Source organism: Arachis stenosperma, chromosome 1, assembly GCF_014773155.1.
Source record: "Arachis stenosperma cultivar V10309 chromosome 1, arast.V10309.gnm1.PFL2, whole genome shotgun sequence".
In the NCBI taxonomy this organism is placed as follows: Eukaryota; Viridiplantae; Streptophyta; class Magnoliopsida; order Fabales; family Fabaceae; genus Arachis; species Arachis stenosperma.
Window position 1 is genome coordinate 867,598 of NC_080377.1, and position 72,089 is coordinate 939,686.

Here is a 72,089-nt window from a genome sequence, read left to right on the forward strand (position 1 = left end):
CTGATTTCAGGGCCAAGATTGCCAACTTTGGCCTCGCCCGGTCGATACAAGGCGAGGAAGACGAATTTTCGATGACAAGGCACATAGTGGGGACAAGAAATTACATGGCTCCTGAGTATTTGCAGAATGGTATAGTGTCTACAAAGCTTGATGTCTACGCATTTGGGGTTATGGTGGTGGAAATACTCTCTGGAAGAGAGGTTGCTGCTATCTACGAGGAATATGACAAGAAGAATTTAGAAGAAATTTTAAGCAGCATAGTTAAAGAGGAAGGAGATCATGAAAAACTAAAGGAATTTATGGATCCGTCATTGAAAGGAAATTATGCAACGGAGCATGCTGTGTTTATTATTGGAATGATTGAAAAATGTATAAAGAAAGATCTAGCTAGTCGACCTTCAATGCAAGACATTGTGTCATCTTTGTCCAAAGCATTGGACTCATTGAACTGGGAATCCTCGGTTAATATCTCAGGATAGCAGAGCTTTAGCTAAAAGGAATTGATGTTGTGACTTTTGACAAATCTGTAGCTTCTTTATTTCTTTCTCTTTCTCTTTCTTTCTTTATTCCTTTCTAAAATACTAAAAACATCATCTCCTACTTTATTTATAATCTTCCATGTTCTTCACGTAAAAATGAAAAAAAAATTAGGAAACGTTCCTTTGATTTTAAATGGCAATATCAAATCACTATTAAGAGTTTGACCAATACTCGCACATATCAGCATATAAACACTGAACAAGAAAGGCTCAAAATTGTAAGAAATTTGACAATAGTTTAGTCAACAACTCAAAAGATAACTCGCTTATTGAACGAGCATGATCATTTAACCCACAAATTAAACCGACAAATTTTAAAGGTAACTACTTTAATGAAAATGTCAAAAACATCTTTTCATGATCATCTTAGTTTAAAAAGTGTAATTTATTTATTTTGCCACACTTTAAACAAAGATAATATTTTTATAGCATATAAAAATTAAACCCTAAAATCTAATGATTAAAATGAAATATCTTTATACGATGATAATTATAAAATCTTCACTGAAATACCCACCAATTTTTAATGGGTTAACATTTTACAATCTGAATCACTTATTTTAACGGATAAATCAGTTAACCTCACAAATTTGGCTCATTTTGATATTTCTACTTAAGCAAAATTGCAGGAACTTCATATACAAACCAAGGTGAGAAAAAGATGTGCTCATTTAAATCAAATAGGTTGGTTTTCCTAAAAAATTACATATCCATATTATTAACTCCTAGTTTTAGATACTCAACATACCTACACGCACAACCTTGAGTATTTAGTTACAAAACTTGATTTATTATTCAAATAGCAGAATATCAAGGAAACTTATTTCTCACATCAAATTTCTTGCACTGCTTGAAATCGAAATCTTAATGGCCATAGACAATAAATTACTCACTAAAACAAACAATGATCCTGTGCACAAGACAGCCGATCCCAACTTGTGACAACTTCTAAGAGGATGGAATGTGCCATATATACTAGGCCACCATGGATAAGCAACAGAAGCACAGAACTAGGCTTGCAAAAAGCTTGCATACTTTGCCCCTAAGAAAAGCCGTTGGATGCAGAGCAGTGCATTTTTAGTAACCTCGGTATTCTCATGATTCATTAGTTTCATTACTCGTTCCTTGGCTTTAAGGTCCGCCACAATGATCCGGCCAGAAGGATGGTGCTGGATGAACTGTGAAATGTCAAAGCAAGCAACAGCCATAGTTCTTGGATCACTGGACGTATCAAGAATTGTAACTAGGACCCTTAGAATCTGAAACGAATGAAAACTGTTAGTGAAATCATATAGAAGGCACTTTATATGGCGAAATTAATGTAGCGAAATCATCTGACCTTGCTTTACATTTCTTTCTCTCCACACAAATTGAGCGGAAAGAAACATTCAAGATTTTACGAACGAACCTAATCATGGAATCCATGGTGCAATACATACAACCTACTTCAACAACTAAGTGGGTTTTCTACCTTCAAAGGAACAGATCTTTTGAAACCTTTGATCATAATTAGTACCCTCTTCAAATGAATAACCAGAGTCGACAGTTTCTTATTCCTGGCCACAAATGCTCTTCAAAAGGCATTTTTCAATAGATTTGGCCAACATCGCCCTCTTATTACTCACCACAAAAAACAGATTGTAAAGAAAGCTACAAAATTTATTTTATCTTTCAACAGTGGGGTGAAGACAGAGACCAGAGATCCTGTAAAAAATCACTAATGATTCCATAATATATTGCATCCTAAATTCCTAATTATGTACTATAGGTTGAACAATCAGATTTTCCTAATGAAATTACATTATCTCTTATGCATAAGAAAATACATCTTAGCATGATTATTAAGACACCCTGCCACCTCCTGGAGTGGCCAGGCCAAATCAACCAATGTAATGATCACAAATGGAAGGAAACCGTCACAAAACTAAACGCATTCAATGGAATACTTCAACTAGTTCCCCATCATCTAGCCTAAGACACACAAAATCAGAAACACAAAATTGCTATCTGGCCAGTAAGTATCTTCAACCAGCACTAACTTTAAATATTAAAGGAGGACAAAAATTTTGTAGCAAACAATGCAAACCATTTATGTTTCTGTTAGGGACTTGGTTAATATGGGGTGCCAAAGGTCCCATGTCAAGTGGAATGAGATACTTGAGTTGTATTTAGGGAGAGTGGCTTTTCCCCTCTTAACACCTTGCTTTAAAGGTGTGGTTTCACTCTTTCATTAGGCACTTAACAGTTTCTCAGTCAACAATTTCGGGCATGCTCAAAATAATAAAATTTGAGGCACACAAAACAGAGAGATAATGCGCATATATATATATATACCTGGAAGTCATTTTCTTCAAAGTGATTAATATTTTCTCGCCAAAACAATGGATCTTTGTGCATCGGGGACCAATCCAGATGACCAAGCAGGACTTCTTGCTTGTACTTATCAAAAGAACTAAGTTTCTTAATGTTATCTTTTAGCCCTTCTTCAAGAGAATTCAATGCCTCCAGCAGGTCCTGTGGCAATCAACATAAGTGTTGGGTAGGCACCATGAGTTAGATCAAAAACAGGTAAGTGGTGAAAAAGGTTGCCATTTGAAAACCACCCGCAATGTTTAGTTTTAATATAATATAAACTTCAAGAATGTGGAATGTCAATATTGGGACAGCAACAAAGTACAGAGATATATAATATTCAACCATTAATAAAGTCAATTCACACAAAAATAAGCTAACTGTAGTTTGCAAATAAACTAAATGAACTTTGGTGAGCCTCCCCCAGTATGTAGTTGAGTTAGTAACATAATGCAAGGATGTTCAACCATTAATAAAGTCAATTCACACAAAAATAAGCTAACTGTAGTTTGCAAATAAACTAAATGAACTTTGGTGAGCCTCCCCCAGTATGTAGTTGAGTTAGTAACATAATGCAAGGATGTTCATGAATGGTAGTGAAAGAAAATGATGTGAAGGAAAACAAGGTAGTCATGAGCCAGCCTTCAAGACAATGATCCTAACTGCATCATAATTAAGCGATCCTCAACGATTTCCAAAATAATGGTTCCTCAGAATTTCATTTTTTTCAATTGAAATGAATAGCACAAAGTTGTATGCTGTTCTGTAACCTGAGAAGGATTGGAGCAAAGAAGGTTCAATTGAGGTAGGTTCTAGGGGCAAGAGAATTCCACCTTGACCCTTTATTTATAGTAGAAAGAATAGGAGAGGGAAAGGGGAAAATGGGGGGAATCACCTGCTGTATAATTAATGAGGCCATGTGGCGGAGTTATTGGGGAGGTGTGATCTTAGACTGATTCTGTTAGGAGAAAGGAAAGAGTCTATTATATAGAGAACGAAAGGAGAGAAAGTGGACTTTTTTTTGGTGGGGGGGGGGGTGTCTACGCAAGAATTGGAGATAGAATTTGAGGTTCTGCATTTTTTAGTAATTCCATAACTGGGAAGGGGGTGATATCACACTGATATACTCCTATCCCTGAACTTCCAATACTTTGTTGCTCCTTTTTACCATTTTAATTGGTACCACTTGTTACATATGCCTTCCAAAATGTTGATACATAATGGAGAAAGAGTGCATGTAATGTAAGGTACCACTTAATCTGTAAAATGCTAAATATGAGCTGAATGGAAACATATCCAACTAAGGGCAAGATTTATTGTCTCTGTGGTTGTTGATAAGTAGATAAGCTTACAATGATGACAAGTACAAATAGATAGGAGGACTACATGTTCTCTTTACAAGATCATGAAAGTAAGGTAACCTGTATACTTACTGTGATTGACCACGTGGAACCACTTAAAATTTTTATTGCACAAATAGAATTCATCAGCAAAAGCAATTTTAGGTCCTTCTAATTCTCTCACCTCATCACTCCAAGCTTGAGCTTTTAAACTCTGAACAACTTGTGGCAGCTGAAAGTCAACCATCTGAGCACCCAAACTCCCTTTTGACAGCAAGTTTCTAAGAGTCAAGACCACTACTCTAACAACCTAAAAAATTGGCAAGATAAGTGTGCTAAGATTAGACCTTTATGCCACATAAAGTTATAATACCAATACTTGTTATCATAGCATGGATGAAAATATGTATGATGGAAAGATAACACAAATTCAGTGAATGAAAAAAGACTGAACTACATTATTTGAAGTGAAAAAATTCAAACAGTTAAACTCAACAACTCAATACCTTCTCTTTTGTAGAAGTCTTAACAACATCAATAAGTCGTGGAAGGGCCCTCGAAGTAGCCAAATATTCAATTGCCGGATCATAATAGGATAGCAGCCATATGCAGAGACATGCTTCATACAGAATCTGTTACAGAAGAATTTCTCAATTAACTCCTTTGATTCCTGAATATTAGGCAAGTACTCTCACAATTTTAATCAATAATATTTCTATTTATAACCTAATCCGGATGTCAAGAAATCAGGAAAATCCAGATATACCACCATACCATTGTCATTGAAAGAAAATAATTTTATCAGTATTTGCCTATTAGGGTACATACACCTAAGCAAGCATGTTTAATATAGCCAACCATCCATAACCAGATGCAACATATAGATAATTTATTTTTGCGCAAGCATAAAGGGACTATAACTACACTAGTGGATAATCCACCCTTCTTTTTATTAAATGTGTGTCAAATAACAAATATAATATTAGTCAAAATGGTAAGTACCATATACTCTAATGTCTTGGGCTCAAGTCTTAGAAATAGCAAAACATATTTTTTATGAATTATGTATGATGAAAGGTACTTTAGGAATAAAAATTTGTTCACCAAACTTCCACATTCCCATTATATATAAAGATATAGGATGATGGGTACTTTAGGAATAAAAAAGTTGTGTACCAAACCTCTCCCAAATTCCCATTATATATAGGAACAGATATCCCACGCTTACAAAAGCAATCAAGTTATTCAGGTTCTCAGAGACAACTCCACAAACTTACCTGAATAGATTGTTGGGTGGATGCTGGTGAAATCAATGGCACAAGCAACTTCACTCCATCTGCTTGAACAAAGGAAGACCTAACCAGATGTTCCTTAAGCAGAGTTGCTAAGCAATTGACAGCAGTTGGGACTCCACGATTGGGATGAGATGGCTTCTTGAGCTACAGAGATAATAATTATAATCAGATATATGCTAGAATCCATATAAAGATCCTAGTCACTTCACCATCTTTGCAATTTCAGTAGGAATCCACCTACACAGAACCTGGTCTCTTTACCATCCTAGCATCGAACTTGGTCTCTTTACCATCCTAGCATCACAATTTGGCATTTTATTCTGAAGTTCCTTTTCAGAATCTATAATTTTTAGAACATGTTTATCTCTAGACTTTATTCTCTCAAATTGATTATTAATGCCAACATTCATTTAACAAAGATTATCCATTAATGAAGTGCTCTGAGGCAAGAGTATGCAACTTTTGGAAAAGTACTGGTAACAGTAATGTATTGGGCACGCCGCATGCATGAGTACTTACTTGACAAACAAATATTTTCAATAAAAAGATAAAAAATAAAAAATTGGGTATGACATAAGCGCCACTGGGTACAGCAGGGTGCACTCACTTAACTAAAACTATGTCACTTGGTTTTGTCTTTCTCTCCCTCGTGCTGCAAGTTTCTAATGAAACCCCGACCCATCTCTTTCATTTTCATTATGTTTCCCTCACAATTCACAAATCATTCTTCCTCTTCTCATCTCTATCGCAACAAGCCACTGCCACCACATCAGTCATTGGCCAGCACTCCACTGCTGGCAAGCAATACCAGCAGCAGCAACTGAAACCCAACTAGCTAAGAACATGACAAGATTGTGGAACCACACCAGTCGCAAGGTGGCAATCAAGAGTACAATGGCAACAGCCATACCTCTACCTCCAACCCTGCTTTTGCCTTCTTCGTTCTGCCTTAGTGCCCACAAAGTTACAATTGTCTAAGAACTGATACAATAAGACTGATTTTGTTTTCCTGCATTGTTTTCACAATGTAGTTGCTATATTGCTATGTAATTTTTTAGCAGAAATTTTGCTGAGAAGTATTTTCATATGACTCAGACAATGCTGAATGGAAGTGTTGAGAAATATTGCTATGCATAATGCATACTTGTTTAGAACAAAATTTTATTCAGATGTAATGCTGATAATAGACTTGTTTAATGATGAAATTCAATATCTTTTCTATTTATTATGTGAAGTACCAGTATCTATCTATACTGGATATGGGTATAGTACCAGTATCCATGCAATATAGAAATTTATTCCAGGGACAAGAAAAAGAAAGGAGAACATTTCAGTATTATATACCTGTTCACAAAGCCATTTTACCAATGCTCTCAAAACATCATCAATAGTGGTGAAGGGTTTCTTTGATGTATCTCCATTTGAAACAACACCATTCTGATTTTTAGGCCTGGCACTGCAGGCAGAAAAAGATGAATAGTTGAAAATATAAATATTACTTGTAAAAACAACCAACTGTTAGAATTAAGTCTAATAATTAAATGTGGGCATGCCTCAAGGTAGTATTACCTAACTATCAAAGCAAGGATCTTACAACTTTTCTCTTGTATGAACCAGTTTCCTTTCCAAAGCAACCTGAAAGATGAACAACGTTTGTTATTTATTTTTGTTTGCAACCATATTTACGAAATACTGAGAAAATAATTAAAATACTTAAAAATTATATAACATCATATTCACAAGTGGTATATAAACTTTTCCTCTACAAGTTGTAGAAATCGGTTGAAAAGATACATGCACTTGTTAAGAACTCAGATATGTTACATGTTAAGGGTTTGTTTTCATGAACCTTTACTAAAAACAATAATCTTCCCAGAAAGCATGTATACCACATAAGCATAAATGTGATAATGAATTAATGGATCAACGTGCAAACTGACTGTAGTAGAAAATTCTGAAGCAAGTTTGCTAATATTTGGAAGGGAAGCCTTGGAGAAATGGTTGAGTTGTCTCCTAGTGACTTCAAGGTCACGGGTTCAAACTGTGGAAACAGCCACCGATGAAATTATCAGGTTAGGCTACGTACATTAAACCTTTTGAATGCGACCCTTCCCCAGACTCTGCGTTAATGCGGGATGCTTGTGCACCGGGATGCCTTTTTTTATTTAAGTTTGCTAATATTTGCCGTCATTTTCAAAGCAGACTAAGTTAACATTTAAAATGCAGAACAAAAAACACATGATTTGACTAAATACTTAACTTAAGAAAGGCTCATAGGTATCTTCATCTGAAAGGGAGCTATCATGAAACAATCTTGCTCTTTTCGGGTTCGCTGGAAAGGACAACAATTTGAAGTTTACCTCATTATTAATGCACAGGAATATAACGAATAAATAATGTATGAATAATTTTTTATGAATCAACAAAAGGGCCAATGTCGACAAATTACCAGCCAGCATCTCATCAATTAGAGCCAAAACATATTCTACAGTATCTTCTTTGAAAATATCACGCAAGACATGAACAAACACGCGAACATAAGCCGGACCATCCTGCCACCAAATTCAGTATTCAATATCATCCAGAACTTAATAGTTCTTCAAAAACCAATCTCAACTTCAAAAGACACAAAACTAATAATAAAAAGATTACATCATCGAGCAACTGTGCTCTGTGACTCTCTGATCGGTGATCATAACGCCTTAAGAGCTGAAGGCTTGTGCCAGAGATGAGCTTGGTAGACATGTACGTCTCCCATGGAATGTCCCTCCTCAGAACCTTCCAGAAAACATTACAACAGAAAATAAATGTCACTTGAAACGTTACTACAAGACTACAGTTACAATCTACGAGAACTGACAAACTAAAAACCAACAGAGACTCGAGGACAATAGGGATTGTGCAATCAGATCGAAGAACAGGAACATAGAGAGATAATGGATCGGGGTAAAACCTGATCGGTGGTTAATTCGGCATGGTCCATTGCAGTTTGAAAACCTAGAAAACACAAGGTTTGGTTCACTGCAGCAGAATTCGGTACTATAAAAATGAATGAAAGTGGGGTGAAGAAGTGAAATTGAACTTGATGAATGAACAGCGAAAAAGAGAGAAAGAGAGGAATGAGCAACCGCCTTAATTTCTTACACGCACTCGGTGGAATCTGATGGATTCAGGAATTCAGGCAGAGATAAGAAGAGACAATGAAGTCGGGACTTGGGAGAGACAGGAAATAGATCAGTTTCGGAAGAAAATAAAATGAGATTGATCATGGATCGGGGATCCTTCCCTCCACGTCCATTTCTACACCCTACTGTACAGATTCAATCATTTTTTTTTTCTGCCTCGTGCCACGTGGCCTCTCACATCTTAAGTGGATACCCATTTCTGATGAGATATAATTTTTTAAAGACGATTGTATTTAATATAGTTTGAAAAAGTGTTATCATATACGTATATAGAGGTTTAAATCCTTGACACAACACACAATTAATAATCAATATTAATATTCTTTTTCTTATACTTTTTTCTCTATTTTACATATGATTTTACTTAGTATATATATATATAAATTATTTCTATTATATCAAAATAATTATATTGATGAACATTAATACTAAGAGTTTTATATTTATATTCCTCTATCTTATATTTATATTTTCTTTATTTATTTATTTCATAACACGTTATTAGCACGAGACTCTGATCAAATTCTAAGAAGACTCGGGTAACAAGTTTTCATTATGTCAAAACTCTTTCATCTTGAATTTAATGCTCTTGAATTTAATGCTCTTAATATATCTGGAAACAACTATTTATCATGGATATTGGATACTGAAATCCATCTTGATTCAATGGATCTTGGAGATACCATTAAGGCTGAAAATAATGTATATTAGAAGGATAAAGCCAAGGCATTGAAAAATGAATATCTCACATTAAAAAATTCTGTAGATCTGTGGAAAGACCTTGAAGAAAGGTATAATCATCAAAAGGTGGTGATACTTCCTCAAGTTCGATATGAATGGACGCACTTGCGTTTACAGGATTTTAAATCCATAAATGAATATAATTCTGCAATGTTTCGAATCACCTCACGAATGAAATTATATGGAGAAAAGATATCTGATAATGATATGTTAGAGAAAACTTTCTCGACCTTCTATGTCTCGAATGTGCTCCTGCAGCAGTAGTATCGAGAAAAAGGATTTATAAAATATTTTGAGTTAATTGCTTGCCTTCTTGTTGCTGAACTTAACAATGAGTTGCTCTTAAAGAATCACGAAGCGCGCCCAGCTGGCGCCGCCCCATTTTCTGAAGTAAATGCGGCAAATCATTATCGCAGAAGAGGTAAATAGCAAGGTTTTGGTAATAAGAAAAATTATAGAAGGAAATGGAATTATGTTCAAAAGAGAGGATCTCACCAGAAGTGGGATAAAGAAAGAAATATTTGACAAAATAAATCAACAGAGGATAAGTGTTCTTGTTGTGGTGAAAATGGCCATTGGTCGCGTACCTGTCGTACACCAAGGCACCTAATTGATCTTTATCAAGCATCCTTGAAAAAGGATGACAAAGAAAAAGAAACAAATTTTGTTTCAAATGATGCTGAAAATTCCGCCACTCATTATGATGTATCTGATTTCTTTAAGGATCCTGAAGGAAATATTGGTCATTTGATCAATGATGGAATAGTTTAATACGTGAGATTGTTAAGTATTCATGTAAATAAATAATGTAAGAAACTTTTTGTTAAATTTTATTTTCTATGCATCTGAATTTCAAGTATGATGTATGTAAATAATGTTTAATAAAATATTTATAAATTTCAAAATTTCTGAATATGCCAAGATAATAATAATAAAATTTTTAGTATATACTATACTTTTTAAAAAAATATTTTCAATCAAGAAAATAATTTAATGTGCATATACTTCTCTCATTTTATTATTATTATTTGTCTTTAAAGAAAATGACAAGGATATATAATGAAGATGTATGTCTTGCGGATAGTGCAAGTTCGCACATCATTCTTAAAAGTAATATATATATTTTACCTATCTTGTGCCAAAAGAAGAATATGTTAATACTATTTTTGGCTCAAGGAATGTGATAGAAGGCTCCGGAAGAGCTATAATTTTGTTTCCTGGAGGAACAAAATTTATAATAAATAATGTACTATTATTTACCAAGTCTCTGGGAAATTTGTTGAGTTTCAAAGATATTCGCCGAAATAGATATCATATTGAAACAATGAATGAGGGAAATTATGAGTATTTATGTATCACAACTCATAATTTAAATAAAAAGGTTATATTAGAAAAGTTACCCTCACTTTCATCTGGTTATATTATACCAAAATTAGTGCAATTGAAACACATGCCATTGCAAACCAGAAGTTTACTAACCCAACTAAATTCATAACTTGGCATGATCGATTGGATCATCCGGGAACAACCATGATGCGAAGAATTATTGAAAACTCCCATGGACATTTACTAAAGAACCAGAAGATTCTTAAATCTAGTAAATTTTATTGTGCTGCATATACTTAGGGAAAGTTAATTTTAAGGCCATCACCAGTAAAGATTGGATTTGAGTCCCCTGAATTCCTAGAAAGGATTCAAGGCGATATATGTGGACCTATTCTTCCACCATCTGGATCTTTTAGATATTTTATGGTCCTAATAGATGCATCTTCGAGATGGTTACATGTGTGCTTATTATCTTCTCGCAACCTAGCATTTGCGAGATTACTTGCTCAAATTATTCTATTAAAAGCACAATTTCCAGAAAATCCAATCAAAGCAATTTGTCTTGATAATGATGGTGAATTTACTTCCCAAGCATTTGATATTTATTGTAATGGAATAAGTGTTGAACATCCAATAACTTATGTTCACACACAAAATGGGTTAGCAGAATCACTTATTAAACGCCTCTAATTAATTGCTAGACCATTACTTATGAGAACAAATCTCCCAACCTCGGTTTGGGGGCATGCTATTTTACATGTCGCAGCACTTATTCGTTTGAGGCCAACGAGTTACCATCAGTTCTCTCCTATGCAATTAGCTTTTGACCAGCAGCCAAATGTTTCCTATTTAAGAATATTCGGATGTGCGATATATGTTCTCATTGCACCACCTAATCACACCAAAATGGGACCCCAAAGAAAATTGGGGATATATGTTGGATATGATTCTCCCTCTATAGTGAGGTATCTTGAGATACAAACTGGAGATGTATTTAAAGCGCAGTTTACGGATTGTCATTTTGATTAATCAAAATTTCCAACATTAGGGGGGAGAGAATAAGCTTCCTGAAAAGGAACTTAATTGGAATGCATCATCCTTGATGCATCTAGATCCTCGATCATGGCAATGTGAACTAGAAGTTCAAAAGATTATATATTTGAAAAGAATAGCAAATGAATTACCTGATACATTTTTTGATACAAAGAGGATAACCAAATTTTATATACTAGCGAAAAATGCTCCAATTCGAATTGAGGTCCCAGTCGGACAAATAGCCACTGAAATAAATTCACGCCAGAAAGCGTGGCAAGCCTGTCGGTTCCAAAGACAAAAATTATCGAAAAAGAAAAGAGGTAAATACTATTCTTGTTGAAAAAGATATAGTAAAGACACCAGCAATTGTCCAAAATTCTGATATTGTTTTAACGCCAAAAGACGTTCAGTTACCGAGAATTGTAAAAATGACAAGATCTCGATAAATTATGTCTTTATAGGAGAGAAATGTGACCGAAATAAGACAATTGTCAATGAAATATTTGCATATAATGCGGCATTAAATATCATGCATGAAAGTAAAGATCTTGAGGCAAGATCAGTCAAAGAATGTCGATAAAGAAATGATTGGCCAAAATGGGAAGAAGGCATGAAAGCTGAGTTAGACTCACTTACAAAATGTGAAGTCTTTGAACTTGTAGTCCGTACACCAGAAGATGTAAAACCAGTTGGATACCGATGGGTATTTGTGAGAAAACGAAATGAGAAAAATAAAGTTGTGCGTTACAAAGCCCGGCTTGTGGCACAAGATTTTTCATAAGGGCCCGGTATAGATTATGAAGAAACGTATTCCCCTATAGTGAATGCGATAACATTGCGTTATTTGGTCAGTTTATCCGCATATCATAAATTACATATACATTTAATGGATGTGGTAACAACCTACTTATACGGCTTATTAGATCGTGATATCTATATGAAAGTCCCTGAAAGATTAAAGATATCTAAACCATCAAATGTATATTCACAGGGATTATACTCACTTAAATTGCAAAGATCTTTATATGGTCTGAAGCAATCTGGACGAATGTGGTATAATCGTCTTATTGAGTATCTAACCAAAGACGGATTCAAGAATGATGATATCTGCCCATGTGTTTTTATAAAGAAATCTGCATCTGAATTCATTATAATTGCTATGTACGTTGATTATTTAAATATCATTGGAACTCCTGAAGAGATTCCAACAACTATAAAAGCTCTAAAAGAAGAGTTTGAGATGAAAGATCTTAGAAAGACTAAATTTTGTCTCGACCTGCAGATCGAGCATACAAAAAAGGGATCTTTATCCATCAAACAACATACACAGAAAAGATCTTGAAGAGATTTTATATGGATAAGTCACATCCCTTGAGCACCTCAATGATCGTAAGATCTTTGGATGTAGAAAATGATCAATACCATCCTAAGGAAGAGAATGAAAATATCATTGGTCTTGAAGTACCATATCTTAGTGCTATTGTAGAGTTAATGTATCTTGCTAATAATACACGACATGACATATATGATTTGCTGTGAATTTACTAGCAAGATATAATCTCTCTCCAACCAGAAGACATTGGAGTGGAATCAAATAAATCTTTCGATATTTTCATAGAATGGTTGATATGGGATTGTTTTATCCCTATGGATCCAAGTCACAACTAGTTGGCTATGCAGATGCAGGATACTTGTCTGATCCACACAAAGGGAGATCTCAAACATGATACCTGTCATATATGGTGGTACAGCTATATCATGGAGGTCCACGAAATAGACGATTGCAGCAACATCCTCTAGCATGCTGAAATACTAGCGATACATGAGGCAAGTCGCGAGTGTTTTTGGCTCAAGAGTTTGATCCAATATATTCTGTCATTATGTGGACTGATTGATCATAAGATAACTCCAACTGTCTTATTTGAAGATAATATAGCATGCATTGCTCAACCTAAGGGTGGATATATCAAAGGCGATAGAACAAAGCATATTTCTCCCGAATTCTTCTTCACTCATGATCTTCAAAATCAAGGGACAATTAATGTCCAACAGACCCGTTCAAGTGATAATCTGGCAGATTTATTCACAAAGTCACTCCCGAAATCCTCTTTTGAAAGATTGGTACATGAGATTGGGATGCGCCGATTTTGAGACATTAAATGATGTCGACAAGAGGGGGAGATTGTACTATTTTTTCCTTGGTAAAGTTTTTTTCCCATTGGGTTTTTCTTGACAAGGTTTTTAATGAGGCAATTCCCATCACAAAGGATTTTGTACTCTTTTTCCTTCACTAAAGTCTTTCCCATTGAGTTTTTCTTTAGTAAAGTTTTAATGAGGCATAATCCTAAACGGTTATCCAAGGGGGAGTGTTGTGATAAGGATACTTTATCACATAGTTATCAAAATCGAACCGGCAATCGACCCGGTAAAGTTACTAGGTCACTGGATTAGTGATTCAACCGATTGGTCAGTGGTCGAACCGTTTAACCCGATAATAATTAAATAAAGAATAAACTACCATTTGTACCCACGAAAATTGAAAACGCTGACACATCTACCCATAAAAAAGGAAATTTCCATATAACAAAATTATCCAATCACTAAAAAATCACATAAAAACTCCAAATTACCCTTATCATCATCTGCATCATCTTTTACCCTCCACCACCACCACTAACCCCATCCTCTCTCTCTCCTTCCATTTTATGAGCTCGTCGCTGCCGTTAGAGTCCATCAACTCTGTCAACTCCTTCCTCTCTCTCTTTCCTTATGTGATTTGCTTCTCTCTCTCTCTCTCTCTCTCTTCTACTTTTTTGAATGGTTGCGTGATGTAGGTTCAGTGGTCTCTAGTTTGCAGATTGGAAAAGAGCGGGTGAAACCGCAGACTGGACATGGGCTGGATCGGAGCTCTGTGTCAGCGAGAGATGGAGGGCTAGTTGGAACGGGTTGGGACAGCGATAGCGATCAAGCATCGGTGGCGGCTCTAGGGTTGTGAAAAGCGGCGAAAACAGAAGGCGACGGTGGTCTTAGGCTCGCAGAGGTGAGACGAGGGAAAGAAGAAGAAAGAGAGAGGGAAAGTGTGGAGGAGGAAAGAAAGGGGGAAATGACGCGGTGGCAGCGAGTGGAGGTTGGGTGGGACTTGACGGTGCCAGCGACTATTGAGTGCCGCGGTGGTGGTTACGCAGAGGAGCAGAGAAGGGAACAAGAGTGAGAAAGGGCGAGAGAGAGGAAGAAGAGAGGAAATTGGGTCAGGGAGCGACAACTTGGTGGTTGCCGGTGGTCTGAGACAATTTGCTTTTTCTATTATTGTTGTTGTTGCTTTATGTGAAGAAGATGATAATGGAGGTATAATGGTGGTGGTGGTGATGGTAGTGATGAAGGAAATGAGGTGGTGGCGCCTTTAAACTCAAAGTTTGGCTCTGGCGAGGAAGAGACGGGGAAGGAGAGAAGGAGGGGTGGATGATGCGGATGATGATAAGGGTAATTTGGGGTTTTGTGTAATTTTTTAGTATTTGGATAATTTTGTTATATGGAATTTATGTTTTATGGGTACAAATGGTAATTTTTTTTTTATGGGTAGATGTGTCAACGTTTTCAACTTTCGTTGATAGAAATGGTAGTTTACTCTTAAATAAATATATAAAATTATAATACAATATTTATTGAAAAATAAAAATTAATGTTTAATATTTCATATTATTTAAATTTAAATAAATTATATATAAATTTCATTAACTTATTATTTTAATATGATATATATATAATTTATATAAATTATTAGCCTTTAATTTAACGGGTCTAATCTAAAAAAAAATTACATATAAATAAAATTAATTTTACACATATGAACTAGTGTATGGTTGTAGACTTAACATTCTCATGTGAATTTTATTATTATATATTTTATTATTAGCTTATAATTTTCAAAAAAGATGTCTGGCTGAGTGGCAATAATGTTGAAGCGCAATAGTGTTGAAGCTTTTGCAGAAGGTTCTTGTCCTGCGTTTTTGTGAATTAATTCACAAAAATAAAGACTTAAGCCCTGACACAACACACAATTAATAATCAATATTAATATTCTTTCTCTTGTACTCTTGTTTCTCTTTTACATTTGATCCTACTTAGTAATATATATATAAACTACTTCTATTATATCAAAATAATTATATTAGTGAACATTAATACTAAGAGATTTATATTTATATTCCTCTATCGTATATTTATATCTTCTTTATTTATTTATTTCACAACACATTTCAATCTTTTTATATAATTATTTAATTATAATCTAGTTATTCATTCAACTAGTAATTTAATGGTTGAATAAATAATTTAATAAGATAAATACTTAAAAATTATGAGAATGAATTATTTTTTGTCATCACTTTTAGTCATCAATCTAATTTTTTTAATTTAATAATCTAATAATATATTTTAACTCATATTCTTAAACATTTATGACTAATTAACTAAAAACAATAAATTCTAATAACACTCTAACATTTTTTATTTAATAATTCAATACTTGGACTAAGTCACTTAATTATGATAATTATGTGATTAAAATTTAGACACAGTTAACTTCATACAAAATTGATAATTAAAAATAGTTAAATAATTTGATAAATTTAACTAAATTGTCATAATAACTCTCAATTATTAATTTTGCATAAAATTAACTGCATTTAAATTTTAACCTAATTATGTCTTCAAAGTTCAATCTTCAAACACACTCTGACCACTGATTCGCTCGATCCAGCTTTTACGGGTTAAACCGGACAACCGGCGGTCCGGTTGGGATTGATAACATGGCCTTTTCAGTTTTCTACGAAGAAACCTGATAATATTTTATGGTGTGGTTGACATTTGGTAGAATGAATGTGCCAGGAAAATAAATTGTGGGACCCACAATGCCGAAGGAAAATACAGCGCAGTGGTGGTGGCATTGAATTGAATACAATACAAAGTTACAAGCTCAACTGCTGCTTCTCATTCTCATTTCTCTTCTGTTCCTTCTTTCTTCACCATCCGTCTTTTTTGGGTCTTTGCAAATAAAGAAGCGGAAGAAAAAAAAAAAAGCTTATCACTCCACTACTTGCAAATTTTATCCCTTTTGGGCCTCTTTGCTTAGAACACAAGTTTTTATTTATTTATTTTTCTTCAGCTTTCCTTTTACTCTTTGCAGTTTGCACTCAAATAAAGCTACTTTGGGATCACAGAATCACACCCACAGCTACAGTGCCACATATATATTACTGTTTTGGGAACAAGAAATTGTACTTGAACTGTGATTCTTCTGATTCTCTGTCTCTCTGATTCCCAATAACACTTTTTCTGGTGAGTTTTTCTCTTATTCTTTGTCTGCTCTATATTATAATTAAGCAATAGTTTCAGCTGTTCCAAAATACTGGTATTCCATTACTTTTAGTCGATGGTCTCGATTATATATATAAATTTCATGATTGAGATTAACTACTAAAATTAATGGAACGTCGAATATTTTGAAAATACTTAAATGTCTCGTTAGTAATGTTTTTGTATTTTCAATTAGTGAAAAAACTATGTATTTTCGAATTAAAATTTTAGGAACTTATTTATGTTTTTCTCTACAAATTTTCTCATAATTTACACATCCACATACTCAGAAGATACAAAGTTTCTCTCCTTTATTTTATTCTTATTTATGCTTGCGGTATTTCTAATCAATTATGATCAGTATGTATGGGGTCAGGTTGATGATTGCTTTTCTTTCTAAATGCATGTGCTATCTGAATTCTGAATTTCGTTTGAAGCAAATTCAATTTGAGTCCTTTATCTATGCTTTAAGATTTGGTTGATGCTGGTAAGTGAACAACAACCGTTGATTTAAGTATGCGATGGGTTACTTAGGAACCTTCTTGTATCTTTCTTGTTTCAAAATATCAAAGTTGTGGCATTGAGAATGGTTTTCTTTTATTTGATATTCCATGTAAAATCATCCTACCCCCTACTTCTTGTTGTTGTCCTTCTTTTGCTTCATTTTCTGTTTTATTTTTTGTCCAACTGTTGATGATTAGAGGAACTGGAAAAGTTGTAGTTCCCACATGAAAACTTGAGCATCAAAGATAGAGGCATGGTATTTATGTTCCGCGCCCTGTAGCTTTAGGTGTTGCTTATTTCAGGCCAGTTCTAAGTTCAGGGAATTAAATTGCAGTTGCTAACCAACTTGGGTTTCGGTGGGTCGAGTGATCATCCACTTAAGTAAGTGTTGGGGGTTTCGAATCTCGCCTTGTGTATGCATTTTACTCGTCCGCGACAGATTAGACTTTAGTCTGCCAGCTGAGGAACACTCTGGGAAATTAAAAAAAATTACCATCGCCTGAGCAATTATGGCTACAACTGCAGTGTGATGCCAATTCATTAATTTGACCACAACATAACTGTATCCAAGCTGCAATAGAGTCAAATTCAAGTTCAATACAAATTTTCATATTGCAACAGCCGCAATTTGCATTGCTAAAGCCATAATCCTTGCAATTGAAAGCCCTAGTTTTAACAATACCACTGAATTTTAACACTGGAGTTAGAGCTTTGTTGTCCGGTAACATTTATGGTGATGTGATATATCTATGAACTTTTAGACTGATGGGCATGCTTTGTGGTGAATATTGAACAACAGGCCTTGATTGTAGTTTATTGGCATTCTTAATTGAAATTTGCAATTTCCCTTTCTGTAAGTGCTGCATATGTTTTCTTACTAAACTTGTCTTTCCAGAAACTGTATGGGTTGGTTTACCAAGTTGCTTAAGGGATCCAACCATAAATCTTCGAGAGGAAAATATCATGGGAAACATGATAATTCCATGGTAATAACAGTTTCCACTAAGACCATTTTTGTTGAAATCTATTGTCATTATTGTAGTTATTTATCTGCTTTTAGCAAGAGAGTAGCATGAACATAACATGTTATGGGGATTAGTTCTTTTGAGACTTATTATAAGCAGATCTTCTGAAGTTATAGTAGTGCCGAATTGAGTGCAGGATGATTTGACAGATGTTGAGAGAGAAGAAATTGATCGTGCAATTGCGCTCTCTCTTTCGGAGGAAGATCCGAAAGGGAAAAAAGTTATTGGTAAGATTTATGCTTTTGCAAATAGTGGTTAAATTTCTTAGCATGTTTGTGAAACTTGTATCCAGTACTGAGTGATTCAGTTAATGAGATACCTAAAATGTACATTGTAATGGTACAAGTCTAGGTTGTCTTGTTTAATGATTTGATAATTTTCAGTAGAATAATAAGATGTAGTGGTACAAGTTTTTAGTTAAATTATAATTTAACCTCAACACTAGAATTATGGAGTGCGAGAAACAAGAGTGTTTGACATAACTGCTCCCTTAGCTCGGGAGAAATCATGGAAGGCGCAAGAAACCTCTTTGAAGAATTCAGAGCTGGGGAAGCTCCTCCTTTAAGATTTTCCTCTTAGTTTATTTTCGGTTGTGTTTGCTTGTCCTACTTAGACAATGCTTTTGGGGTTCTTCCCACTTTCTTTTCTGCTAGATCTCCTCTGGACCATGGTATGATTTAATTATCATCAATAATATGAATTACCTTTCCTTTCTTTTCTTTTCTCTATTTTTTTTAAAACAAATATGGAGATTTGTTGATTTTAATGCTTTCACTTTAGTTGAAACTCAAAGTTTTAAGCATATTTTTCATATAGTTGATCTCCCTTGACATTGCATTTGGTATACGACTTTGGAAAAGGGTTATTTGTTTTTATTCTATTCCCTGCCAAAATATCAAAAGGATCTCATATTTATTGACCTGATAATACCCCAGAGGACGACCCTCAATCTTCTGATGATGAACAACTGTGTGAACTTACTGATGAAGATGAATATCATGGTGAAGTTGAACAACATGAAGAATTAAGCAATCATCACAAAGAGGAAGATGAATCTGTTGGTGAAGTTGAGGAAGAGGAAGATGACCATCTTAATAACATTCAACAGGATAATGACAAGCATCTTGCAGAAGCGCAGCTTGAGGAAGATGAACAACTTGCCAGAGCACTTCAAGAAAGTTTGAACATTGATTCAGACAGAGCTGAAAGAGATTCTTTATTTCAACCATTTCCACACCTCCTTCGACCTGTATACAGGTAACTAGGTGTGATTTGTCTTTGTGTGAGTCGGAATACCAAATACAATAGATAGAAGCTGCTAAAGTTAGTTAATTTAATAAATGAAGGGACATTGATGCATTTCTTTTCCGAATCTTGAAATAGTGATTTAATGCAATATCTTTGCTTTTTATATTTTTAAAAAAAATAAAGCAACGACAACAACTTCCATAACTCAGTACGAAGAATTTCAGTTACCTTGGTGTGAAGATTGAACTGTTATAGATAACACAACAGGATATTTTGGATCATACCTTGGCGTATGTTACCTTTCATTTTCCTTTTCTTCTCAAAGTACCTTTCGGTTAGATGATAATGATACAAGAACTATCCTTAGCATTCAATAGTGGTTAATATAAAATTGTTGTATTGATGATAACATGTGAGCACTTGTGATCATTTTTGGGTTCTTTTTATTGCCACTGTATGAAAAATGAAATGTTGACTTTATTAATGACTGCAAGGATGCATATTGGAAGGATATATGAAGTTTCATTTTTGATAACTATTGGAGTCTTATTATTAGCACAACTTAAATGATTTGAAAATGGTTTGCAGAACCTGTGCTGGCTGCAATTCAGAGATTGGCCATGGCAGATTTTTGAGTTGCATGGGAGGTGTCTGGCATCCAGAATGTTTCTGTTGCCATGCTTGTAATTTGCCAATCACTGATTATGAGGTTAGCTTCTCATTTTTTGTTCCTGCATGCTTCCCTAAACTGAATATAACTACGTTTATTTTCTCCTCCAGTTCACAAATTGATGCTTTGACTTATTTCCCTTCGTTTTTGGGGTCAAATTTGATTTCTAATAATCATTCAATTATTATGCATTTACAGTTTTCCATGTCTGGAAATCGTCGTTACCATAAATCTTGCTACAAGGAGCTGCATCACCCAAGATGTGATGTTTGCAAGAACTTCGTAAGTGTATCAGCATTGGTTCTTGGTTTCCAGTTATTTTGTTAGTCATTACTCCAGTGCTTGATGTCATAAAAAGAATGCATTAAATGTTGGTGTGCAAAGAACATCACTGATAATAGTTTAGGGTAATTAAGAATTCACAAATCAGTCCAATATACTGTGTCATACTTTTACACCACGAGACTGACACTACGCACCATTTTCAGTTGTCCAACATAATTAGAGATACTTTAAAATTGGATACTCAGATTTCAGGAAAATGGCAGACGAAATCTGTTTCTATCTAGGTCGAAGTTCATTTTCCATTTCAGGGTATAATTGATTTAGAAATGTTATAGATGTTGACTGAACAAGTTTTAATTAAAAACAAAAAGTGTGTGCATATAAATGAAACATATATATAATTGAACGATTGATTCTTCTGTTTCAGATCCCACCAAATTCAGCTGGACTCATTGAGTATAGAGCACATCCTTTCTGGATGCAGAAATACTGTCCTTCGCATGAGCGTGATGGAACTCCTCGTTGTTGTAGCTGCGAAAGAATGGAGGTCAGTTATATTAGCTACAGAAGTATTTCATTGTTTGTTACAATTTCTCTGTTTTTGTCTTCATTTTCAATTTCCTTATCTAACATTAAACTTTCCAATCAGTGCAGTCAAGGGATACAAAGTATCTCTTGCTCGATGACGGTCGAAAGTTGTGCCTAGAGTGTCTAGACTCAGCTATTATGGATACACATGAATGCCAGCCTCTCTATCTTGAAATACAAGAATTCTATGAAGGTTTAAATATGAAAATAGAACAGCAAGTTCCAATGCTTTTAGTTGAGAGACAAGCACTCAACGAGGCCATGGAGGGAGAAAAGAATGTAAATATTTACTATGTTGAACTAAACTCTCTTTTCATGGGATATGCTGCTTATTTTAATTGTCCTTCAAAATTTATCCTGACTTTTGGTTGTTCCTTTACCTTTGGTAGGGTCATCACCACTTACCGGAAACAAGAGGACTTTGCTTGTCAGAAGAGCAAACTGTCGCCACTGTAAGGATGCTATAGTTGTGATGGGTTTTACTAACCAATTTTCTAATTAGGATAAATTGCAATTACCCCCTTGAAGTTTGGGTCATGTGCAGTTTATTGCATACACATTCAAAATGCGCAATCTGACTTTCTGAAGTTATCAGACGGTGAAAAAAATAATCATAAAAAAAATTTCTACTAATTTTGGATGAAAATGTAGCCAATCTTTCCTGCAATATTTTTTAACTTGAGGGAGTCAAATTGAACATTTTAGAAGTTTAGGGGGGTAAATTGCAAAGAGCCAACTTTCGGAATCAAGCTCCTCTTAAATGAAGGAGTTAATAAAGTAAAAAAGTGAGAGCCTAATCACCCTTGAATTAAGGTAATGAGACTAACACATGATAAAAACTACAAATTCAATGGTGATTAACTCTTTACTTTGTTACTTTACAATTTCCCTCACTTTAGAGGATCTTCTTTCCAAATGTAGTGTGGTAAATTGTATTTTTACTTTTTAATTATGATAAATTTGTTTTGATGCATCAGATGGTGGTTTTAATATATTCGTGTAATGCCAGATTTTAAGGAGACCAAGGATAGGGGCAGGATACCGAGTCATAGATATGATAACTGAGCCTTACAGGCTAATCCGCCATTGCGAAGTGACAGCGATACTTGTTTTGTATGGCCTTCCTAGGTCTTCTTCCAATCCCATCCATTTTCACAGTCTATAATTCTTCCTACATTTTTGCTTTCATGTGACTAATTCAAAACTGTCATGTTTATAGGTTATTGACGGGTTCAATCCTGGCCCATGAGATGATGCATGCTTGGCTTAGGCTTAAAGGTACTCTCCCCTTCCTTGTGATCAACACTATGTATAGAAGAATTTGCATTTTCTATTTCATGTAGATGAGTTGGCTTGGGGTAGAGGTAAATCCTAGAAAACTATATCAATAGGCCTAGTTCATGCATGATTCATAACAGGGGATATAATAGGTACCTTTGATCCATTTAGCTGTGGGAGACATGGCTTTGTTGTTGTTCTTTTTGTCTTTGTTCATGTAGTTGAGTAGGGAAAATATTTGGATTTTTTGGTAGGCTATGGCAATTTAAGGCCAGAAGTTGAAGAAGGAATTTGCCAAGTGCTAGCTCACATGTGGCTAGATTCAGAGATCTACGCTGGTTCAGGAAGTGATAGTGCATCATCGTCCTCGTCCTCATCCTCATCCTCATCCTCATCCTCGCCTTCCTCTTCTACATCATCAAAGAAGGGTAAACGGTCTGACTTCGAGAAGAAACTTGGCGAGTTTTTCAAACACCAGATTGAGTCCGATCGTTCATCGGCTTATGGAGATGGATTCAGAGAGGGGAACCAAGCTGTGCTCAAGTATGGTTTAAGAAGTACCCTTGATCATATTCGACTAACCGGAAGTTTTCCATACTGAAGTATGATACATAACTTCCTTTCTCTTTCTTTTCCTTTACACAAATGAATATTTTCTCAGCTGTCATATAAATTATATAGGGTATCCAAAGATTACAAAGTTACATAATTTCACAATTCACAATATACACGAAATCTGTATAAAGAAAAAATGAAAATGCTCCTCTTGTGTCACTATAAACACTTAAGTAGCTGGTAAAATTAAACAGCTGAAGCAGTTAATAATAATAATGAGTATTTGTTTTATATACATTGATGATGTTTCATATGCTAGTATTTATATTATAATGTATTTAAGTTATATTGTTGCTTTTCATTTTGCCATATAAGCTATTTTGGATAAGTGACAATTATTAAAAAGAAAAATTAATCATTAGGCCATGTCATCCATTTTAAATTGGGCACAATAATTATAAAATAATCTTTCTTGTATTATGCATTGTCTTTTTTTTTTTTTTTATGGTATTTCCCACACAAGTCAAGATTAATCTACTGTAAATTTTAGTTTCACTTAATAATTTGTTACTAACTAAAGGGTTGTTAGATATATAAGACGAAATTTAAATTTTCAGTATTTACTTTTAAACAGATTAATGAGCTAACCATTATATTAACCTAAGTTGGTTGCGTTTCTTTCTTTATGATAATAAAAAATGCAATACTAAAAAAAGGTTAAAAAACATCACACGACAAATTTTGTTTATTTATTTTTAACTTTGATTTTGAAACTATGCAGGAAAACATATGATTTACAAATTGAAACATTTGCTTAAACAAATACTTCAATATATATAAAATATAATACCACAAAATTTTATATTATTATCATAAAATTTATTATGAATTTTATATTATTATCATAGAATTTATTATTATACAATTCTTTACTTTAAGAGTTATATATATATATATATATATAATTTTATAAACTAACTATAAAACCAAAAATTTTTTCTATTTTTTTAATTATCTAAAAAATTATATACAAAAAAATTTATAATATCAAATTTTTTCCGTACACAGGTCTAAATCTAGTTCATATAAATTCGATGAGGGTTAACAACAAAAAAAATACAAAGGAAAGTTTTAGGGTGTTTTTAAATGTCATTAAGTGATAAGAAAATGTCTATGTCTAATACTTAAATAGACAGAAAAATTTTACTATCTACTTAATATACTAAAACTGAGTTTTCCCCCAGCTAATAAGGGTGACGTGTCGCTCTCTCGTGAGTTCGTTTTCCCTCCAAAACGAATGAAATTTTTCATCTATTCTAAATTATTTATTATAATTATATTATTATTATTATATTATATTTAATATTTAATGAATAATATATAATTATATTAATTTAAGAATGTATCTTCATTATAATTATATCAAATCAATATTTAATGCACTATTAAACTACTTATCAATTATAATGCGTAATTGCTGTACATAATAAAAAATTGCCTTAATAGTAATTAATTTACATATTTATATTTGTTTTACTAAGGTCTATAAATAGTATTTTCCTGTCGTACATGAATCTAAATTTGAGAGTCAGTTCATAATTTTATATTTAGTATTTTTTTTTACTACTTCATAGAATAAGAATGTATTCTTCGTTTTTTATTGAAGTTGATTCTTTTAAGGTACAATTTATAATTTTTTATAATATTTTTCATATACTCATTCTATTATATTATTCTTTTGATAATTTATTTATTGTTGTTACTCTAAGTTATTGTTATCGTCTAATGTTCCAGTTCAATTGTCTTTTGCTATAATCGTTTACAATACATCACATCCATGAAATACCTCATCGAATTGTCTTCACTGATTCGGGTTCCAACTACATGAATGTAAGCGTTTAAAGAAGGGGCAATAATCTCTACTTTACCGAATGATGGTTAGATCTACTCACCTATTATGACCAATCTAATGGAATGTGGTTAAAGTTAGCTTTCTTGGGAGGAGCTCGATTTTTTATTGAGGAATTGTTTCCACGAATTTCAACGATTCGTAATATATTTAAATTTTCTTATTTTAAGTTTTTCGTTATTAGAATAATTTTATAACATATTGTGATTTTTTTGAGAAATTACCGGCTTTCTTTTGCATGCATGTAATGCCATTGAGGGGTTTAAGTAATTACCTTGCCGCATTGCATGGATAGCGGATGATAAACCTTATTTAACGCGAGGATGGTCTGAATTTGCACTAAGGACTAGAATAGATTCAACATTGTTTAAGTAATTTTGTTTTAATATTAGTATTTGATTAAATTATTATTATAGAATTTTAAATTATTGCCTCAATTTATATATTATGAGTATTTTTCATGGATGTGCTATTTTTAAATATTTTAATAAAATGAAGTGGTGTCAGATATATTTAAGTTTATTTTTATCCTTTATTTTTTTAATTGTAGTTTTATTATATTCGTAAAAAAATCTCTACCTAAACATATATTAAATCATTGACCTAAACACAATTTCTTTACCGATAAGAAAGATTTTATTTAGAAAAAATAATGAAACATACATTTTTTGATGATATATATAAAGTGTAATAGAAATATAATAAGTAAATATTATGTTCTAATAATATCTTTAATTGCATAATAAATAGCTCATGAATAATGTATGATTATATTATTTTGAGAAAATATTTTCATTATAATTATATCAAATTAATATTTAATATATTATTAAACTAATTATTAATTAATGATATTTTTATTTTAATAATAATAATAGTCTATCCTTTTATTAAAACACTCATCTAACTGAATTAATCTAAATATTTAATGAAAATAAAAGATGAATTTGTGTTTTGAATGATAATACAATTGTATATTTTTAAAGACTTTAAAACTGTGAGTAAATAAGTGATATAATAAAAAAATGCTTTTGAATATATATTCTTTCTGTATTAATATATGTATGCATGTCACCTCTATATTTATTTTTTAGATCACTCAATTTTCACTAAGCGTAATAGAAACCATAAAAACTAATAAATAATTACTTGAGTTTTTCGTTATTCCTATATATAGGCTTTATTTTTTTAATACAGTTTATATCCATTTATATTTATTTTTTATATAACAATAATATTATATATATATATATATATATATATATATATATATATATATTTATATATCACTTTTTTTTAACTCATTCTTATAAATATTGGCATATAATTAATATAGATAACATATATACTGAATAAATATCTTTATTGAATTAATTATAACAATTAATACAAGATAATAATATAGCAATAACCTAATTATAACAAGAATTTTTATTAAAATAATTGACTAATAATTTGAATATAATTGATATAGTTAAATTGATATAATCGATATGATTGAGAATATATGACAATTATAGCAATTATATCAATTTCAAGCATAATTAATGACTTCATAATAATAATTCACGTGACTAATAACCTATTATGCAACAACAACAACAACAACAACAACAATAATAATAATAATAATAATATATTATTATTATTATTATTATATGGACATAAGAATAATTAGTTAACAAATTAAATTTAAATTATGGAGTTTTATTTCTCAATCAAATTTTTAATCATTAGTGATTTTTTTTTACATTTACAGTCAATTTTGACTATAAAAAGAAAAAAAATTGTTTTGATTATTTTCTATTTTATTTATTTACATTCATAATTAAAATTGATATAATTATAGTAAATCTCTATAATTATAGCAATATAAACCTGCTTCATATATAGCAATAATATTATACATATTTATCTATACTAAAATTGGATTTTTTTCCAATTAATAAAAATGAGGTGTGATTCCTCATGAATCCATTTTTTTGCTAAAATGAATGCACTATTTTCTCTTCTAAGTTTATTTTATAAAAATATCTTTATTATAGTTATATAAAATTAATATTTAATTCATTATTAAACTACTTATCAATTATCAATCAAAAATATTTTTAATTATTTTGATTATAATAATAATAATAATAATAATAATAATAATAATAATAATAATAATAATAATAATATGATAATTATATAATAACGGTACCGGTTATTAATAACTAATTTATATTTCTCTAAATAAATTTATTTTAGAAAAATATCTTTATTATAATTATATTACAATATTGTAATTAATATTTAATGAATAATGCACAATTATACTAATTTAAGAAAATATCTTTATTATCTATTTATTCTATTATATAAAAATCGAATTTTTTCACTTAATGATAAAATTGATGTGGCATGCTCTTGGTGTGTTTTCTTATTTATTTCATTTAATTCGTTAAATCAAATCAATTATAATTAATTAATTATATCAATTGATTAATTTGATTAGAGATTCAAATCTCACCATTTATTATAATTTATATGAATTGATTAATTATAGTTAATTATATCAATGAATTAATTTGGTTAATTATATTAATTATTTGATTTGATCGGAGTAAATATCAAATTTTTTAATAAATAATAAATGTGATAACGAAATATATGAATTAATTTAATTAGTTTATTTTTTTTCAATATCATCTATTTATACAAGATCAAATAATTTTTATCCATTCACTCTCTTTTCTCTCTCTTTCACTCCCTCCCTCTCTTCATCTCTTTCTCTTTCTTTCGTGTTTAAGGTACAATTTTTATAATTTATTTAATTTTTATTTTTTATCTTAATTTATACATTTTATTTTTTTATTTTTTAAAAATTTTTATTTATTTAATTGCTTCTTATTAGGCGCATACTTTTTTTTCTTTTAGCTTCTGATTAACAAAAAAGATGTGTCATCTTTACATTATTTTTAAATAATCTTACTATAATTTTATTTGTAATATTATATTTTGTCATGTATACTTCAATTCATATATATATATTTGTGATCCACAATTAATATATACATTGTTCGTGTATGTGATTTATTTGTTAATGCCTTTATTGATTCTCTTTATTTTTTTTGTGTGTCTCTTCGTTACTCTTTATTTTAGTTATATTCATTGATTTCTTTGTATTTATATTCTTTTTATTTGAAATATTGTAACCATTTAGAGTGTATATTGTGATCCATGTGATATTTGTTAATTTGGTATATCTTTTTAGATAGTTTATGTTATAATGTGTTTAAGAAGTTGACTTCAAATTATAATATGATAAAATTATACTTTTTTTAATTGCTATTTTTACTTTATTTTTAATTATTTATTTTACTTTTACTTCTCATATATAGATTTATTATAATTCATCACAGGTTCTTTTTTAATTTAAGTGATTTTTTGGGTTATATTTTACCATTGATACTTTTATTTTGTTTAGTGTATTTTTTTTAGTTTGTGTTTAATATAATGATCTGTAAATATCTATTTTATCTATTTTATTATATAAAAAATTAAATTTCTGCACTTAATGATAAAACTGTCGTGGCGTGTTTCTGATGGTGTTTTTGATTTATTTCTTTTAACTCATTAAATTTAATTTATTATAATAAATTAATTATATCAACTAATTAATTTGGTTAATTATTTAAATATCATACAATTTATTATAATTTCTATCAATCAATTAATTATAATTCAAATAAGGTAAGTTGATTGTTTTCCATGATTCTTTCAAGTAATGCTAGGTCCATTTTATAAATATTTTTTGTTCATATTTTAAGTTTATTTGATATGTAAACCCTTGCACGAATAAAAAACAGTGCAATTTTATAGATTTATAAGTGCTAATAGCCTTTATATTTAATTTGTTTTATATTGTGATAATAGCCAATATATTTGTTGGTGGATTTGACTATTACTATATTATATTTATGATCACATTCAGTATATATGTCTGATTTATTGAAAAAAGTAGATTATTAAAATCGATTAATAACTATTTTAGAGTTAATCTAATTAACACTAGATTAAAAAAAATCAAACAATACATAACATATTATTTTTTTATTAATCAAATTATTATAATTCAAATTAATTTTAAAAATAATTTAAAATTATAATTTCAATCTTATCACGTGCATGGCACGGGTAATTAAACTTGTTAGAATAAGTATACTAAAGATATTTTTTTTAAACTTTCTCAAATTAACCTTTGACTCATACTGGACCATAATTCGATCTAAGAATTTCAGATATTATTTTTTTAAGTCTTCTCAAATTTATAAAGTAATTTAGATTGGTTCTTCATGAGTTAAATTGAATCGGATACCTAACAATTTAAGAAATTAAGATATTCTTTTTTTTTTTATTTTCAGTCTTCTTAGGACTAAAAATCACTATGAGATCTTATATATAGATAAAGAGTATTAAAGATCATTTAAAATTCCTTTTTTGTGTCAGCTTTTTATTCTTTAAAATATGCATAAAAAGGACAAGTTTTTTTCTTGTGTATATTTACATCATTACTTTTTTTTTTTTGTACTATACTTTAAAATGTTGGTCAAAATGTACATATTACTTGACAGAATTTTGAGGTGAACATTCTCGCACTTTTAAGATTTTTTCAGTTAAGGAACATGGATATTGCTTTTGAGGTGGTCTGTTTATCATATTCAATTTCGAGGTTATTTAACACTTCCTCAAATTCATATTTCTCCTAATTTACTTATATTACTTAAGAAAAAATTTCTTAAAACATTATACATTTGAACAAATGTTAGTTAACAATCAATGAAATCATTAAATTATATTTGGTTGTTAATCATCAAAACTCAACTTAAGATACTGTGGAGCTGACATTAATAAGTGTTTAAAAAAATATTCTGTTTTTAAGTCTTTTTAAGATACAATAACTTATATCACAATTAATCTAAGAACTATTAGATATGATTGCATCATGCCTTGAGGAGCAACTTAAATTATTACCAATTTAAGAACTTCAACTATTCTTAAATAAGTCTTCTTAGATACCATTATAACTCATATTAACAAAATTTACATATTCTAATACTAAAATTAATCATTAATGGATTTAATTACTATAAATTAAATTTGTATATGAAATACACTTTTCTAGATCTGAAATTTTTGTTCCAAGATTTATAAAACTGTAGGAACTACTCAAATTATGTTTGTTAATCTAATACATACAAGATAAAACAAATAAAGATTCAACTTAATTACAAGCAACTTGTGGCTACTCTTTTGATGTATGAAGAATTTACAGAAAATGAAGAAAGACTAAAAGCTCAAGAAGAATACCTGAAAACAAATGAGTAGCAATTCAATTATATTCAAAACTTCTAATTCTTCATAAGGCCAGTTGATTTGTATTTATAGTGTGAGTTTATAAAAGTGACGTTGGTAATCCTTTCTTCCTTCATATTCAACTTGATTCCTAATGTGCAAGATGTACAAGTTTCTTTTGCTTGATAAACTGATTTTAATTAACAAATTTAGTAAACTTTATTGTACTTAAATGTTTTTTATTTTAACCATTTTAGTTTGTTGAACAAGTTTATATTTTTTTTAGCAAAATATACATGAATTGGATTGGATGCTTTTCTGAAGTAGTCCAGTAATCATATTTTCGTAACTTTTGATATGAGTTATGAACTTAAGTTCATGTCTTGAGGTGTTTACGCATTGAATCCACCATTCTTAGGCCTAATTCATTTTTAGGTCGCAATAAATTACTTAAAAGAAATATTTCAGTACTTCAGAAATCGAGAAAACCGTAAAAAATTACATTAATAAAATTTATAGTTTTATATTTTATTTATTAATTGTCAAAACTTAATTTGAAGTATGAAACATAAGTCCACCCAAAAAATCTTCATGGACCTCTACGTCCTTTTTACTCGTAAAAAGATAAAAACTCAGGTGCAGTTAATTTCAACTTTACATGAAATTAATTGTTGAGAGTCGTTAAATAATTTGACTGATTTAACTAAATTTTCATTGCCAGTTTTCAACTATCAATTTCGCATAAAATTAATTACACCTGAGTTTAGAATCTCTTATTCTTCAACATAATAACACTTTGACTCTTGCTTATGGGCTCAAGTAGTGCTACTATTCGTATAACAAAAATGTTATGAGGAAGTATATGGAGCTAATAGAGTATCTGTACAATGTATACAATGGGATTTAGGAATATTCGAATCAGTAGGATATCAGATGTTTATTATTCCTGGTACCCGGATGGTTATTCTAGATAGTATGGGTGTATTGTGTTTGAGAAATTAATAGTATTTTATCCTGAATGTTTATTTTTTAACTCATATTGAATCAAATAAATAGCTCATTGTACATATTGTACAAATACTCCATTAACTCCCTAACGAAATTCAAATGTTATATACACACTAAAAATTAGTTACTAAATCAATTATAGACAAAGATATATATTATTTAATTAATTTTTCGTGTATATTTTATATTTTAGCATATATTCGATGCTGGTTCCTGATTTTTTATATATAATCGTTTTTATAATTAGATAGTATTGTATTCTATACAGTGATCACTTGAATTTTTAACAAGAATTTTGATCATCTGGGGACCAAAATGTGTACAGGGTGTCTGATCTGAGCCTCTGATGGGGGCACCCTCTCTTCTTCTCTTCATATGGCAAATGAAGGGGGGGGGTCCAACCCAATTTGCTGTCACATATATGTATCGTCGTCTTTCCATCTTTAAAACATTTTCATTGGGGTTCAGAAAAGTGGGGTCCGTACTTGGGTCCAGAAATCAAATTTTCGTCCTCTTATCCTAATTGAATGTGCCAAGTTTTTAGAACAGCGAGACAAGACAAACATACCATTCTGGATTGGCCTGTTACATTGATTAAGGCGTGGAGTGGAGTCATGTGTGTTTATGTGTGCAGTGTTTCTCCATCTCGCAATGTTAAAATAATGTTCAATGGATCAACATACCATCTCTATTTTTCAGAGGACCCTACCCTTCTCTATCTTGGTGTTAAATATTAATGCTATAAATGTCCTACCATCTTTTCCCTCTTGTGCTCTCAACATGTTAATAACGTTGTTCATGCATGAAAGAAAAGAAAATTGTTCATGTCCAGTTTAACAGTGATCTGTCATAATCGTAATTTGTATAGAGGAGTCGTCACGTGAAGTTGATAATTGAGAGTCGTTAAATGATTTGATTGATATAACTAAATTTTCATCTAACGACTCTCAGTTATCAACTTCACGCGAAGTCCACTGCACTTGAGTTTTCACCTTGTATAAAAATAATGGATCGAAAAACAAGGATAAAAGGAAAAAATGTGATTGGTTAAGATTTCTGATAGGATTAGTAAGTTGGTTCTTATCAAATTTGTTTTAATATTTTGTTAATTTATTAGTTGAGTCGGTACAAAATAATAAAGATAATTGCGTAAAAGTTGATTATTTTATAGTAAAAATTTATTTGAGACAAAGAAAATGAAAAATCTAAAATTACTCATATAAAATGGGATATTATTTTTATTGATATAAGATCGATAATATATATTTTAGACTTTTATGACATTCTAATAACAGTTCATAAAATTTAAAGCATTAAATATGTATATATAAAAAAAATATTTACACATACACCATATCTAGCCTTTTTTGTTCACTGGCACTCCATCAAGTTAGGAATCTTGTTTAATGTTAAATATGAGTGTCCAATTTAAATGTTTATTTTACAATATTCATATGAAAAGGAAATGAAAAGCACTGTATAATTACACAATTACCCCAAAGGTATACGTTACTAAATCTGCATGATGATCACATAATAATAAGGCTATATTTTGATAATAATTAAGTAGTATAGCTAAAACTAGGGTTATATTTTTTTCTTTATTTGATCACACTTTTTAATTTGATCTTTTTTTAATTTTAAATTAAAAAAATTGTTAAATAATAAAAAAATATGTCCTTAATTCTAATTAGACTTATTAAATATTGCAAAGTTTTATTAAAAAAAAAAAACACATTACACTGACAGTCATTCTAGAATCTCATATTAATGTGTTTTCAATATTAATTGTATAATTGTACACCGCTTCAATATGCACATACTGCAAACTATGGAATAGGAAAAATATCATTTCATACAGAATTTAAAATGAGTGGGAAAAATGATTTTTAGTTTTCTTTTCACAATATCATATAATATATAACAAAGTCTCATATCCTATGTGTACTATCATCAACTAATCATCATTGAAGTATAATTTTAATAATATAGGGCGAGTTTTTAGTTTCCTTTGTTTTTTCTTAAATGCCTCCAAAATTTCTAAGGTGAAACTCAGGTACAGTCGACTTCATGTGAAGTTAATAGTTGAAAACTGTTAGATAATTTAGCTGATTTGACTAAACTTTCATCTAACGACTCTCAGCTATCAACTTCATGTGAAGTCGACTGTACCTGAGTTTTCACCAATTCCTAGTGGAGAAAGGAGTTGTTCCCGGTGTGTCGTAGCCCTAGCGTGAGTGACACATCGCCGGGTGCAGCTGTAGTCCCAAACCTGATGAGAGTACTTGAAGAAGACCCTATTTCAGCCATTGCAGCAACACCAGAAGGGGTTCCATATTCTGCACTCACTATGCTTCCGTGGCCACACGTATCCTCATTTAGTAGGTGCTCTGAGTCGAAACACTGTGACACTACAGGTGGGGTGACGGTGGTGATGGCGGTGGAACTTGTAGCAGGCTGTTTTGCTTGAATTTCTAAGCCTTGTCTATTAATTGCTGCTAATGAAGGGTCACTATCTTGGGCATTGATGATAATATCTGATCTTTTATTAACGTTGTTGTTATTATTACTTGTTGGTGTTGACGATGATAATTGAAGTGGTGGTGGTGTTGTAGTTGTTGATGATGGTAGTAGTGGCGTTTGTACATGATTGCCACTATTGTTGTTGCTTTCTCCTTCATCGTCGTCTTCTTCTTCTGCTGTTGCACCCTCTGTATCTTTGAGTTCTTGTTGGTACATGTCTTCAACCATGGGTTTCCACAAACGAACCCTGGCATTAATAAACCAGTTTGACACCTAAAATATGAAACATAAATTCAATTAAAAAATTCATTAATCAAGATTATAGTTGTTCTTGGATTCTATAGCTTATGCAAATGCTGGATCTATATCTTTTGTACTCAGTGTATAAAAAAGGTAAAAATTCAGACACAGTCGACTTCACGTGAAGTTAATATCATCTAATGACTCTTAGTTATCAACTTCACGTGAAGTGACTATACCTGAGTTTTTACCCAAATTTTTATATCTATTTATATTTTTTAAGAAAAAAACGCAAAACCTAGATGATGCTAATTATAATTGGCAATGTGACATATTACAATACAATATCAATTATATGAATTTTAGGTTCCATTACAACTACGGTACAATAAAAAAATACAGATACATAAGTATAGACATAAAAATATAAGTAAATAAATTTTTAAAAATAATAAAAATATATTTTATATCAAATTTAATATTAAAATGATATAAATAATGAATTTTAAATTAAAAAAATATTTAAAATAATAGTTTAAATTGGTCAACATAATATTTTAAACTGTACATGTAAATAATTTTAGAATAAAAATATTAAGAGAAAATAAAACTTAATCAAAATAACATCATTTTAAACTAATTTAAACAAAATGTACTTAATTGTATCCATATTTTTTCCGGAATCTATTTAGGTATATTTCATATCGAACACGTTCCTAATTACATGCACACCAGGTATTGATCAATTTGAATTATATATATATATATATATATATATATATATAGATGTAGTATGATAAGAAATTACATTTAATTGTTATTCCATAATATATTATGATCTAATGTTAGGAGTATCCAAAACATAATAGTCATAAGCTATAGGAACTCATCAAAACGATATATTCAGTAGTTTCGTATGCAGACTAATAAATATCAAAGACTTTGAAATTTGCTTTAAATTGTAATTTTTATAAGTTTGACTCTATTTATAGAGTTAGTAGTATTAATTTAATTTTAAAAAATTCATAGAGTTTTTATAGTGATTTTGTTTGATGACAAATATTACTCTTTACTTCTATCTTATCAAGTCAAACTTTCTCCCATTATCCAAAAGAAAATAAGGTAACCAGATATTATTGTTTTATGGGCTCTATAAACCTATCAGCAATATATTGTTTCCTAGACAAAGACAATATGCTTTAAATAATATTTAATGTTTTCAAATTTTAAAAGGATTGTATAGTCCTTCCTCTTACAGGTGACTATAAGTGTATGTATATAATACAATAGCTAGCTAGAAAGTTTATAGGTCTTTTTTTAATATATAATTTTTTCTATTAATTTAAGTTTTAAAATAAACAATTTTATAATATTAAATTTTTATAATTAAAAGATTTAGAATAAGATATTACTGACTCTAAAAAAGAATTTCAACATAAAATAATAAAAAAAATAATTTATACAAATTTAAGTCTCATACAAAAAAAGAAATTTTATGTCAAAAACTTGTATATAATTTTTCTTATCAACTTAACTCTTAGAATAAATGATAGTATTGTCAATGTTTTATATAAATAATTAAATTGTCAAAATGTTTTTGTTTATAAAAGATAGAGAAATTCGAACTCACAACTGTGAGTATGAAAAGACCATGTCATTTGATATAGAGTTTGTTGGCAAATTAGCAAAATATTATGTATACATAAAAGATAATTATAATATATTTTACTATATATTTTATATTTTAATATATATTTTATATAAATAATTAATTTTTTAACTGATATTTAGTGACATGATTGTTATTTTGTGTAGGTATAAATTAACTAAGAGAATTTTAAACCAGTCCCATTGCTTTATATATTTATGTGAAGTAGATAGATATACATTTAATTTGGTGCGGTGGTGGCAATACATATTGTGTATACAAGGTGAAAATTCATATTCAATTGTTTTTAGGTAAAATTAATAGTTTTAATAATTTAGTTAAATTTATTAAATTATTTAATTATTCTTAACTATTAAATTTATACAAGACACATATAAAATTCTATCATATACAAATAGGTCACTCAAATTACTTTTGGTTAAATGCAGCACAAGCTCTTTTAGGTCTTGGTTTTAAGTAAAGCTATTTTAAATCCAAAATTAATCAATTGAGACTAAACATTGATACAAAGTGTTAGCATTACCATCACTATATTTTTAATCTTTTGTAATATTCAGTCAGAATAGTATTGAGAGCAATTTTTATATGGTAGATATTATTATGAAGATTTTATAATTGTTTTATATATAAAAATATTTTTTATTTTACTTTTAAATAATAAATTATATGATTAAATTTTTATATATTATAAAAATATTATTTTTGTTTAAAGTGTGATTAAATAAATAAATTATATTTTTTAATAAAATATTTTAATAAAAAAATATTTTTATCATCTTTATTTAAGTAGTTATTTTTTTATATTTTCTTGATTCCGTGAGAGGGAAAGGAGAAAAAAAAAAGAACGACTCCGCGTATCACAGGATCTGCAGATGTTCAGAAAACCATCAAGATGATATGCTACAGAAATTAATGTGTCTTATTGAAATTAACCGAAAATATTTTGTGAAGTAAAAATATTTGTTATTGTGACTTTGTGAGGGTGCAAAGTTTTGTGTCGTCTGTGTCCCTGACAGTTTGTGTAAAATAAAACATTAATGGTTCAAATAAAACGTGTAAAAATCAAGAATGAATTTAGTTAAAATAATACTTGTAAATTTTATTTTGTTTTAATTTTATTTTAAAAGTTTTTAATTAGTATTAAATATATTCTTGATAACCAAATTTTAAAAAAATTAGAATAAAATAAAACTTAAAAATATTTTAAAATTTTTTAACAAACTTCAAGTATAAAAAATATACTTTACCCTCTTAGTGATGATATCTTAAACTAAACAAGAGAATTTTGTAGAAAATATGTGTACAAGTTTTGATTTAAATATGATTATATGATTGATTAGAGATATAATGGTTTGTATCTCATTTAAATTTTTAGAAAAAATAATTTTATAACATAATATTAAAATTTTTATGACACAAATTAAAGACTCAGATTTCAATTATTGTTAACCAAAAGAAAGAATTTCACTAAAAGGCCAATTAAAAGAGATAGCAAATCTATATAAAAATATTCACATAAATTTAAAAAAAAAAAACTCTTGAGTGAAAAAATATATTAAAAATTAACTATATATATTTTTTGTTAATTTAAATTTTTGTGAAAATTGATTTTTATGATATAATTTGAACTATGTCCAAAGATTTTCATAGTTTTCTTTTTTTATATATCTTTATATTTAGATTAGTTTTTGCTGGGTGAAAAGGATACCTTAGTTTTGAGTAGTTAATTGTGAGTTTATGATTTAATTTTAATTTTATTGGTTATATCTTCAGATTGGATTTAGTTCTAAATTTTTTAAGATTGGAAAATAATATTATACGTACAGTTTTCTTCTCTACTTTTTTATAGTAAATGATTTATCAATTATATTGAGAAAAATTGTAGAAGTTGCATGAATACCTAATATGGCATTAATTATCATAGTATGAAAGGGCATAAATAAACTAGTTAAAGAATTACTCCTATAAATGAGTGATCATAATATCCCCAATAGAAGGATCATTTATTTCCCCTATTAATTGATCCACTGAGTAGTTGGGTGAAGCCAATTGATATGAGAGAGAAAAGTGATAAGGAGTGAATGAATGAGCCAGATCAGATTCCAAATAATACATCTAACTCCAAGGTCTCATTGCTTTCTGTACTTAACCATGCTCTTTTTATTTCAACAAGGGAACATCTTAATTTCAGACATTATTATGTCTTGAAAGAACATCTCAATTATTTCAACATTCATACTATGAAATTAAACTTTATGAGTAATGTTAGAGAAAAAAAAATCAACTCAAATAGTTTAAATTTATTTATTTAATATTTATTTATTATAATGTACACTAAATAATAAAGATAAAAGTAATAAATTTTGACTAAAAATCTTTTAAAATAAGTTGGGTTTTGCTAATTATTATTAATAGAAAATTTTAAATATATATTTTTTAATAAATGTAAAACAAATATTTTAAAATTTAAATTTGTTATATTTTTAGTAATTTTTTTTAAGAGAAATACTATTTGTACACTAAAATCAGCTACCAATATATTTGTATATAAATACATGTGTGATTTAATTTATTTTCAATATGTATTTATATTTCAGCATATATTTTATACTAGTAACTGACTTTGGTGGTGTACGTAACATAACTTTTTTTTTTTTAATTTGTAATCTTGATATGTGTTATTGAAACATAAGTTAGATAAACCCAAAGAAGTTAAAGCCTTAAAGGATATAATTTATCTAATTTGTATCCTAATATTTATATATATATTTTATTTTGATGTAACTAAAGGAAAATGTATTGAGAGTGAAAGAAACAATAAAACCCACGTTGTTGTTTGTCTCTCTCTAAAGGGAGAAGAGAGAGGGACAGGAGAAACCAGAGAAACAATAAGCCCAAAACCATGTAAGTTACATCTGAACTTACTGCTGGTCCCTCTTTCCCTTCAAGGCCATGGATTTCTTTTCAATTTTATTTTTCTTTCTTTCTTTAATTTCTTCTTTTCCCATGTGGTCCGTAGGTGTAATAATTAATTAATTTACAGGGAGAGAGTAGACAAAATTGTCTCTTTCTCATTTCTCTCTCCCTCTCTCTCTCTCTAGTAGTGCAAACATGGGCAATGATTGGTCTATTCGTTATCATTGGTACGTCAAGTTAATGTACATGTATATTTACATTACTGTCTATGTGGTACCTCTATATATATTAAGAATTTAAGATTAAGGAAATGAGTCAGTGTTTTAGATTAAGGAAGACTAAACTGAATTTGGAATGGCAAACTAACTGCAAAAGGAGCTTCTCAAAATTTAAATCCTTAATCTTCTAAGTAAATGTTTTTTAAAATATTTAATCTATGATAATTCTAACATAAAAAAATATAACCTAATTTTATATTTATTAAATATATTTAAGTTATTTTAATAAAATTATTTAAAATATTCGATAATATTATCTAATGAATTATTTATTTTATATAAGTTTGTACGATTAATTTAATTTTTTATAACTAACTAATTAATTTGTATATTTTATAATTAACATAACCAATGTTTAAGTTTTATAATTAAAAAATATAGTTATTATTTTTTTGTAAAATTAATAATTATAAACTGTTAAATAATATTTTAATAAAATTTATTAAATTATCTAATAATTCGAATCAGACTATGATGCATGCAAGGCATTAAAAATAGTCCAACAATAAAAAAGTTGATAATTATGCATGAGATCCTAAAGGTAAATGGAAACTAGTAAATATAATAACCTGAAAACTCAGGTGCAGTTAACTTCACGTGAAGTTGATAGTTGAGAGTCGTGAGATAATTTGATTGATTCGACTAAATTTTTATCTAAGAACTCTCGACTATCAACTTCACGTGAAGTCGACTACACCTGAGTTTTCACCGTATAATAAACACAAAATAGCATCATGTATGAAGGGGGAGAGAAGCAACCTGATTTCTTGATAACCCAGTCTGTCTTGCTAAGAGATGCTTATCTGCATCGCTTGGGTACCTGAGAAAGAGACCAGAAAATGACATCAGAGTATAAAGAGACATACACCACCCCAGGCCTCAGCTTTCTGAGTATGAAACCTTTCTTTCTGTCCCTTCATGGGGCGTGAGAATCTAAGAGAAACAAAGAAAGATCTACGTCCTATTGCTGCTACACATACACCATCAGCAGCAGTTAAATTAAAGTGGATTGTTTGTTTAGTCAGGGTGAGAGAGAAAAGATACCATTCTCTATTATTATTGCAGTTAAAATTAAAGCTATGCAATGCAAGCAAAAAATGTTACTACTCTACACATCCATGTGAGTTTCACTCAAATGTTAATTCCTTCTTTTAACTTTAACATGTTTTGGTGATAAAATTTTAATGCTACATAAAGTTTTAACTTTTAACTGCAACCAAAATATTCCTACTGCCATTTGTTTGCAAAGAAAAGTAATATCTATACACCTAAGTTAATAAACTCTGCACATACTAATAAAAATCACTCACTAAATCAATTATCATATATTTATACATATATATTATTTAATTTATTTTTAATATATATTTTATATTAATAACTATTTTAATAACTAATTTTTTATATTCACTTAATATAGTCAAATTAAATGATAGCTTTCACTAATATAATTAAATAATTAATGTCTCTAATAAATATTATTCTTCCCTTCCAACATATATAATATTGAAAAAAAGAGTATTAGAAAGTCAGTAAATTTTATAATTTATAACTATTAATTAGCTATCATTAATATTTTTAATAATGTAAGATTACATCTTATAATATGAGATTTTTCATTTTTTTGTTGGTTAAATACGAACCAAATTTTAATAAAAATATTGACACTCAAGATATTTTCTAATGAAAAATGTCACTACTTAATAATTATATTTTACTATAGTGCAATATCAATTATAATTTAAAAAATTGGCTAGCCTAAACTATATATATATATATAAAATAGATGATAATATCTTCACATAAAAAGAACATTATGGACCATTAAATAATTTAATATATTTAATCGGATATATTTGATTAATTATCTAAAAATTTATAATATCATATTTCTCATATATAATTATTGGGTAATGCTAGGTAATTAATGATTTTTTTGAACAACATGAACAACCACCAATCAAATAAAAACATACTACACTTCCAAATTATTCACCTAAATCTTAATATTAAAAGCACACCTAGTAAAATGAATATCCGATACATTCATTATTCACATTGTATAATATTTTCATTATCTATCTATACTTTTCTATAATTATTAATTGGCATGAAAATGTGAAATGATCGGAGTCGTGAATGTACTACATATCTGTTTAACAGCTTTTGGGTGACGAGCTAGCTAACATCCCAAGAGGACTCTGCAGCATGTTAATGACTGTCCCTCTAAACGATAGTGTACATACGACACATGAATTATGGCTTTTAGATTCCCTCTTTCGGTTTTTCCTTCTGCAACTCCTTTTCTCTCTTTGTTACTTAACGGTAGCCGTGCTGTGCCCTTTAATTTCTTTTTTATTAAAAATTAAATGCATGCAATTATCAACTAATAACTCTTCTCTCAAATGTATAGTATACTAATCATCTGCCTTTTTATTGCGTACTTTCTACAAATTTTAACTGCAGCTTATGTAGCCGTACCTACAACCTACGGGTGGGAATCTTCTTATGTTCTCTGGAATTTTTAAATTACAACTTTTTACCTCATGTTTTTACACCGACTATATATATTTATATAATTATACGTTCTATGGTACTTACAAAATACACATATTTCAATTTAATTAAAAGGTAAATTCTATTTTTCAACACTCACATTTAAACAATTTAAATAAAAAAATTTGTAAACACCCTAAAATCATTCTTCTATAATATGCACCAACAATAACAGTCGGGCACTGTAATTAAATTAGTGGTTAAGAAGAAGAATATCAATCCAAGTCAATTTCAAGCATGAGTTTATTTATTAGTATTAAAAAAATTTAGTAAAAGAATAGAAAATTAATTGATATTAATTTAAATTTAAAGAAAAAAAATTAGTGAGACGATTTTTTATCTAACATTTTTCTTTTAGGATTTTGAGACTCGCTATGATAGTAAATTAATTCTTGAATAATGAGTCATGCAACTAGGTTTTCCTCACGAAAATGATTTAAATAAACGAAAATTGATGTGCAATTATTTTTTTAATAATTGATATATAGTTAAAAATTATTAAATATTAATTTTTTTATTTATCAATTAGTCATCAATATTTAAAAATATATAAAAAATATATTATTAGATTATAAAATTAAAAAATTTTAACTAAAAAAATTAAGTTAATGATTAAGTAATGACTATTTTATTTAGGTAGGGTAAAAATTCATATGCGTGTCTTTATATAAAGTTAATAACGAAAAACGATTAAAATATTTAATAAATTCGACTCATTTATTATTTAATAATTTTTAATAGTCAACTTCACATAAAAAAAATTAGAGAAATGATAGGGACTAATAATTTTTGTAATTTATAACCATTAAATAACCATTAACAATGATTTTAATGGTATGAGATTGGTGTGAAATTTTATCTAATAATTCACTTTTCTTTGTTGATTACATACTTGCCAGTAATTTTAATAAAATTATGGCCCTGTAGACTTTTCTAAAAAGTTATATGTGAGTTTTTACTTTTATCAAAAAATTTTAATAATGTTTAACCGTTAATTTCATATAATTTAATCAAATATATCAAATTATTTAAAAATTTTTAACTATCAAATTTAAAAAAAGAAAAAGAAGTAGAGAACGTACGGGTGAAGAAAATGCTCGAAGAGCCAGGCTCTCAAAATGTTGACAGATCGTTCAGGCAAGCCTCTTTGGGGTCTCCAAGCCTCCTGCTCCATCATCCCCATTTGGTGGAACGCCCTCTGCTGCCTCAAGCTCTGCTCCAGCATCTTCAGCCGCGGCGTCTCCCCCTTCGTCAGCCCCGTCGTCCCCACCCCTTCCTTCTCTCCAAGTACCTCGCAGCTGTGTTTCAACTGCGTCGTTATTGCATCCTTCAGGCACCGGAAATGCCTCGACATCGCCTTCTGCGCCAGCGCCGTGTACGGTACCGCCGCCCCGTACCCCATCACCAGGTCGAACGAGTTCACCACCATGTGCATTTGCTCGCAGTAGTGACTGTACCTACGGTCCACCTGTTTAGTAATAAATTGAATATTAATTGAACCACCTCTTTTAATGTGTACCATCTTTTAATTAATTACAGTGCTTGAATGATAGATATTAGTACGTACTACATGCATGTTCTTATTTATGCATCAATCTTAGGATGTACCAAATAGATAAGAATATCATATATGAGAATTAATTAATTAACACATGCAAAATAGTGAAACAAAAACACACGTGTGCTCCCACTTTCTGAATTTAGTGAGCCTAGCTTTCTTCTTTCTAAATTAAATTAAATCTTGTGAACCAATACAAAGAACTTTGTTGGGGATATGTGGAGTAAAATTCAAACTGTTTGGTACTGTAAATAAATTCATCTATCTCTCCCACCAGACCCGATTGATTAATTAAGAAAATTGGTTATGGAAAAAGGATTCCATAAAAAGAAAAAGTAAGAAGAAAGAAAAGAGCGCTCTGTTGTTGGCGGTCAACTAAGATATGATAACAATGGCAAATATATATATTTCTGTGATATGGATCTGAGGGAGCAGTGGCACACTCCTAACAACTTGTTACGTAATTTTAATTTATATATATATGATTGGGTGAGTGGCTTCCTTCAGTTGGAGTCTGTCTTAATAATTAGAAGAAACGTCGCGTCTTGATTGACGTATTCTCCTATAATGCCCATTAGTGTGTTCTTTCTTTCTTTCTGGTTTCACACTTTCACCAAACTATGGCTGAAAATAAATTAAATATAAATGAAAAATGAAAATACAAATAAGATATTTGAAATTGTTGAAATTCAGGTGTAGAGTCGAGAGAAGTTAGATGAAAATTTAGTCAAATCAATCAAACTATCCTCAACTATCAACTTTAAGTCGACTGGACCTGAGTTTCTACCATTTGAAATACTAAAAAATGTTCCCTCCCACCAATCGGATCGGAGGATTAAAAAATGAGTTTGGATTAAATTAATAAAAACAGATCCCTCACCAACTGATGATGATCCTAGCTATGGAGTGGCAACCCTACTGTACCTGCCGTCTTTTATTTTTATTTTATTTTATTTTATATATCTCAGTTCACAAAGAAAATTTCATGAGAGAGAGAGAGATTACATGCCTCATCAAGCATGGTGAGAAGCTTGACCTTCCGCCTTTGATGCTCGATCCTATCAGAAGCTGACAAAGGAGGAAGTTCCTTTGAAGAAGATGAAGAAACGCCGGCGGCGGCGCCACCTTGATTGGAGCTAGGGTTTGAGAGCTGCCTAGTGAACTTGTTTTTCTTGAACTGACCCCTTCCAACGCTGCAGAACTCTTCAAGCAACTCCTGAGCGGCCTTGACATACTTGGAATTCCTGAGGACGTTGACTAGACCCAAAGACGAAGATGATGATCCAAACCCAATGGGTCCTTGAATATGCAATGCTTGGTGTTGTTGGTGATGATGGCCAGGGAGATTCTTGTAAGGATACTGAGCAGAAGAAGAGGAAGATGAAGGACCACCACCAACTCCTTGGTTGTAAAAGAGGAAACCACTTTCTCCCATCCTCAATTCCTCGGCTTTCGCGGCTTCCAGTTGCTGTAATGAAGAGGATAAGGATAAAGAGAGGCCTTGAGCTTCTTGAGCACTGTCAGGGGCCCATGTGATTTGGTTGAAAGTACCACCACCACCACCATGGAAGCCTTGTAGGGAAGTATTGGGATTAGGATTAGGAAGAAGCATGTGAAGCGTCGAAGAAGACGAAGGAGGAGTGGGTGTGGTGTGATGGGACGGAGGGGAAGGTGATCTGGTGGTGCTTTGTGGGTTCATGAGGAAAAGTTGCATGGCTGCAGCTGAATCGGCATTAATGCTAGGAATCTGATTATCATGTTGATGATGAACTATGACACCACCGTTATTCAAATTACTTTGATCATGTTGATTATGATTATTCTTTGAATTATCTCCCAACGCTCCCAACCCGGTTATCATCCCTTGTCTGTTTCCACCATACCAATCGCTACCCAATGACCTCGTCGTCGTTGGGGAACGAAACGTCGCTATCATTGGCTGCTCCAATAATTCTCCGGCCGCAGCATCTGCAACCGGCGGGAAATTGAACATCTCCGATAGCATCCCGGCAGTTTCGTACCCCGGGATGCCTCCGGATTCTTCTATTCCAATTATGGCTGTTGGTGGCTGTGCCGGAGGCGGTTGCTGTGGATCGAAGCCTTGCACCCTCACTTTGTCCCTCCGAATTTGCTGAGCCAAGTGGTGTTGATGTTGGTGATGGTGTTCTTGGTTTGTTACCTGTGTGGATCTCTCGAACCCATTATTGGAGAAGGTGAAGATTCCTTGATTGTGGTGGTGGTAATCTTGGGACATAGAATTAGAAGCGTTTAATCCTTCTTCTTCTTCTTCTTCAGGCTTCTCGATTATGGTGAAAGAATGGTGCTGCTGGTAGTTATTAGTCTTTGAGTGAGAGAGAATGGAAGGAAATGGTGGCGGTGTTGCTATTCCCATGATGAAATATTATTATTATTCCTCATCATCTTCGTTTTTTTCTTTGGTCTGCAACCCACTTTAATTTAATTTCATCCTCTCTTGTAAATTACCACTCTCCAATAATTGAGTTGATGAGTGATGAGCGGTTGAGTATCAGCGCCGGAACCATAAGCGAATCTGACAACCCACATCATGAAATTAAACTCAATAAGTCGTCAATTATAGCAAAACTATATAGAAACAAATTAAATGAAAAGAGAAATTTTGAGAGTGGGTACCTGAGTATTAATTGTGAGAGTGAGAGGAAGTGATTAATGAAGAAACAAATTACTAATAAAAGTTTTTTTTGTAGCTATGCTCTGATCTCTAAGCTTTTCTTGGATCTCCTTTCATCTAAATTAAAAATGTTTATTCTTTTGTCTTTCCTTTTATCATTTTCAGTTTCAGCTATGCTCATCAATTCATGTGCATATATATATAACACACAAACATATGTACCTCTTATTAGAGTTGCAGAGTATGAAAGGATGTAAAGCTCTCAGACATCGTTTTCCCTTCTGCGGTATTGAAAGCTTCTTCTTCAATTCTCTCTCTCTCTCTGTATATATATGTGTGTTGTCACTCTGTCTCCTGTCGTCTCTCTTTCTTTCTCTTTCTCTCCTTTTCTTTTCTTCTCTCTTTGTTGCTCTTTGCAGTAAGTGTTTTTGCAAATCACCGTATGGAAAAAGAAAGAAAGATGCAATTGAAGTTGCACACACACACAATAATAATATTAAAAATGGAGGCTTTTGGGGAGACTCATATATATCTGTCTGAAAACAAACAAACGCAGTGTGCGAAGGAAGAGAGAGGGAAGAGAAGAAGTCGCTGTTTCTTCTCCTCCTTTAGTCTATATACTCTATACTATCTTCACCTCTTCCTTTAGTTTTTTTTTTTTTTTTTTATATATTTTCATTTCATCATATTCCTAAGAATCATCATATTACATATTTATATTTGTAATAAAAAATATATTATATGGTAACAAATTGCAAGCGAATAAAATATATTTGTGGTGTGGAATGACGATAATAACCTTATCTACGCACTTTAGAGAACAACTATCATTCGAATTTTAATAAGAGACAGGAAAGGAAAATCAACTGGGTAGGAGAGAATATATGTAAAGATGTAATTTGTTTAGGCTCATCTAGTGGTTAATTCATTAGTTTATTTAAATGAACGTTGAGAGTTTGAATTTTATTTTATGTATATAATAATTTATTGGTCAGTAACAAATTTTTAAATAAAATTTAACATTATAATAGATTAATTTTTAATTTATCAAATTAAAAAATACTATAAAAAATTAAAAAAAAAATTAACAGCATTTTATCAAAGTGGCATGGTGAAAATATAGAGAATGCATGATAGCTAAAAAGAATGAAAACTCATTTGTAAATATTTTTATGTGAAATTAATATTTAAAAACTGTTATTAAATAATTTAATAAATTTAATTAAATTATTATTTAACGATTTTTAATTATTAAATTCATATAAATATAATTGGATGTGTATTTTTATCGTCAAAAAATTATAATTCTTTATTCTGGTGAATTAATATAAAAAAAATTCTTTTAGAATTTAATTTTTTTATTAAACATTCACATGTAACTGTTTTTATGTAAATGTTAAAATTAAAACCTATTAAATAATAATTTAATTAAATATATTAAATTATTTTTCGATTTTTAACTAACAAAATTTTACATAAAAACAATTACATACGAGGTTTTAATTTTTTTTTTGGTCATTGACTATAATACCCATCACCAGCTATGGATTTTATTGTCATTTGCATACGTCGTTTGGAAACCAACGCAAACTACGGAATAAAATAAAGATAAGGTCAGTACAAGGTCATCTCAATGATCCAAACTACCACCATCTTTATTGATACGTCGAAATGGCCATATTGCCCTTAGATAATGCTTGGTAAGGCATCAGAGCCCCTGCCTGTAACAACTGAGGTCAAAGGAGTCATTTCGCTAGAAAAAAATCCATAATAAAAAGTATAATACTAAAATTACTAAGAAAATTGTATTTCCGATAAGAAAAAATTCATAAAAAAAATTTTAAGTATTCAAAAAAAATATTTTATTTTGACAATTTGCCATTTTTTAAAGTAAATTTGTCGAAGAACTAAGTTTTTTAGGAATCTTGGGAAAAACATATAATCAAATCTTTTTTAAGCATATTAAAGATTTTGTTCATTCATCTATACTTTTGTTAGCAAAAGTACAACCTTTCTAAATTTTTAAATTTAATTCCTAACCTTTTCTTTTAAAAAAATGAAACAAAAATGAAAATAAATTAAAAAAATAAGTGTTTTAATTGCTGTTAATATACAAATAGATTTTCTTTTTCTAAAGAGTTGAAGTAATTCACTCAAGAATCAATAATAATTAATAGAATTTAATTTTAATACATTAATATCATAAAATAATTTATATATTTATTTAATTATATTTTTTTATTAACTATTCACGTAATTAATATTAAAAATAATTATTTTTATTAATATAATATTGTATAATTAAATATGCATATAAAATTATTTTATATTACGAAGATGTTAAAACTAAATTTTAATCAATAACCCCACGGAAGTAAGATAGAAGAGAAGGAGGCGACAGAGAAGTTTGATAAATGGTAGAAATTCAGGTGCAGTCGACTTCATGTGAAGTTAATAATTGATAGTCGTTAAATGATTTGACTGATTTGGCTAAATTTTCATCTAACGACTCTCAACTATCAACTTCACATGAAATCGACTGCATCTGAGTTTTCACCTTGATAAATATGGAATGGTATAAGAGGTGGATGGACGGCACGTGGCATTGGATGAGCAAAAGAAACAAGTTAGGTTTAATTTTGTGGGAGACATAGGGCTGTGAAAAGCACCCTTAACCGCTTTAAGGTTTGGCGCTGTTAATGGGATGATGGCCATGTTCATTTTCCCTTTTGGTGTAGCCTTTGATTTTTACAGGTGTTCTTCATGTTTCGCCTTCTTTTACCTGCATTTAATTATCAATCTTGCAATGGCGTTAAGTGTTAACTTTAACTTCTAATCTTTCAATTTATCACCAAATGGATAATGACAGAGTAGAAACGAAGGTAGCAACGGTTTCTCTAATTTCGCATCTTATTATAAGGTTGCCCTATTCTACGAGGTGAAAACTCAAGTGAAATCGACTTCACGTAAAATTGATACCTAAGAGTTGTTAAATAAAAAATTAGTCAAATCATCTGACGACTCTCAGTATCAATTTTACGTGAAGTCGACTTCACCTAAGTTTTCACCATTTTAAAAACACCGGCTGGTTCATGAATTCTCATCACATGTCTTCCTTATTTTAATTCTCAAGTAAAAATATGTGTATTGATGTTTGTGTATTATGGGTATTTATTAAAGATTCTCATGTAATATTTCATTTTTTTAATCTTTTGTAGGTGTTCTTAATATATTTAGTGGCTAAACTCAAAATTTAGTAACTAAACTCAAATGCACTTTATGTTTACGTAAAATTTAAAATAAAAAATTGTTAAAAGATAATAATTTAATTAAACATATTATTTAATAATTTTTAAATATCAACTTTACAAAATAACAACTATATATGAGCTTTGAAGTATCTAACATTCGTAGCAATGGTTTAAATAATTTCTATAAAATCATACATTGAAAAAAATTGTACCAATTAACAAATAAATTATACACAATATATGTACATACTAAAAATTAACTATTAAATCAGCTAATGTATTTATTTCTGTATTTTGTATAACTTATTTATGGCTGAATTTTGACGTACAACTAGTGTTGTTATAAAAATTATAAGGGCTATATATTTTGCACTTGTAGCTACATTGATTACACACACATGGTTTCTTCTTTCCAAATTATTGCAGCTTATAGCCATACTAGCTACTAGTCTCCTTACTTTGTATGCGGATACGTAAAAGTTTGAGTTCTGACTTTTGGTCTTTTGCAAACACTAGTTCACATCTTTTATTAATCGGTTTTGTGAGCTAGACAATGACTTTTGTAAATAATATGAATAATAGATTCTAAAAAATTGATCCAATAAAATTAAAAAATATTCTGTCCTCAAATTATTTTCTAAATTTTAACACTAAAAGAATTATTTGCACATCTAGTAAATTGAATATTCAGTCATTATTAACTGTGTATGAGTAAATCGAATAAAAAGAAATAACCATCCAATTAAAAATAATCAACATAATCATCTGCATACCTATTGAATTAAACACCTAATATATCCATTGTTCACATTATTTATTATTCTCATTGTCTACCTATACTTTTCCTTCTCTTAATTCCCAACTTTAAGGTAGTGTTTGTTTGCAGAAACTAGAACTGATACTGGGGGACAGGGACTCAGTATTGTGTTTGTTGAGGTAGAGACTAGCACTGAAAATTGTGTCTCTGTCTCAATAATTTGAGTATTTCAGTGCTTCAAAAATTTGGGGACACTAGAGACTGGGACAAAGACAGAACTTCAACCAATTCTTTTATCACTAAAATACCCCTAATGTAATTATGTAATGCCAACATTACCCTTTGCAAATCTCAAATTAGGGCTCGAGTATATTGCCAGCCACTCGAGGACATCTTCTCTTTCTTGCTTGAAGGAGGTGCTGATCGGCGTCCAGAGTGAAAGGAGAAGCCACCACGCCGGACGAAGAACTTGAAGGTAAGTCGTTGGCACTTCCCACGTCCTCTTCCAAGCCTTCCATTTTGGTGATGTGTTGTTGCTTCCTCACAGATTTAGTGGTCCGACGAAGCTACTGGAGGGAAGCTTCGGTGTCGGTGTGGAGGCCATCTGGGAGTTGTTGCGAGCACAGCTTCGTGTATCCAGGTTAGTTAAGCTCGTTTTCTTTGATCTGGGTTGTGGTGTCTTCAATTGGTGTGCTATCCAGTTCGTATGAAGGGGTTCGGTTGTGAATCATTTTGTGGCTTATGCTCTGTTTTTGGTTTACTGGGTTTGGGAAGTGGGAGAAGAAGGTTGAAGTGGATTGAATGATTTATTTACTGTTTAGGGGTCCTGAAAAAGGCATAGTAAGAATTGAACATAGAGGATTATTCATTGAAACAAGCTGTGTAGAAGGTTAACCACCACAAATTGCATGGTCAATTCGAATTTATGCATGTGTTCAGTTTTTATCTAATTCATGAATGCAATTGAAAGACAGTGCACGTTGTATATGACAAATAGAATCCATTTTTTATGTTGTAATTAGGTTTTCATAGTTCGTGACAACTGACAATGTATGAAGTTGTGTCCATGGTTGTGATGTGTTTATTTTTTGTGAATCTGATGCTATGTTTGTAGTTAGGGAAGAAATGAAATGAATGACGGAATTCTAATTGAGAAGTTGTCATTGCTTTGTTGTCAACCGTGCTTTTCGTAAAAATCCCAATGCCCAAACTGCATACTCCCTGTAAAGTTTTGTCTTTCATATTCTTGAAGTTAATAAAAATGTATGGTAACCATTTGTTAGGAAGAAAGCACGTGATTAATAAATAAATGGTAAGGAAAATTCTGAAGTTGTGTAATTAGTTATGTATAGAGGAACACTACTTTATTCTTGCAATTGATAATTTTGTATATCCTCTTGTACTTTTCCCTCTCTATTTCGTTGTTTTAAGCTGATTGACTGGTTTAAAAGACTATCTACCCTAGGTCAGGTTCTGCATCACGAGTTTAGTTTTGTTTCTATTTTTAAATGATAGTAAATAATCGAAATGTATGCCAATTTCTCTAATATTTTGACCTGAAAGGATTTTTAGTAAGTAGGTTAGCTACCGTTCATGTGTAATAGATAATTTTGAGCATGATTGTATGGTAATATTACTCACAGTTGAATGTGCATGCAAATTACGTGATTAATTGTATTGTTGGTAGTTTATAGTTAGTTTAAGAGTGTAAACAATGTTTTACTTTCTATTTTATTTTCCCTGAGACCTTAAAATTTGCGCATAGAAATATTTTATTATTGAGCAGCCATTCCCTGTTTGGGATTTATTAAGAGTTGCTTGGAAAGTTTATGCCTTTTTTTTATGAAACTATTTTGCTAGGAAGAAATGGATCGGTCAGAAATTATTAAGCGATGCGTGTCTTTTTATGAAGAGACGAGATCCAACCATGAAGAAAGAATGTTGTTCTTTGTGCTTACGCTGTTTGTTTACTTTAGGGGTAGAACTAGTGGCCAACTATCGTTAGGGGGAAGAATGAATAGTAGAATTAGACGTGAGGCCTTAGAGCGTATTGTTGGTGAGGGTGATAGGAATTGTATCTGGGAGTTGAGAATGAACACAAATGCCTTTGCTAACTTGTGTGAGTTGCTGCAAGTTCAGGGAGGACTTACAGAGGATAGTCATGTAAGCCTGCCGGAGCAGGTTGCGACCTTTTTAATTATCTTAGCGCATCACAAGAAAAATCGTAGTCTACAGGTTAGATTTTGTAGGTCCGGCGAGACAGTTAGCAAGTATTTTAATAAAGTTTTGAAGGCTGTAATACAGATTCAATGGATGTTGTTCGCGAAGGCTACACCAGTTGCCGAGGACTGTGTTGACCCGACATGGCGAAGGTTTAAGGTAGACCTTATTCGATGTTCTGTGTGATTGATGTTTATCTGTTGGATTCTCTATCTGAATATGATAGCTTTCTATGGATGGTAGGGTTGCTTGGGAGCATTAGATGGCACTTACATAGAGGTGACAGTCCCGGAGTCTGAGAAGGCAAGGTACCGCACAAGAAAGGGTAAAATATGCACCAACATGTTAGGAGTGTGTAACCGGGAGGAGGAAGGTAGCATTTTGGATGAATTTACGCCCGATGGAGACGAGGAATAGCATGGGATGATCGATGTGGTCAAAAACACGAACGAGTGGAGTCACTGGCGTGACAACATAGCACATGAGATGTATGAAGAGTGGCGTGCAAGTCGTACGGAGTAGCGTTGTGTGTTTTAGGGATGTTGTAAGGACGGCAAGTGAATTTGTATGAATAGTAGAGTGTTGAGACATTGTAAAAGCACATTCTTTAATTTTCGGCTACTGTGTGTTTGTGCTGTTGTTTACTGTTTTATTTCTGTTTGTCGTGACAACGACCAGTGTTGTAATAATTGAACTACTTGTGTATTTTTTCCTGATTTCATTTCTTATGGCATAGACCAGTTTTACTAATTTTTGGATATGTCTAAGTCTTTGGTAATCCGTTTGTGTGGTTTGATGGCATATTTTATTACCTTTGCAAAATACATGTTATTCTAACTTAACTTATTAATGTAGGGTTTTAATTAGCTTAATCTTGGAAGCAAGAAATGGAGAACAAGCGAATGTGGAGTGATGAAGAGACACTGGCCTTTGTTGGCTTCATGGAGGAGTTTGTCGTTGACGGTCAGAGGGCTGACTGTGGGCAGTTTAAACCGGGAACATTCGAGAAGCTGGCTTTGAAGATGTTGGAGGCTTTCCCTGGTTGTACACTGACCGCGAAGCATTGCAAGAATAAGCACAAGCGGCTCAAGGAGAAGTACCAGTACGCCGCTGATATGCTTGCTTGTTGCGGATTCGGATGGAACAACGAGAAAGAATGTGTAGAGGTTGACAACAAAGACGTCCTTGATGCCTGGTTGAAGGTTCGTGTGTTTTAGGAATTCCGTTGGGTGGTTGCCATTTTTGTGTTAATTTAGTATAACTGTTTGACCAGGGGGTTATAATTTAATCATTCATGCTTGGTTATAATTTAATCAAAAAAATGCTAATATCCGTTTTAAGATTTTCATTTCGTACTTCTTCCATCAAAATATAATCCATTCAATTCAAACCCAATCACCTTCTGCCAAATAGTAATGAATATTACACATATATGACACTTTATAAAAGTATATTATGTTGTTGGTTCACCCTAATTAGTTTGTTTTCTTTGATCCCGAGATATGGCAATGAAATTAACGAACCAAGCTAATAGGATTAACTATTCAGGTATTGTTGCACTGTGACATATCAGCCACTTGTAACAGAAAAATGTTTGAGTTTTAGTTCTTAAAAAGGTTATCAAAAGACTTGTTGCATGGTGAGTAATTAGCCACTTGTAAAAGAAAAATGTTTCAGTTTTACTTGTTAACAAGGTTTTCAAAAGACTTGCTGAATAGTGAGTAATTAGCCACTTGTAGAAGAAAAATGTTTGACTTTTGCCTCTTAATAAGGTTATGAAAAGACTTGTTGCATAGTGACTAATGAGCCACTTGTAAAAGAAAAATGTTTACCGGTTTTTCTTCTTAATAAGGTTATGATTATTTGTAATTGTGTTATTTCCTAAACATTACTAATTCCGGTGTACATGTTTCGCAGGCACATCCTACCAAGTTCTACACTCCTGGCAAGCCATTTCCTTTGTTTCACCGGCTGGAAGGTATCTTTGGCAGGGATAGAGCCACGGGAGCCGGGGCCGTAAGTGGCTTCGATGCGGAGGAGCAGGTTAACGAGGAGACCGACGACACCGCTGCTGGCTTTGATCAGTCTGAGATGTCTCCACCTCCAGACCAAGAGGGATTTGCAGCAACGCAAGGACAAGCATCACATTCTGAGGCTGGGGCGACCGCTGGAAGCACAAGGCTATGCGGGAGGAAGAGAAAACAAGTTGATGTACTGGAGAGGATGGCCGACCAGATTCAGCAATCATCGGCTGACCAGCGCAAGAATGCCCAGCTGATAGCTGATGCCATTGTTGGTGTGAACGAGAAGTGGAAGGTTGGCGAGAAGCTCACACAGCTTGGATTCGGTGATGACGAGGTCGTCAGGGCGATTCTGAAGTTTGCCGAGAGTCCTAATGTGTATGCACATTTCTGGGGCTTGTCAGATTCACAAATGATTGCGTTTGTGCGTTCCATTATATGAAGTACAAGACTAGTTAAGTTTATTAACAGTGTATTCTGGTATTAACCATGGTTAAGGGTGTTAACTTTTTGAGTCTTAGGTCTTAGGATTTAAGAACATTGTCATGTGTAACACGGTCACAGTTTGGTACCCTTTTGTGTGTTGCTATGTTATCGTTCCTTAACTATGTAATTTCCTTTGTTTTGCTCTTTTTTGGATGAATACCATGGTGGGTGATTATCAAGCTTAACAAGTTCCTCCATTTTCCATGCACATTAATTTGTACTACGATTTAACTTACAACGATTACATCCTAGTGAGTCTAGGAAATCTGTTTTATTTCTTTTCAATAGAAATAGTGTTATCCATCTCACGCATAAGCAAAATGTTTATACATTTGGCAGCCAAATGCCTTCCTCAGAACTACATTATGATTGTCAAAATACATATCCACTTATACAAAGAGAGGTGAAATTTCTCTTACAGGCAAAAATGGGCTTGACACAATGTTGGTTCAAAATATGAATTCCTTCCATCTTTTATACCAAGTATGTGCTATATTTATTACAATTTCTGAATTCCCTATTTGACTTCGAAGGCCATACTACAACTTACACAACACTACAATGATCAACACAACACAAAAAAGGGAAACAAGAAGTTGAACGCACATTAGAAACTTCAGATGCACAACTTCAGCATTAAGTCTTTCCACTCGTTCGCTCGGCTTAAAATCAAAGTTAGGCTGAGAAGATCGATCATCTCCGGAGTCAGAAGGCTTGACATTTGGGCCTGCCCATCTAAACCATCCACATCGCCTTGTTGGACACGCGTAGTACTTTCTTCCCGGGTTGGCCACGCTATTTGAAACTTGTAACGGTGCTCGTAACCCACAATCACAAAACCGGTCTCCCGTTATGTTCCCGCTGCCGTACGTACCACTTGTTGATCTACGACTTGAGGAAGCCATTACTAACCACCCTACACATTTAACAGTAACTGAAACAATTTTAATGTACTTCACACAACATATAACAGAAGCGGACGACTCACATATGAAACAACCAACGATGATTCAAATGAAACACATGCAGAATTGTAACACAAATTTTTTGGTTGCAATATCATGTCTCTGTACCAGTTCTTATGATTTTTTTAAAAAACAGCAACAACGTTTCTTAGCACAGTTTCAGCATCCACACATACTATATCATCAACACTGCTGTATACTTGTATGCCAGGTTCCACGATTCAGAAATTGTTAACTGAATCACCATTCAAAAACAGCAGGTTACATTATAACAACATTCAATACAGTCAACCACTTACAATCACCATCATGTAACAAGACAGGAACAAATCCTTTGTAGGAGGGTCTATTATTAGTCACCAAAACATTTCCACTTTGCGCAATTACAATGTCTATACAGTTTCTACAAGCAAAATTCTACAATAACTTGCATTTCAATTGTTAACTATGTCACCTCTCATTTGGCAAAGTTCAAATAAAAAAATTTGACTACACATCAACACTGTATGATGAGTGATTAAACCAGGAAGATGGTTATGTGGACAAATAAATCAATAACTCAAATTTAACAGGTTATTTAACTGATAAAAGGTTAATTTTTTCATACTTTTTGGAACATGTACCTGTTTAATTAACCTCACTTCTCCTCTCAGCAGAGATAATATTCGCCAGCAGAAATCCAATTTCACAGTCCAACATACATACACGAAATACCATTGGAAGACATATCTGAGCAAGTTTTCACAGCAACTCCTGAGAAATGCGTTCACTCAATAATTCAATTTCTAAATTCTATCATATTTTCGGCAAATTGTTGACAGGTCTGAACAGAGAAGCCGAAATTAAATATCAAGTAGTTAACGTTTCTGAGAAACGAGCAAAACATAAAAGACAGGAATGCAAGCAAAAGGTACCTCACAAACGGCGACGACCTTGGGCACAGCTACGGCTCCGTCGCGACGCACACCCTCAACTTTCTATTCGGCAGCGGCGGCTCAAAACAGTTGGCGCTTCCGGGTCCACCCAGCCGAACCCCGCAACACTCCCCACAGGCCGTCGTCGATCGGACGCAACACCGGTGAAAACCTGGGGTCCAAGCAGCGGGGGCTCCGGATCCACCCTCAGTTGCCCGCAGAGGAGAGCAGGAACGGTGGCTACCAGGAGAAAGGGGGTGAGGGTTGGCCACTATCGAAAACGAAATCGTTTTTGGGGGGAGGTGGGGGGTTAGGGTTCTTTGCTGATATTAAAGGGCATTTTAGTAAGTTTCCAAATTTAGTCTTCAACTTTTACTTCAAACCAAACACGATACTGGGACATAACTCAGTCTTGTACACCATCACACCAAACACAATACTATACTTATTTCTGTCTCTGTCTCTCTGTCTCTGTCTCTCTGTCTCAGTCTTGCAAACAAACGCTACCTAATTTCTCTCTCTGTCTCTCTCTCAAAAAAGAATTAATATGTTAATTTTCTTGACAATTATCTAAGTAATTCTTTGAAATACATCATCTCCAATGTGATGCTTGATAATTATGTTACTACGTTTTTAAAACACATGTTTGATGCTTTCCATATTGGTGCCAAGGGAAATTAAAGGACTTATCTATTTTCTTTTCATGGCAAAGATTGGATGGCGTACAAATGAGCTATTTAATTTCCCCATGTGAACTATGTATGGTGTTCAATTGATTGATATTACCATTGATCATAAAACTCCTAGAAGCTTAAATATTAGATTTCGTATCACCATTTTCTATTTTCCAACGCAGGTGAATGAGCAATCAATTATAAGTTGAAGTTATTACATTTTCTTGGTTAATTTTATTCGGTCCACTTTTATTTTAAGTGTTTGTTATCTTAAAAATTGAGAGTGGAGACAGAAAAAATAAAGACCAAGAGATCATTTATGACTTGTGAATTGATTTTGTCTATAAGACTTTAATCAACCGTCGAGATTATATTTGAGAAGCAATTGGCGGTGATTTTTTGGATAAAAATAAGGTGGAAACTTAGATGTAGTCGACTTCACGTGAAGTTGATAGTTGAGAGCCATTAGATGAAAATTTAGTCAAATCAATCAAATCATCTAACGGCTTTCATTTATCAACTTTACGTGATATTGACTGCACCTGAATTTTCACCCAAAAATAAAGACTTGAATATGAAAGCAATGTAGTGGTGAAAGTTTACGAGATAATGTAACAAATAGAAGGTTTGAAGTTCAAGTTTAGGTTTTTTCATATAAAAAATTCTGTCTAAATATTAGGGTGAAAATTTTGGAGATTGGAAATAAATTTTCATTGTGTATAAAATATGGATAAACTCTGCAAATATTTTTTTATTTTCAATTTTAAATTACGAATTTTGAATTATCTGGGCAGATAAAATTATCTTTTTCTGTTAATTATGAATTTTAACAAAATAGATCATCTAACATTTAAAGAGTTTTATGATTGAAATTGTTGTTAACTTTATATGTTAGGATTATGTTCTGAAAATGTATGCAATGCTTGTATTTTTGTGCAATTCTAATTATATATTTACAACAAAAATAATTTATATAATAATTAAAAATAAAAAATCTAATAATGAAGAGATCGTGACATTTGAAATTACCACAAATATTTAAAATAATTTTTTTATTATTCTAGCAACAATTTAAAAGTGTCACTAATTTTTATAAAAAAATATAACAAAAATTAATAATTTATTAATAGTTTCAAACTGCCGCTAAATTTAGCAAAAAAAAAAAAAAAGTACCAAAACAAGTGTTAAAAATTAACAATGGTTTTATTAACGATTGTCTAAAATTGTCATAAAATAATGCTCAAATCAGCAACAATTTTATAATCATCGCAAAAAATTTTTGCAACTATTAAAACCATTGTTAAACAGTAAAATTAACTGTTGCAAAAATACTCTTCCATTAAAGTGTAAACACTTTTCCAACAAATTTATCACACACTAAAAATTTGCGTGTTCCTTACAAGAGATTTTAGAAAACATTAAAAATAACTACAAGGTGGAAATTTGCATAAGAGATAGGTAGACAAGGCAAAAATAATAATAAAGAAGAACTAGAGAGAGTTTTTTTTTTTTTAAAAAAAGATATATATAGTTATCTGAATAATAATGCGGTTAATTAAATACTGTTGAATAAATAAGTGAAAGATAATGATTCATTTAATCTAACAACTACCATATGTTTATAAAAGAATTGTAATCGATGATAATTTTTTAAATTGTGTAGCAATGCTCGTAGTGAAGAAGTTTGTACGGCTTGAATATTTAACTAACGTATATAAATTATTTAAAGCGACTGATGTTTACACAAAATTATTATATAAATTAAACAATCTTCAATTCTCGACCATTTGGTGTGTTAACTGCAGTTATGGCGTTCGCCTAGTTATATAATTAGAAAAAAGATTCACTCCTAGATGAGTTCCATTGAAAGGTTCAACTATATATAAATAACAATAATAAATGACATATGGTTGGTTCCTTGGAATGCAAGTAGGATTATAAATACGGATTTGGAAGAAAGAAAGAAGGAATTGTCTTCCTCCAAATGCAGCTAGCTAGAGCTATATACCCTCTTTTATTTTCGATAGTAAGCTGGAGCTATATCCACAACATATAGCTCTCAATCTTAGATACCTAATTTGGTTCTCATGACTCAAACACTCGACTGAGAGAGGGGAAGCAAGACACTATTTCTTTTCTTTAATTGTAAAGAAAATATAGCATATGGAGTTATATATTTGAGTTATATATTCTAGTATGCCTATATTATATAGTGATTAACGGTGGTTATGTTATTTTAAAAAATATTATTAAAATTAAAATATTTTTTTATTATTAAATAACACTTTTTAAAAATTGTTATTTAAAAAAAATAATTAAAATATAAAAAAATATAACTTTAATTTTGACAATATTTATATTATTACTGTAATGATCCTAGTATAGTCATACTAGAATAATTTTCCTACATATTTTTATTATAAAAGTGATATATAAATGTATCTATTTCATATCAAACTAAACATAGATATCAATATATTAATAACTTATTTTATATCAAGATGAAATTAACATGTTTAATAATATAATTATCCATTATAACGAAATTTTCTGCTGAGAAGTTGAAAAAGAAGGCAATAGAAGATAAAATAGTAGCAGAGAAGAAAAAAGATAGACGATAAAGAGTGTTACGAGATATCTATTTCAACAGCAGAGTGAGGAACTGTTATCAGACATCACTACAAGGATGAGTTTCGTAGAATGATAGAGTAAAAAATAGAACATTAGGATACGAATTATTTTAGTTTGAAGTAAAAATTTAGTTGAATTTAATTATGCAATACTTTGTCTTTGGATTTATTTTATTGATATTTTTATAAATATATTATTTTATTTTGCAGATAATTTTTTTGTTTTTGTCACAAGTTTAGATTTTAGAGTTGAAAAAATTAAAATTTAAAATATGAAAAAATCCAAAAAATACAAAAAATATATATCTATAATATTTTTAAAAAAATCCGCAATTTTTAAAGAAAAACCCTAAATTTTTTAAATTTAGAGGCGATTTTAAACCCCCAAAAAGAGTAATAAAAATTGAAAAATACGTCCTAGATTATTGAGGCGGTTTGTAATTGCCGCTAACCATGCTTGAAACCCATAGTTTCATATTGCGGCGGTTTTAAAATCGTCGCAAAACAACCGTAAACTTTAGAAAGACAATGTTAAATAGCGACGGTCCGTAACCGCTAGTAAACATTCGCGAAAACGTGACACTCGCATTTTGCGGTGGTTTTTTAATTAGCTGTTGCAAAATACTGATTCAGCAGCGGTTATACCAGCAGTTGTTGGAAACCACCGTAAAACCTTATCCCTACGCCAATAACCAGGACGATTCACTAAGTCGACGGCCTTTGATTTTATGGCAGTTTAAAACTGCCGTTAATCATAAAAAAAACTGCCGTAATATAAAACTTCTCTTGTTATATGTGTTAACTCACACCACCTGGGACAAATTAATATACCAACTTCCTCTTCTTTCTCTTCATTCCCTCCTTTGCTCTGCTACAGTGCTTTATCTTATCCTTCTGTATATATGTGTATGTAAATATAGTGTAAACTGTTAAGCTTTTATATATATATATATATATATATATATATATATATATATATATATATATATATATATTATGTCTGTGTTTATAATGGTTATAGTAATTATAAAATATTATTAAAATTAAAATTATATTTTTTATATTTTGATAGTATTTTTAATATCTTTTAAAAAATATTGTTAAATAATAAAAAATATTATTTTAATTTTAACTGTATTTTTTAAAATACTATTAAAATGATCTTTTAAAAATTTGAATTTAAAAATTTTGTTAAAAATTTCAACTATCAACCCGACACATTTTTATGGGAATGTCGCCTTTTCATTCATGAATATAAATGAGAACCCCAGGAATATAGTGCTCAACTCACTCTTGTGACTCGAAAGGATGTAAGCGGGATATCCTGCCACAGACCTCATATCTCAATGTAAGTGGGATTAACCACTGTCCTTATACCGGTGCTGCGACCTCGACAAGTGGGATTAACTAGTGTCTTTGCTAGGCACATAGCGACTCAACACTCTCAACATAAAACAGAATACAATAATAGTTCTCAATGATAACCCTTAGTATTCAACAATTTCCTCATTCAACTCTGAGTTCCAAACTCGCCTTAACCATCAATAGTTCTCAAGTCCTCAAATTCATCATCAATATAGTACTGTCACAATACACAATTAGTTCGTCCTTAGAACTTCAGAAACCTAAGTCTCCGTCTTCTAAAATTCATAACAGAAAATCACCCATATAAATCACTAACTCATCTTTACTAGTCTTAGAGTCTAATTACTAGCTAAGAGTCTAAACTAGAAGTCAAAAAAGTTTAGAAAGCTAGAGAACCCTTAAAAATAAAAAAAAAATCAATTTTCAGCAAAACAGGGGGTCTCACGTACGCGAACCCCTGTCCCACGTATGCGAACCCATGTCCTGCGTACGCACATAGTTGAAAAAGGGTGGTCGCGTACGTGACACCCTACTCGTGTACGCAAGTATCCAAAACAGAATGAAATCCTTGCGTACGCATGGGTTAAAATTGAGCTTCCACGTACGCAAGCACTCCGAGACTTTGAAAATTTTGTAAAGTTGCAGAAATTAAATTTTTATACCGAACTTCAAACTCGCATAACTTTTTCGTTTTAAAACATTTTTTGTCCATTCTTCAAACGTATAAAAGCTCTCGGACCCAACTTTCTTTTAAATTAAATTTTGTCAAAAACAAAGGTTCGGAATCCAAGTTGTGCCTCGTCAAAATTTATCAAAAATCAAATTTTACACAAAATCATCAAAGTTTTCTAGTTTCCAATATCTCAAAACCAAACCAATCAAAACCTACTCAATTTCATCACCAAACACTACCACATACTACAATTTACCATTTCATTGAACTTCAATTATTTCCACACCTATTTCACTCAATTTTTCTACCTCTTTCTACCATAATTCAACAAAACCCACAATTTCTAAATCAAGAGCTCAATATTAACAATTTTGCACAATTCAACTCTTCATAAACATCATTCATCATATATCATCATCAATTCTCAAAATTATCATCATTCAACCCCAAACTCAATAATCAACATCATTCATTAACAACAACATCACAGTCTCATCGAAATCATCACAATCATCAAAATCATCATGCATCTTCAATTCAACAATTATCAACAACTAATTCAATCCTATTCTAAGGTCTACTAGCATAAGGTTCAAGAAACATTACATATTACATTGAGAAAACCGAAACCATACTTTGACAGATTCTCTATATGCACAAAATCACCAAATTTGATTCTAACAAGCTTTTAATCACCAACACCACTTCCAAAGTCACCAAATATATCAAGTTATACATACTAATATCACTAACATCAATACCTAGAATTCACAATATATCAAACCACAATGGTTTTTGAGAAATTTTACCTTAATCACAGAAATTGGGGATGAAACCCAATGATTCATTACTATTCATTGGCACCTAAACAACCAAATCACAAAAATTCACTTAAAAACCAAACCTCAAATTTGAAATTCACTTAAGATAGAGAAAGGGAGTATGAAACTCTAAATCGTACCAAAAAAGTGGTTAGAACTGACAGGCTCGGCAAGAGCTTCGCGTAACTGCAAACAGGACGCGAATCGGAGCACTGTAACTCAAGTTATGATTTATTAAAGGGAATCGTGAATAGTGTTTGGTGGCTCTCCTCTCTTCTTACTTGGCAGCTGCTAAGGTTTGTTTATGAAGTGTTACGATGTTGATTGGGTTTATTTTACACACTTATTATATATGTTGGGTTTGGTCCCAACTTGGACCCGATCCAACCTGTTTGTGTTTTTGGCTTATTTGACTTAATTTAGGGTCAAACATTTAGAATTAGTGCCTGAATTTCAGCTTTAATTATTTTCCTAAGTTTCTCTATAATTTTTATTACTCTCACGTAGTTTTTTTACACAATTTTTCGCAGAAATTATATTTTTCCATTTAAAAAAATTTACTAAATTCAAATCTTACCTCTAAATTTTCAAATTCACATTCTAAATTTTTAAACTTATTTTAAGCAATTAAATTATTATTTTATTTTATTTTAAGCAGTAATTAGCTACCGATTCTTACAACTTATATATTTAATCTAAGTTTTTTATGGAACGTTTAAGTATCTATTTAGAAAGTACATGTAAAAAACAGAGTGAAATTCAATCTCTAAATCTTTTTTTTATTTTTTTTAAAAAGATTGATTATTCACAAAAAAAAATCTACTTGATAAATTGATAGAGTAAAATTTATCTTATTTTTATAATCATGTACCAAAAATTGCTTAAAAAGTATCATCTCTAATGTTTTATTTGTTTAAAAAATTCTCAATTTCTCTATATACAGACGATTAATTTCTTTATGAAATAAAAACTTGAAAATTGATTTAATAACTAAAATTTATTAAATAAAGCTAAATTGTCTAATAAAAAATTTTTTAAAAAAATTATTTTGAGATATTATTCAGATAAAATTGTAAAAATATATAGTAAATTCTCTAAACCCCTTGTCTTTAGTTAGTTATTTTAAACTCGGAAATAAAAAGTAGTTTGAAAATCTTAAAGCTTCCGTTCGTCTTCCATTCTTCTCCTTCAAAATTTTTAGCCTTAGTTTCCTTTAGCAACTTCGGAACACACCCTTCCTAAATAAAGAGTATAATTATTAAAGTTCACGTTATAGGTGCAAGTGCCGCACTGCTTTGGGAAAGCTATAGAATAAACAGTAGTAGCCATCCCTTTGTTCTTTTTGGCGGTTAAACTTTGTAAAGTGGAAAGGGCCACATCGCATTGGCTCTCTTTACCCATTTTCCATTTTCGCATGGCACTATGTGATTCATGGTTTCAAACAGGAAAAGCATAATTAAAATCTCACCATCTCAAAATACCTTTATTTTATGAATCCAACACACACACTATGACACTAACTCTCCTAAAGTGCATATGGAATTATATATATCACACATCTCAACGGCTCATTTTTTTTTTTAATATGAAAGAGATGTGTGTTTTTGTTTGAAATAGGTTTTTTTTTTGTATATGCCGGAGAGTGGACGCTGCAGATATGGTAAACCCAATACGTCATAAACGTGCTGATTCAGCACGCATACAACGTATTGGACATGTATCAACATTAGAGGCAATACACTACATGCGTGTTGGACACGTGGTAGATATTAGGGCAACACATTACATGCGTGTTGTACACGTGTCAATTACCAATTTATTGTGATTCTACCATGTAATCTGCGAGGTGAATCCTTTGCATATAAAATTAAAACTCGTTATCATTTTACTTCATTGCGAGATTTATATTTTAGTGAATTGTTGGTGTTGTGGAGGGTACTGTAAATATAGTGGTTTACCACCACAGTGAGATTATACGAAATACATATGAGAGGGTGAATTTTGCGTATGAGAATTCATTTTCGTTTGTGGTTCTATGCACTATGACGTTCGTAAAACTACAGTACGGTCTCAGTCAAAACATAGAGAGTGATATTTTAAAAAAGGTGAGCAATAATTTCTACAGGAGTCCAGTTATCGTGTTTGGTGACCTAATACAGTTTGAGATTATGCCGATCATTGACGAAACAAGTATTTAGCAGATGTTTCATATTCACCACCAAACTCAGGTGCAACACCCAAAGATTGAATTGTATGTTGAGTTTGAACATATAGATGTGGATGAGATTTAACATGACTCGACGTGCAAGATTACAGAGTTGAAGCATACGGAGGAATGAATAATGATAGTGAAGAGGAGTTCGAAGCTATATACGAAGCCGGTGACGAGGACAAGGACGGCGATGGGGGAGGTGAGGCAGTCAGGCAAACTATAGTAGTTCCATCCGCAGTCAGTCAACTCATGGACGTTCCACCGTTTATGCGTAGCTTGGATCTTGATGCCATGCATGCACCGGAGTTCTCCGAATATGCAAACATAGATACGTGATGAGTGGGTAATATATTTTCGTTAATTTTTTTGGACGGATGGATTATGATAGTTTATTTTTCTATAGGTGTTGTTGATCCTGAGGATGTGGAGTTCGGATCAAAATGAAATACAATTCTAGAAATCAGTCATCGCAACAATTCGGAGTTACACTATCTCCAAAGGAGTCGATTACGTTGTTTATGAAGTCAAGCTACAGACGTTCTATGCAAAATGCAAGACTTATGGACGTGGGTGCAATTGGAATTTCCGAGCCAACGTGATACAGAAGAAAGGTTGTTGGGAGATTAGGAGATACAATTGGAGGCACAGGTGTTCCATAGGGAACGATTTCACAGGATCACTCCAAGTTAGACTCAAACACGATTGATAAGGCTATGAAGCCATTGGTTGAATCTGACCCATCCATAAAGGTGAAATCTATAATTGTGGAAGTCCAGAAAAGGTTCAACTACACCATTAGTTACCGAAATGCTTGGTTGGAAAAGTAGAAGTCAATAGCCAAAGTTTTCAGTATATGGAAAGAATCTTACCAAGCTTTGCCATTGTGGTTCTCGATAATGGTTCAAAAGATGCTTGATTCACAATTCATCAGAGGAGCTCTCACTCGATGATTGTTTCTGAAATAAAGATTATAGAGTTTAAGATAAGAATTCTAGAAGAATGATCGATAGAGAAAATTGACCAAGCTGTTACCTTTGTTGATTTGGTGGTCTTGATGGAAATTTTCTGCGCTTTTTTGTATTGGTTGTTTGGAGTTTTCGGTAGGCTCGATTTTTCTTTCTCGAGTTCTTTTTGGACATGCTTCAGTGACTCCTGGAGGGGTTTTAATCGCGGATTCTTTTATTTTGTCCAAAGAGCGATTGTAGCGAGAGTAATAATTGCTCCATCATTCGATGAAGGATTTGGTGACAAAGTTACTATGAATGTAAGAAAGATAAAAATAATGGTTCCGATTCTTGTCACTGATGTCGAGACATCTTTTGATATCTTCTCTCGATTTGAATTCAAAATGGCAAAGAGCTTTGCCTTTTTGAGAAAAAGGAGCTGGAAGAACTTGTGAAAAACTCATTTGTCTTGCAACATAATGGGGAGCATATATAGAGGGTCATTTTAAATTTCTCTTTTTTGTATTGAGGTATTCCTATGGGGAACACCTAAGAAACAAGAAAGTTGGTCCAAATAGTATTGCTCAGAGCATTGTCATCTTCATCATTAGAGAAAAGGAGGCGTTGAAACCAAGCTGGGCCATAGTTTCGATTTAGAAAGGGTGTGAGCATCAAATCATCATTTCAAAAACTTTTGCTTAAATGAAGTTTTGAAAATACTTCCCAAAATAGCTCTTCAGTCGAAGTGGCATCTTTGAAGTTTGGTTGGAATGTGACCAATCGAAAACCTTCGATATGCTATTTTTCTGAAGTGGTGAACCCTTCTTGTTTCATATGTTTCTCGAAAATGGCATTTAGCTAGAGTTGTAAGAGCCAAAGGGGACCTTCCACACTAATCGAAGACTTCTTGCAAAGGCTGTCGACTAAGTGCCCCAGATCATCATACAGATTCCCCAAGATTAGTTTGGCCAAATTGAATTTATGGCCTTCATGGAGTTGGGCAGCTAGAAGGATAAACAATTTTTGCATCGAAATACTTCTCGAGCAAAAGATAATAGCGTTCACCCAGTAATACAAAAAGCACTACGCTCTCGTCATCTGTAACAAGACTATCTTCCTGACCCATATTGTATTTGATAAAGTCGTCATAAGAACTTTTCTGAATTATCTTGTAAAATTTGGTAGGTTTTGTATCGAATGTAGCCACAAGATTAGCCATCGAGAGCCCGAAAATGGCAGCTACATCGAAAAGTGTAGGTCCGATCATTTGACAAGGAACATGAAAATTGTTTGTGGTTTTATTCCAAAAATAGAGCGCAACACCAATCATCCAGTGGTGAGTGGTTGGGTTTAACTGAAAAAGGCGAAGAAGTTTGTGAATACCGCCTAACGCTCTCCAAGCTTCACTTTTTACTAGTTTGAGCTGTTGGTACTAGGCAAGGAAATCAGCAGTTTTGGAAGTGACTTTGGGATTGTTTTTAAAGGATTTTTTACCCTCGAAGAAAGGCGCTATAAAGAGAGTTTGTTTAATAAACAAATCTTTCCCTTCGGCACTTGGGAAGAAATGGACATTCTTCTTAGTTTGATCTAAGATCTGTAAAGGACCAACGAAGCAACAAGTATCGTCTTCAACAGTAAAAGAAATAAGAAATCTTTTGTCATTTGGTATGCTCTCAAGGTCTTCAATGACAGTGTCATTGAATTGAGACAATACCTTCAGGTTAGATTGTTCGAAAGTCTCAATCATAGTTTATTTATCTTTGTCTTGGGTAGTTGAAGTTCCTGAAACTGAGGAAGAAGCCATTGACGCGTGTAGAAAGAAAGAAAAAAATTTGATATTGATTTATTTCCGGAGGAAAGACCACAAGAAATCTAAGGGAATGATTGGTAAAATTATTGAAAGGGGATGAATTTAAAAAGAAGAATGAAAATTGGGAGACGAAATGTCAACGTTATATAATGATGAGAATTTTGTTAAGTGAAAGTAAAGAGAGTAAGTAACATTTTTGACGTTTTATATTTCACTGTTTGAAAATTTGAAAAAAGGAAGAAACTTACTTGAGAAGGCAAATTGGTAAACAGAGAGATGGTGAGTAATGGAGAACGTGCCGTAATGGACAGCTAATGAATTTCATTTAAATCAAATTTGTTAATTTAAGTGGTAAAGTTAAGTCGAATAGGATTAAGCGTTTTGTTTTCAAATGATATCGAAAAGACACATTAATTCTAAGGGGACAATTTATTGATCGAAAAATGTAATTTCGAAGACACTTAAGTCATGATCGAGGGAAATGAACATTTGAAGTTGATTGTTGGAAGTTGCCCACATTATACAAAAAGAGCGAGAATAGTTACTCAAAGAATAATGCACGTGGGAGTTACACTTGAATCTGATTGATCGAAAACTTCAATAAATAGGTGAAAGATCGAGGAAACAAGGGTTGAAAACTCTTTTCAAAAAATACTCTCACACACTCATATTTTTCAGTGAATTTCTAAGTTTGCTAAGAGTTTTTTTTTTCTATAAGATTCCTTCCACTGTCTTTTAAATTATCTTTAAATTTTTTGTAACTTTTATTCTTCTTGCAAATTTACTTTTCAACTAATTTATCTTTTCTGTTCAATTTTAAGATTCAGTATTTTGTTTATGATTTCAAAAGTCCTTCTGGCTCATTGAAGGCAGTTTACCGCTTTTATTTAATTTCAATTCAATTTATTTTAATTCTAGTCAATTTATTTTCAAGTTTACTTTATTTACCTTTTCAATTTTATTTTATTGTTTTGTCCGATCGAAAGACTTTTTTGATGCATTTTTGAAAATTAATACGTACTCATAAGAAGAGTATGTTTCGCTCTCAAATCATTGGATATCAAACCATATTCGATTTTGCTAAAAATCGATAAAATAGGTGTAAATTAAAAATTTAAAATAAAATAAAATAAAATAAAACTTAAAAATATTTTTAAAATTTTTGACAAATTTTAAAAAAAATATACTTTATCATATTCTTAGCATATAAATATGATGGTGAATAATCACACGTGTTATAAATTATTATGATCCTTATAATCTAATTCACAAAAGCACTAATATTTAGAAGGCCAAAACTACTACACGGTAATTTTTTAAAAATTATTTTAAACATTTATCCTATATATTTCTAATTGTAGAAAAAATAAATATGAATATCTTATTCTTGGATTAACATGATGTAGAATTGTAGATCGACACACACAACAACAATAACAACAATAATTATTCTGGTTAAAAACTACTCATAATGATGATTAATTAGTTGAACAGAGAGTTGATATTTCGATGTCGAATAGAGAGTGATATATCTGTAAAGACTCCAATAATTAAATTACTACTCTGAGATTCAAAAGATACAATAATTTAAATTAGAAAAAATAATTTGAGACTCTTACTTCTATAGTTTTTAACGGGTAAATTAAAAAGAAAATCTTCTGCTGATAATTTTCTCCTGTTTTTATGGGATATAATTTTCTTTTAGATATATATGCTCCATAAATAGGCCAAGTGAGCACCTCCACACCCAATTTAAGAATTGGATCGTAACAATAATAATAATAAGAATAACGATATATATTTAAATTTTTTTATTAACTATATTTAATTAAGTTGGTTTAATTTAATAAAAATTAATTATAATTAATATTATTTTAAATTTTATTATTTAATTTGATTAGATTTAATTCGAAAAAATACTCAGTTTAATTTGGTCCTGAAGTTACATTCAAATTTTAATTTAGTCCTTAAAATTTCAATTGTCTCAATTTAGTCCTTAAATTTTTAATTGACTCTGTGACAAAAACTATCGCAGAAACTAACATGATTAAAATTTAAAAAATTTAAAAACTAAATTAAGATAATTAAAATTTTAAGAACTAAATTAAAGTTTGAGTATAATTTCAGAGACTAAATTAAATATTTTTTCAATTAATTCATAAAAAACTTAAGATAGCTCGTGGATGATTATGATAACGACGATGATATGATTTATCACATAGATAGCTGGTGAATGAAGTGTAATTTTTCCTAGTCCACGTTTTTTAAGACACTTAATTTGTTGACAAATTTGCTGATTATTGCTATTACACGTAGTGCCTAATTTTTCCGCATAAATTATTATTATTATTATTATTATTATTATTATTATTATTATTATTATTATTATTATTATTATTATTATTATTATTATTATTATTATTACACGTAAGAGATCTGTCTCTCTATATACATATATACACCTCGTATCAGCGGTTTTTTAGTGGACATCATAGAAAAATAAATATTTGTTAACATGTAATATTTTTTATATGTATAATTGATAAAAAATATTTTATTTCTGTTTCTTTTTAGTTAGTTACTTTGTATGTCTTATTTTCTTTGCATAGTAAATGTTTATTTATCGTTCACTTTTTAATAACACTTAAATTTTATTAATATTTGAATAAGTCATATATATTTAATTTATTTCTCTCTTATTTATAAAATAATTTTACTGGCAAAATGAATATAAAAAGGTATATACGAAAAGAAGTTTACATAGAAAATGTGTATCTATATTGTTATGGAAAGCCACCAGATTAAAGTAGAAATGTTGAATATAGTTATATCATCGTCTTGTTCAAATCTCCTTTATTATGTATAAGTACGACAATAACAAAGAAATGTTGTCATTCTTGTATTTAAAGGGAATCATTCTATTGTCTCGTAAAATAAACAAATAATATCATATATTTAATCTAATAATTTATAAGAAATTTTAGCGGCAGCAATTTTGTGCTCAAAACTATCATTTTTATACTTATTGCATGGATGTTTGACAAATTTGTGCACATAGACTTATGCTTGATTAATGCACAAATGAACTAAGTATATTTTGCGTACACAAAATCAGTAATAAATAAAGTTTATATGATCAATATGTTTTCTTCGAACACTTAATATTTAGTATATAATAAAAAAAATTTAGAACACTTTGTTTCTTAATAAGTATTTCTTCTTAAGAAGTTTTCCAAAATTATTTTCGTAAGACAAATTACTCTCTTTATTATTTTAAAAGGGACTTGTTACGGTAGGTAACCGGAGATTAGTCCAATGGATGGCGTTCGGCGGCCCAAGTGTACAATGGAGGAGGACCCCAGGTAGGTCCGCAACTCGGGAGGCTCCGTCCGACTTGTGCTCGCGCGTGAATGGGGGGTGGTACCTGCAAGGACACTCCGATGCCTAAGTTAGCAAGGGTGTAAGCAGGTCTTAGAGAGTATTGGACTTAGGAATACCTGAGGCGTGTCAGTGTACTTATAGTGGTGAACCAATAACCACCGTTGGAGTAGTGCCGTATCTTTAGGATAATAACCGTCCCATTATCTTAGGGAGGTTAAGATATGGCCTTATGAAGTGGTTAGAGAGATTTCAGGGGAGGTTACTCATTTGAATGAGTATTTATCTGCCAGCTAATCTCATAACCGACTTCTTCGTACTAAGTCGTGGTTGACACCGACTTCTTGAGTGGTGGTGGGTGCTTTGCTAGGCTTAATCTATTTGGATCAGGCCTTTCGATTGGACCTGGGCCCTTAACATTGGGCCAGGGTATGAACAGTGCCCCTACTTGAGCCCAAGGCCCTTTCAAGGCTTGGGTTCAAGTATTTAACTCGGGTTCGTAGCCGACCTTCACGGGTTTTGAAACCGACGTGATTTTCGCGACCTTTTGTTTCTGACAGTTACGTCAATTCAAGCGTCGTGTCCGTTGAGGAAGCGTTTAGGGATTGAGGGCTTTGGTAACGGTGCAGTCGCATTAATGGCTGCCTCGTTTTTACCATTATGCCCCTTAGCCTATTTATAAATACTTTCCCTCTCTTTCCATTTTCCGTTTCTGCGATCTTTCAAACTTCTCCTTATCCTGTTCGTGTTGCATCCTTGCGTTCAAAGATTTCTGTTCTTCTCCAACCTTCATTTTCGGATAAAGGTTAGCTTTGCTTTTTTCATGTCATGCTTTTTGTTTGCATGTTTTGTTTTGCAAGTAGATAGGTTGACCTGTAGATTCTAGTTTCGAATCTTTCTCCTTAGAGGCCGTGTTTTTTTATTTTTCCTTTTCTTTTTCCCTTTTTGTAGGTTTCTGCCACTTTTCTTTATATAAAAAATGGCTTCCGTAGACGTTCTTTCT

General features: G+C 31.3%; 5 protein-coding genes across 10 annotated transcripts in view; 3 read left to right on the top strand and 2 right to left on the bottom strand.

Moving 5' to 3' along the window:
• The window catches only part of LOC130945313 (lysM domain receptor-like kinase 4), a 2,122-nt gene extending 1,483 nt beyond the window's left edge, over nt 1-639 (top strand). The window contains exon 1 of the mRNA XM_057874048.1: nt 1-639. This exon is cut by the window's left edge and continues 1,483 nt beyond it. Within this exon, the coding sequence (XP_057730031.1) occupies nt 1-479 (479 nt within the window). The 3' untranslated portion in view covers nt 480-639.
• Nucleotides 640-1,190: 551 nt separating this feature from the next.
• LOC130937104 (V-type proton ATPase subunit H) lies at nt 1,191-8,852 on the bottom strand. Of its 5 annotated transcripts, none has more exons than XM_057867061.1 (12): nt 8,671-8,852; nt 8,480-8,565; nt 8,179-8,304; nt 7,976-8,078; nt 7,786-7,858; nt 7,096-7,161; nt 6,871-6,982; nt 5,509-5,670; nt 4,738-4,863; nt 4,416-4,541; nt 2,874-3,053; nt 1,191-1,798 (listed from the first exon to the last, which is right to left on the bottom strand). In XM_057867061.1, the coding sequence occupies exons 2-12, from the start codon at nt 8,507-8,509 to the stop codon at nt 1,550-1,552; spliced, it is 1,353 nt and encodes a 450-aa protein (XP_057723044.1). In that variant the 5' UTR covers nt 8,510-8,565; nt 8,671-8,852; the 3' UTR covers nt 1,191-1,549. The 5 variants fall into 5 exon arrangements, with proteins under 5 accessions (XP_057723044.1, XP_057723045.1, XP_057723042.1 ...); XM_057867062.1 differs by having other exon boundaries at nt 8,480-8,523; nt 8,671-8,851; XM_057867059.1 differs by having other exon boundaries at nt 8,480-8,547; nt 8,671-8,811.
• Nucleotides 8,853-16,769: 7,917 nt separating this feature from the next.
• On the top strand, nt 16,770-23,625 carry LOC130969135 (protein DA1-related 1-like). The gene is made up of 12 exons (XM_057894739.1): nt 16,770-17,150; nt 18,568-18,658; nt 18,834-18,924; nt 19,633-19,954; nt 20,534-20,654; nt 20,814-20,897; nt 21,328-21,447; nt 21,555-21,767; nt 21,878-21,940; nt 22,498-22,616; nt 22,708-22,766; nt 23,021-23,625. Exons 2-12 carry the CDS (start codon nt 18,575-18,577, stop codon nt 23,365-23,367), a joined length of 1,623 nt encoding a protein of 540 aa, XP_057750722.1. The 5' UTR covers nt 16,770-17,150; nt 18,568-18,574; the 3' UTR covers nt 23,368-23,625.
• Nucleotides 23,626-33,360: 9,735 nt separating this feature from the next.
• Nucleotides 33,361-46,602, bottom strand: LOC130966895 (BEL1-like homeodomain protein 4). 2 transcript variants are annotated; one of them, XM_057891717.1, is made up of 5 exons: nt 46,188-46,602; nt 44,325-45,866; nt 42,840-43,225; nt 39,961-40,021; nt 33,361-34,371 (listed from the first exon to the last, which is right to left on the bottom strand). In XM_057891717.1, the coding sequence occupies exons 2-5, from the start codon at nt 45,705-45,707 to the stop codon at nt 33,766-33,768; spliced, it is 2,436 nt and encodes an 811-aa protein (XP_057747700.1). In that variant the 5' UTR covers nt 45,708-45,866; nt 46,188-46,602; the 3' UTR covers nt 33,361-33,765. The 2 variants fall into 2 exon arrangements, with proteins under 2 accessions (XP_057747700.1, XP_057747705.1); XM_057891722.1 differs by lacking the exon at nt 46,188-46,602 and adding an exon at nt 45,968-46,152.
• A 6,478-nt stretch (nt 46,603-53,080) lies between these two features.
• LOC130964902 (uncharacterized) lies at nt 53,081-54,656 on the top strand. Its single transcript, XM_057889910.1, has 2 exons — nt 53,081-53,395; nt 54,111-54,656. The coding sequence occupies exons 1-2, from the start codon at nt 53,081-53,083 to the stop codon at nt 54,654-54,656; spliced, it is 861 nt and encodes a 286-aa protein (XP_057745893.1).
• The last annotated feature ends 17,433 nt before the right edge of the window (nt 54,657-72,089 follow it).

Coding starts and splice junctions, on each gene's coding strand:
- LOC130937104 (XM_057867058.1), bottom strand. Junction 7,162..7,785: donor ACCTATGAGCCTTTCTTAAG/TTAAGTATTTAG, acceptor TTCATCTTTCAG/GTTGCTTTGGAAAGGAAACT. Junction 4,542..4,737: donor AGACTTCTACAAAAGAGAAG/GTATTGAGTTGT, acceptor CCAATTTTTTAG/GTTGTTAGAGTAGTGGTCTT.
- LOC130969135 (XM_057894739.1), top strand. CDS start 18,575: ATGGGTTGGTTTACCAAGTTGCTTAAGGGATCCAACCATAAATCTTCG. Junction 19,955..20,533: donor CTCCTTCGACCTGTATACAG/GTAACTAGGTGT, acceptor AATGGTTTGCAG/AACCTGTGCTGGCTGCAATT. Junction 21,448..21,554: donor GTAGCTGCGAAAGAATGGAG/GTCAGTTATATT, acceptor CAATCAGTGCAG/TCAAGGGATACAAAGTATCT.
- LOC130966895 (XM_057891717.1), bottom strand. CDS start 45,707: ATGGGAATAGCAACACCGCCACCATTTCCTTCCATTCTCTCTCACTCA. Junction 43,226..44,324: donor TTCTCACCATGCTTGATGAG/GCATGTAATCTC, acceptor ATTACTAAACAG/GTGGACCGTAGGTACAGTCA. Junction 34,372..39,960: donor CTGGGTTATCAAGAAATCAG/GTTGCTTCTCTC, acceptor TTCATATTTTAG/GTGTCAAACTGGTTTATTAA.
- LOC130964902 (XM_057889910.1), top strand. CDS start 53,081: ATGGAGAACAAGCGAATGTGGAGTGATGAAGAGACACTGGCCTTTGTT. Junction 53,396..54,110: donor TCCTTGATGCCTGGTTGAAG/GTTCGTGTGTTT, acceptor CATGTTTCGCAG/GCACATCCTACCAAGTTCTA.